This window comes from Mya arenaria, chromosome 10 (assembly GCF_026914265.1).
Source record: "Mya arenaria isolate MELC-2E11 chromosome 10, ASM2691426v1".
Classification (NCBI taxonomy): domain Eukaryota; kingdom Metazoa; phylum Mollusca; class Bivalvia; order Myida; family Myidae; genus Mya; species Mya arenaria.
Window position 1 is genome coordinate 29,702,298 of NC_069131.1, and position 67,591 is coordinate 29,769,888.

The window sequence follows — 67,591 nt, forward strand, 5'->3', positions numbered from 1 at the left end:
GAAGATATCTAAGCATTCCTGCACGTGCGGAGGTTGGGACGTGTTTTGTCTATTAAGAGACCCTATTTCCTACAAGATGCAACCATCGGGGCGCCTGGAACGTTATATGGTCCGAACCATGAATGCTAGGAGGTCGTGACGTTTTTGACATAACTGCGTCACCGTTTCCGTTCGAGTACAAAGTTTTCCTTTACGGTAAAATGCCGCACAAAACACCTTAAAATGGAGTAGTTAATGTCGAAGATATCAAAGCATCCCTGCACGTGCGGAGGTTGGATGAGCCTAATCTATTCCCCTACTGGTTAATGTTACTAATGACTGTCCGATATTTATTTCCCTGCTGGTGAAGGTGACTTATGACTGTCCGGAATCTATTTTCCTACTGGTAAATGTGACTAATGATTGTCCGAGATCTATTTCCCTGCTGGAAAAGTGACTAATGACTGTCCGGAATCTATTCCCCTGTTGGTAAAAGTGACTGATGACTGTCCGAGGTCTATTCCCCTACTGGAAAACTTAATAATGACTGTCAGAGATCTGCTGCTGTTCGGGATATACTCTTATCCGGAGTCAATCCCCCTGATTGGAAACGTGAATAATGATTGTTCGATATTTGCTCCTGTCTGAGATAAATTCCTTACTGGTAAAAATCAGTAAATGTCTGGGATCTACCCCTGTCCGAGATATATCCCCCTACTGGTAAGCATCAGGAAATGACTGTACGGTATCTACTCCTGTCCGAGATATATGCCCCTACTGGTAAACGTCAGTAAATGTCTGTCCGGGATCTGCTCCTGTCCGAGATATATCCCCCTACTGGTAAACGTCAGTAATAAATGTCCGGGATCTGCTCCTGTCCGAGATATATGCCCCTACTGGTAAACATCAGTAAATGTCTGTCCGGTATCTACTCCTGTCCGAGATATATCCCCCAACTGGTAAACGTCAGTAATGAATGTCCGGGATCTGCTCCTGTCCGAGATATATCCCCCTACTGGTAAACATCAGTAAATGACTGTCCGGGATCTGCTCCTGTCCGAGATATATCCTCCTACGGGTAAACATCAGGAAATGACTGTCCGGGATCTACTCCTGTCCGAGATATATCCCCCTACTGGTAAACATCAGTAAATGTCTGTCTGGGATCTACTCCTGTCCGAGATATATGCCCCTACTGGTAAACGTCAGTATATGTCTGTCCGGTATCTACTCCTGTCCGAGATATATCCCCTTCTGGTAAACGTCAGCAATGACTGTCCGGGATCTACTCCTGTCCGAGATATATGCCCCTACTGGTAAACGTCAGTAAATGTCGGTCCGGTATCTACTCCTGTCCGAGATATATCCCCCTACTGGTAAACGTCAGCAATGACTGTCCGGGATCAACTCATGTCCGAGATATATCCTCCTGCTGGTAAGCATCAGTAATGAATGTCCGGGATCTGTTCCTGTCCGAGATATATCCCCCTACTGGTAAACATCAGTAATGACTGTCCGGGATCTGCTCCTGTCCGAGATATATCCCCAACTGGTAAACATCAGTAAATGTCGGTCCGGGATCTGCTCCTGTCCGAGATATATCCCCCTACTGGTAAACATCAGTAAATGTCTGACCGGGATCTACTCCTGTCCGAGATATATCATCCTACTGGTAAACATCAGTAATGACTGTCCGGGATCTGCTCCTGTCCGAGATATATCACCCAACTGGTAAACATCAGTAAATGACTGTCCGGGATCTACTCCTGTCCGAGATATATCCTCCTACTGGTAAACATCAGTAATGACTGTCCAGGATGTACTCCTGTCCGAGATATATCCCCCTACTGGTAAGCCTCAGTAATGACTGTCCGGGATCTGTTCCTGTCCGAGATATATCCCCCAACTGGTAAACATCAGTAAATGACTGTCCAGGATGTACTCCTGTCCGAGATATATCCTCCTACTGGTAAACATCAGTAATGACTGTCCGGGATGTACTCCTGTCCGAGATATATCCTCCTACTGGTAAGCATCAGTAATGACTGTCCGGGATCTGTTCCTGTCCGAGATATATCCCCCTACTGGTAAACATCAGTAATGAATGTCCGGGATCTGCTCCTGTCCGAGATATATGCCCCTACTGGTAAACATCAGTAATGACTGTCCGGGATCTGCTCCTGTCCGAGATATATCCCCCTACTGGTAAACATCAGTAATGACTGTCCGGGATCTGCTCCTGTCCGAGATATATCCCCCTACTGGTAAACATCAGCAATGACTGTCCGTGATCTGCTCCTGTCCGAGATATATCCCCTTACTGGTAAACATCAGTAACGACTGTTCGGGATCTGCTCCTGTCCGAGATATATCCCCCAACTGGTAAACATCGGTAATGACTGTCCGTGATCTGCTCCTGTCCGAGATATATCCCCCTACTGGTTAACATCAGCAATGACTGTCCGGGATCTGCTCCTGTCCGAGATATATCTCCTTACTGGTAAACATCAGTAACGACTGTTCGGGATCTGCTCCTGTCCGAGATATATCCCCCAACTGGTAAACATCGGTATTGACTGTCCGGGATCTGCTCCTGTCTGACATATATCCCCCAACTGGTAAACATCAGTAAATGAATGTCCGGGATGTACTTCTGTCCGAGATATATCCTCCTACTGGTAAACATCAGTAATGACTGTCCGGGATGTACTCCTGTCCGAGATATATCCCCCTACTGGTAAGCATCAGTAATGAATGTCCGGGATCTGCTCCTGTCCGAGATATATCTCCCTACTGGTAAACATCAGTAATGACTGTCCGGGATCTGCTCCTGTCCAAGATATATGCCCCTACTGGTAAACATCAGTAAATGTCTGTCCGGGATCTGCTCCTGTCCGAGATATATCCCCCTACTGGTAAACATCAGTAAATGTCTGACCGGGATTTACTCCTGTCCGAGATATATCCTCCTACTGGTAAACATCAGTAATGACTGTCCGGGATCAACTCCTGTCCGAGATATATCCCCAACTGGTAAACATCAGTACATGTCTGTCCGGGATCTGCTCCTGTCCGAGATATATCCCCAACTGGTAAACATCAGTAAATGTCTGTCCGAGATCTGCTCCTGTCCGAGATATATCCCCAACTGGTAAACATCAGTAATGACTGTTCGGGATCAACTCCTGTCCGAGATATATCCCCCAACTGGTAAACATCAGTAATGACTGTCCGGGATCTACTCTTGTCCGAGATATATCCTCCGACTGGTAAACATCAGCAATGACTGTCCGGGATCTACTCTTGCCCGAGATATATCCTCCTACTGGTAAACATCAGTAATGACTGTCCGGGATCTACTCCTGTCCGAGATATATCCCCCAACTGGTAAATATCAGTAATGACTGTCCGGGATCAACTCCTGTCCGAGATATAGCCCCCAACTGGTAAACGTCAGTAATGAATGTCCGGGAACTACTCCTATCCGGGATCTATTCAGGTAAACGTCATTAATGAATGTCCGGGATCTACTCCTGTCCGAGATATATCCTCCGTCTGGTAAAAATCAGCAATGAATGTCCGGGAACTGCTCCTGTCCGAGATATATCTCCTTACTGGTAAACATCAGTAATGACTGTCCGGGATCTGCTCCTGTCCGAGATATATCCCCCAACTGGTAAACATCAGTAATGACTGTCCGGGATCTGCTCCTGTCCGAGATATATCCCCCAACTGGTAAACATCAGTAAATGACTGTCCGGGATGTACTCCTGTCCGAGATATATCCTCCTACTGGTAAACATCAGTTATGACTGTCCAGGATGTACTCCTGTCCGAGATATATCCCCCTACTGGTAAACATCAGCAATGACTGTCCGGGATCTGCTCCTGTCCGAGATATATCCCCTTACTGGTAAACATTTTGTTTTAATATCACGGATGATCCAGTTGCAAACCTTACCTTGCTGTAATAAGTACATTCTAGCCAGGTTTCATATAGACAAAGCAGAAAATATGGCCTCAACAGTGTTTTAACAATGTTTTTTTATGATTTGACTTCGTGACCTAGTTTTTGAACTCAGGCTACCCAGTTTCAAACTTGACATAAACTTCATAAACACAAACATTCTGACATAGTTATATGGTGATCAACGAGAGAATGTAACCTCTACAGTGTTTACCAAGTTTTTCTATGGTTTGACCAAGTGGCCTGGTTTTTGACCTCTGTTTACCTAAGGTCATCAAGAATAACATTCTGATCAAGTTCCATGAACATATGGTATTAAATGTAGCCTCTAGTGTGTTAACATGCTTTTCCTATTGTTTGACCTGTTGGCCTAGTTTTTAAACGCACATGACCCAGATTCAAATTTGGCCGAGAGCTAATCAATATAAACGTTCTGACCTAGTTTCATGAACATACATTCAAAAATGTGACCTCTAAAGTGCTTACAAGCTTTCCCTATGATTTGACCTAATGTACTAGTTTTAGACTACACATGACCTGGATTCGAATTTGACTTAGAGATTATTAATATAAACATTCTGACCAATTTTCATAAAAATATAGCTATAAATGTGAGCTCTAGAGTGTTAACAAGCTTTTCTTATGATTTGACCTGGTGACCTAGTTTTTGACCGCACATGACCTAGATTCAAACTTGGCCTAGAACTTATTAATATAAACATTCTGACTAAGCTTCATGAACATACAGTCATAAATGTGACCTCTAAGTGCTTAAGAGTTTTTCATATGATTTGACTTAATGACCTAGTTTTTGACCGCACATGACCCAGATTTAAACTTGACTTAGAGTATATTGTTATAAACATTCTGACCACGTTTATGAAGAAACATTAATAAATGTGACCTCTAGAGCGCTAACAAGCTTTTCCTATGATTTGACCTGGTAACCTAGTTTTCAACCGCATATGACCCAGATTTGAAATTGACTTAAAGATTATTAATATAAACATTCTGACAAACATTCATGAAGATACAGTCATAAATGTGACCTCTAGAGTGTTAACAAGCTTTTCCTTCATTTTGACCTGGTGACCTAGTTTTTGACCGCACATGGTCCAGATTCGAATTTGAACTAGAGATCATTAATATTTACAAGTTAATATGACCAAGTTTCCTAACGATACAGTCATAAATGTGACCTCTAAAGTGTTAACAATCATTTCCTTTATTTTGACCTTGTGACGTAGTTTTTAACTCCAGATGACCCAATATCGAACTCGTCCAAAATTTTATTTAGGGAAATATTCTGATTAGGATTAATTAAGATTGTGCCGAAATTGTGACCTCTAGAGTGCTCTGGTGAGCTAAAAATGAGAATTATAAACACAAAAAGGGGTTTGGGCAGGTGATGATTAAGTTTGATTAAGATTAGAACGTTAATTTACATTTATACAGGAGTTCATTACATGGATCAATTCTGTGTAAATATTTATATTGAAAACTTCTAATATTTGTGTCATTGGAACGTCTGTACGTGTTCATATTTATATTTTTCCACTCTTTTATTTCATTTAATCCTAGTTGTTGTACCACTTCTATTTAATTCGTCAATATAACGCCTTATCCAGCAAGCTTTTAGTGAGTAGGACAAACTCTATGTTTGGAACTTTTAAACCGCCTTTTATTAAATGTTGAGTTAATGTATCTCTTTTGATTTTGTCTGTTTTTGAACCATATGAAGTTAAATATTTCCTTTTTAATTTATTGTAATATTTTGTTTGGTGGATTTAGCAGAACAAATTAAGGCATAATGAGTTTTGGTAGTGCAAATGTTTTTATTACAATCTCTTTTCCTAGGAGTGTTAGTTTTCTATGTTCCCATTGCATAAAACAGTTTTTAAATGATTGTAACTTTGGTAGGACATTGAGGTTAAACATATCTGTTTTATCGTTGGAAAATACTGTTCCTAAAGTTTTTGAATTTGCATATGTCCATTGGAATCGAAGTTCATCGCAGTATGTCAAATTTGTGCTTCTTAAACTGCCAACTCTTAGAACAGTGGATTTAGTAACATTTAGATTTAGACCTGATATTTCTGAAACTTATTAAAGTATTGACTAGATATGAAAATGATTCCTTTGACACATTCTGTATGTAAGTTGCGTCATCGACAAACAGTGTTTGCTTTATGTCTTTGCCGTTTATTGTAAGTCCCTTAATGTCTATATTGTGATCAATATAGTTTGCTTATAATTGTATGATTATTATGAAAAGATACGACGACAAAGGACAGCCATTTCTTACTCCTCGTTGGATAATAACAGGTGGTGATAGGTAACCGTTGTTTAATATCAAGCTTGTTACATCAAAATAAAAAGCTGTAACCCATTTTAAAACAGTTGGGCCAAAATTTAAGTGTTTTAAGCAATGTACAATGAAAACATGATTACTACTATCAAACGCCTTTTCGAAATAGCAAAAATTAACAAGCCCGGGTTATTCTTTGCGTTTAAAAAATGTATGACCTCATGGATAAGTTTGTCATTTTCACAAATATATCTGTTTTAAAAAAAAAACGGATTGAGTATTTGGTATTATGTTTGTGAGAACTTTTTAAAGTCTGTTTGCAATTGCCTTTGGGTCTCCAGTTCCATAGACTTTCTATATCTTTACCTTGTTTTGGTATCAATTAAATTATTTCTTGTTTTTGAAGAGTTGTCAGGTTTCCTGTTTCAAAAGAGAAATTAACACTTTTAAAATAGTGTTCTTTCAATTCTTGCCAAAATTGCTTGTCAAATTCTACCGTTATGCCATCCGAACCAGGGCTTTTTTGATTTTTCATTTCATTTAAAGCTTGTTCACATTCAGAATATGTAAGCATGCCTTCACAAGACTGTTTTTCTATGTCCGTCAATTTTGTAATTGGTTTGTAAAAAAAACAAACAAATTTTCACTTTCAATATTTGTAGCTTTTTCTTTATAGAGATTACTAAAAAAGCGATGCTGTTCTATAATAATATCAAGTCTTTTTATAGTTTTCATTTCCGTATGCCGTTGTTCTAAGTTCGAGAAATATTTTGTATTTTTTTCGTTTTAATCAAGTTTAGTATAATACTGTATATTTATTAATCAAATATAAAAATAATATTCCAAGATCGAAATTGATAATAAATTTAAAAATGAAGAAAGAAATGAAGAAACATAACAATTATAGTCAATTGGTGGTACATGTATTCAATATGCAACTTAAAGCTGCACACTTACAGATTTACCGTTTTGACAACTTTGTTTGTCTTGAAATGAGCATTTCTACGTAAATATTTGCAAACCAGTGATATAAGACTGCTGACAAAAGATCAGATCGCAGATTTGCATATTTTCATTCGAACATTAATGTTTAATGACTTAAATCGTTACTAACGGTTTCAGTAAAATGCATAAAACATCAATTTTTGAACTTAAATATCAAAGTGTTCGATCTGATTTTTGTCAGCTGTCTTAAATCACTGTTATTCATGCATTTTCGCATAAATTGGCTCGCTCCAAGGCAAAAAATAAAGAAGTTGTCAACACGTTAAATCTGTGAGAGTGTAACTTTAAGTCAATCTTAGGGTCATACATCATTGACTTAATTCACTCTATTGGCCAGTAATCCGATTAGCTGTATCAATTTGTATAAGCTGAAATCAATTCAACAAAAATTGACGAAGGTATGACCAATTCTCAAAATTCATGTTTTTTACCCTAAAAAAGCAGGTTAGACTCGGCATCTTTATGGCACAATGTAAAGAAGGGTATTAGATGAACAAGTTCCCTAAGTTTCAAAGTGACAGCTTTGACAGTTTCCATATAAAACCTAAACCCAAAACTTAACCAACGCCTTCGACGACGACGATGATGACAATCAAGTGACGACAACAGCTCGTCATTTTTTTAAAAAAAATAAACAAATCATAAAATGTATGAATTTTACAGTGTTTATTAAAGGGACTTGACACCAGATGATACAAATGCAAATTGGAAAATTGTTAATAACTGACATGCAACTGATATATGTGTGTATAACGTATTTAACGCATCTAATCTTACCTTTAATACTGATATAGAACATCGTTTAAGACACATCCATATGTCACAGTTTTTGCGCATTTTGTCGATTCGAATTTACTGGGGTTGTCTACCACATAAATCAAGTAAGTTTATAAAAGCGTCAGTATATTTATCTGTACTCATGAACTCATGTACAGATATCATATAAAGTTTGCTAAGTAATTCACTTGTAAAGCAATGAGTATTTAATAATTATATGACAAAACGTATCATCAAATAAATTAAGTATGATTATAGTTGATTGAAAGGGCAAACTTTGACTACAAAATTAATCATCTCCTCAATCAGCTGTCTTTTTATTTCGTCTTTTTGGATGTTCTATGACCATGCTGGTAACGTTTTATATAGGTCTGCAGCAAGACACTCTTCACCGAGGCTAGTCATGTTCCATTTCAACATTATAATTCACCGTTTACGTTTTCATAAATCACTTGTGTCAGGAAAAGTTGCTATTTAAAAACAACATCATAGTTATTATGTTTATATTAACATATTAAAAGGAATGTTAACATGTTTATCTCAGATGCAGACGTTTGTAATTTGATGTTCGCTGCGGAATAAGTACTCAAGGAATTATCACAATCTTAGAACTTTGTTATGATTGTATGGTGTTTACTGTACCGAAGGATTACTTTACTTTTCGTCTAGATATCAATCCTAAGTTTCTGCTAATATAATTTTAATTAAAACACTAACTCCTAAAAAATGAGTTCCATAAAAGATCACTTTTAACCCATGTCAGTGAGAATCTTTTATAAAACGTAAAAATATCAATATATTCAACTTGTATTATTGTATGTGTATCCGTCACTGTTAAGCAATTCATTGAGTTTATCTGCCCAACTACCTGTTAGAATTATTAAAATTTACGATCTTTTGGTTTTAAAAATCTGGATGACACTCTTGTGCTTACATATACGAATGATAATCATAACGATTTTCGAGAAAAATTTTCTTCATTATTGGTATCTGAACCTGTTTAAGTCATGTCCATTTTTAATTGGTAATAATTGAACACCGGACAAAATACATAGCAGCAAACCTTCAACGCAAAACAAATGCATGAAGAGTGTCAGGGAAATAAATCAATACAAGAATATCATAACACACACATATATATATATATATATATATATATATATATATATATATATATATATATATATATATATATATATATTTAACAGTATTATTTCCCTTTAGCTATAAGTGTTAAAACTGTTGGTAAACATAACAAGTTATTTATGTAGTTTGATTTCATAAGTGTAAAGAGGCGTTTAATTGTGTGCCATAAAAGAGCCAATATTATGTACGTACATCATTTGAGTTTATACATGAGCAATGCATTGAATTCCGAGTCAAAAAAAAATCTATTTACAATATCTTGACAAGGAACACAAATATTCGTCCTTTGGTGTTGTTTTATGTCAGCTTATTTCAAAAACGTTATTCATGATTTGAAAACTTTGGATACTAATTTAAAATTTAAATGGCATTTTAATAGAAGATAAAGTTTCAATGTGTCTATAATAAGAACGCCAACTTAAATGTTTATAAATTCATACCAAGTCACTTAAGTCAGTTAGTCAATGATTGAAGCAATATATCATACTCGTAAGGATAAAACATAATTTTGAAAATGAACAATTAACATTTTGCTTCGAATTAAGCACTATTTCAACGCATTCTCTAATGTGCATTCTACTACGATCATTATCTTAGCTAGTTCAAGAAAATACGATTGATAACAACTACACCACGATAGATGACGTTGGTTCCGTGGTTTTTCACGGCATTGTCATAGAAGATTATAGTGTATGAACATAAGTCTTAATTTTGCAATAGTATAAGTTTTCTGGGTCTTTTGGTAGTTTGTTGATATGTACTCTACCTTAGAAGCAAATCGTAAAAACGTATGGGGTGTGCTGTCAGCATTATTGATTGCCGTAGTAGATCATTTATCGTCGGGTCTTTTGAATAGTCGTAGCAGATCAAACTAGAATTGCAACTTAACCGTAGCTAAAGCTCTTTGCATGGTATAAAACCGTGCGTAATGGGAAGCAATGTGTACCAAACGGTTTTGTTTCATTTATTATCATTCATACTGTATTGTGACAAAGAATCAGACGCTATGTATTTTGAAGACAACGAATGTATGATATTCAAAGTATTAATAGTTAGCTTGCTAGTACTTCTCTTCAGTTTGAATAAACAGATTGTCCTACTGTGACGACTTAATTGAACAATATAACCGATTTGTCGCCCTTCCGGATCTAAAATAAATCATGCATAGCAATAGGCAAGATTTATGCAAATACCGTCAACTATGTGGCCGCGATTTACTAAGTTTCATCAATATCGCTCGAACCGCTTACTGGTTGTGTCCCGGACGTTCACCTTGGGAGTATCAATGGACACGCTAATGACCCCTATAAGTCTACCTAGTCAGTACAAATGTCAACGCCGCTGATTGGTTGAGTTGAAAAGTTACTTATGTTATCAATAAGCTGATTTTCTAAACTGTCAAATAACCACAAATAGTCAAACTGCCACGGCCAATGCAACAAATCAAAAAGTTCATGTACAAGAGAAACACGTCACAACCACAATTTTAATATGCTAATTTAGAGAAGAATATTACTACCTGAAACTGGTTTCGATGTCTGTGTGAAAAATGGTCAAACTTAACTTACACTTCTGTTAAGCTTGGCAATTTTCAATTAAATGTTTTAATTTAAATAATATAGAAAAAGTAGAACATTTATTGCATTTATACCTTTCAATTATTATAAAAATATTTAGTTGATAAAGTCTTAAAAACTGTGCTTTGTTCAACGGAAATAAGTGCAGGTATGTAAATTCTCCGTGTGACCACTTGTTAGTAACTTTTAAGTTGCACTGGTTTGTCTTTTGTCAACCATCGGAGTGACTCCAGTTTCAGTAATTATATTGTGTGGAAACCTGCGTATGTGCATTTCTGAAAATAAAACAGCTAAGTGAAAGCTATAAAAACAACAAGGGAAATATATATTTTTATATAAAATCTTCATTCGGCGACTTTAACGGCTGTTGCTCATTCATTGTGTACGACGGAAAAAATGTAGGGGTGCGTGTTCATATTCAATATTCATTTGATTTTCAATGCAGACTAACGAGCTCACAGACATATTATTCCTTGCATGGCATTCACTTATAACGCGTTATGTACCTAGCCTGTAAGATCTTGCAGCTGTCCTCTTCATTAGCGGCCTCATTTTCCTCACTGTCATCAAAAGTTGATCGAATTAACTTCTCTTACTTCAGCAAATCCTCTCCAAAATCTTATAAAAAGGTGTTTTTTAAAGTAACTTAGCAAGGGTTTGTAGTGATACTTCTCTTGTAATCGTAGTACTATGCAGTATAGATTAGTATAACTTAAATGCTTCAGGCAGGAGACAATCCATTCGCAGAATTCTTTTTTTGAGGGCATTGTAGTTTCTTAAGGTTTAATTGTAACAATCATTATATAGAGAACAAAGACCCATACGTATACGTATATGTGACGTATATATGCCAATAACAATTTAACATATTCAAAGTACTACAAATATAAGGCCGACACCAGTCAAGCAAACTTAATGTATGAGGATTTCGTTTGCAAATAGGTTTGGTATACAACATTATAAATAGTTCAATAACAAATATTTGTTCTGACATTAAAATATTGATTAAGCAGGTATTGAAGAAATGGCTCATTAAAATCAGGTTATCATGTACAAGTGTTTTCTAAATAAAATAAATATTTAAGCAAGTGTATCTTTGCAATAAAACTGTTTCGCCAAGAGTCAACTGGTATACCGCGTAATGAGTGTATTTAGTTTAAGTCAGAACATTTTAAGAACTCCAAACACTGTACATATATTTTGTTTTACATATAGGGCATATATTTTGGAAACAAAATATTTTGTTTTGTGTTGCAATGATCATTATTCGGAACTCGATCTCTTACAGCAATAAAGCACGCCCGCTCGGTACAAAAACAGATTATTTAAGAAATATTACACACAACTTAGGGTTATATGACAATAATGGACCGGACAGTCAGCCACCAAAAGTATATTTTGAGGTCCATTCATCTTCGGGGGCTGATCCTTATACGCTATATGGCCTGAAGTGGTTTGCAAATATACCTTATATTATACCAAACATTTTATATTACCATTCAATATTTTTAAAGCGCTTTAGAAGTGTTTTATTGAACAAAGCTAATAACGAATACTTGTGACAATTCTTAACGTTGTGAAAATAGCAAGCCGCACTTACCAGTTGTATGACGTCAGCGGTCCAAATTACATTTTTGGCGAGGTCCGGACCGGGCAAAAATATGATATAGATCGCTAACGTCATAACTTATGATCAAAATACAGTGATATACGCACCGATCTACTTTATATATACACTAATAAAGAAGGCACACATTAATGTATTAAGGTATATTATATAGAATTATTTCCTTTCTAACTTTTACTGAATTGTTTTAAACCTTGAGAATAATATTATAATAAAATGGCAATTTAAATTTAACAGTGTTTTGTCGAAAGTTCCATTGATAATATGCAAACCAAAGATTTCAAATAATTCTGGAAGTTTCTGGCAGGTTAAATTTGGTAAAAAACTAATATGGCATTTCGCTTTTCGATCTGAACTGGTCTTTATCTGATGAGAGCAATTGAGTTTATTTGACATAACTACGTTATAACAAACATGACAACTTGACCTTATAACAACGGCGTAACATCTTTTATTCAATTTGATGATCGCCTTGTTATTCCGAATTAAAAAAAGAAATATGACAACAAATTTCAAGTATTACAACAAAACAGACATAATATTTGACTAAAACAATAAAGTGATAATTCTTGTTTATTTCATGTGTATTTATGATTCATTGAAATCCGTATTTAACATTCAGATTTGAATTGCGTCTCTCATTCTGTGTATGTTACTCCCTCAACCTTGTCCCTCTTTACATCCTCATTGTTAATTGTTTTGCTGCTGGTTTTGTCCTTGTGGTTTTCATTGTATAAGTGTGATTCAACTCTATCACTAAGCAAATTCATACAAAAAAGCAAGAAGTTTTAGATTAGCCTTATTTGGAATAACGGGCGATCTTCTAGCTCTGACTTTCCTCACCACGTTGACCACAATGATTGCATTATCTTGACACATTGTTACAAATAATGTCGAGACAACACATAAATCGCCGCTCTGTCCAGCCCAGATTCTGTCACAACGGAAAAAGGTCGTTTTAATATTGTAAATAGCGTTGATGATTAAATTGACTCTCTTGCCTTTTCCATTCGTTTTTATTTCTAACGTCAGTATATAACTTTAAACAATCAGAGATACTAGGTATATTGCGATAGCAAAGGTATAAGGGTAAATAAAATAATTACATTTATACACAATTGAAATGCCAATAGGGGCTTACATGTTTTGGTACACACAGAAAGTGCAACAGCACCAATCTTTTAAGCTGCGATGATTATGATACGTCTTCAACATTTTTGTTGAAGGCAGCAAAGTGTTCTGCCAGCCTAGAAACATTTTTGTATCCGGGTTCAAGTATTCGTAGTGTGGAATTGTAACATCTTTCAAATGAACTAAAGTAACATAATACTTGCATGAATGTGATGGTGTTTCGAACATGTTGTTGGCGTTGTTGTTGCAGGAGTGTGTAAGTGGTGGTTGAGTGGGTACTGCTGCTGTTGGTGGTGTTATTGCTGTCGTTTCTTACATTTATTTTATACTGGAAAACACATATTTGTTTTTTGGTAAATGTAAGGACAATATTAAAGATACATACCGATTTTCAAACAAAAAATAAATTTGCTTTTCCTTAATTTGGGACTAGTGGTCTTGCACTTTGGTCGCACCTAGACTACACACCCGTCATCATTGTTTAATTGTCCTGCAGCAAACAATATAAGTAGCAGGAAATAAAAGAACAAATATAATGAGATAATGAGGATATTACAAATTACATATTCAGTGGTTATTCATTGAAAAACTTATTAGTTTCCTAAAATGTATAAACTGGAGTGTTTGATGTTAAATAATGTCTAGAATATAAAATATCCAAAAGAAAGTCAAACCCAAACTATCAAAACGCTATTTTACTTTATTCAGTTTTTATAAAATGAGAGATGCATAGTACATTTAAAGAACCGACGTCATACATGGCGTGACGCCATGACGTTACAACAACTAGTTTACATTATTCTAATGCAATCCTATGGTCACCTAGGCATATATACTAATACTGATGCTGAATTTGCAACCTATTACTTTAAATAATAAGTAGTATATCGTACAGACATATTAGATAAAAAAAAGTATTGCGATTTATTCACGTCTATTAAATGTCTGTATAATGTATGTACGATGCGTGGGCATTCGTATTTAACAAGCGGTTTTTATTGAGTCTCTCGTTTAATGTGTATTGGGCCTTACACCTTATGCCATTTTTAATTGTTTCGCTACTTAGTTTGTCCCTGTGGTTCCTATTGTAAGATTGTAAAACACCATTACTCAGCAGCGTTGTCTACATATACAGTATGACCTATTTGTTCGTACAAGATTTTATTTACCTTTTTTGGAATAGCGAGCGGTCGTCTAGCTCTAACATTCTTCACCACATTGACCACACTGGCTTCATTATCTTCACGCAATATTTCAAGTATTGTCGAGACAACACAGACAATGCCGCTCTTTCCGTTCCTGTCAAAACGGTCGTGTAAACAGCGGTATCAAAGATCATAGAAATAAAAACAATGTTTCATCTCTTCTTTTATTTAATTTGAAAGTTGAGTTTACAATATTTGTTACAATCAATATTCCATTTACGCACAATCCTGTTTTATTTATTTGATATACTTACGACAGCGTAGCATTGATATTTCAGAGATCCTCGGCTTGTTGTGATATCTAAGGTATTCTTAATTCTTACACTAAGAAACCATTTCAAGGCGAATGGAAGCCAAATTAAAGTTTTTACGTACATACAATGCAAGGGTATCGGTCCCTTAAGGGGAGATAATGCCTCTTCAACTTCTTTGATGAAGGCAACAAAGTTTTCTGCCGACTTTGAAACATTTGATTTTGTTGTTGATGGTGGTGATGGTAGTGTTGATGGTCGTGTTCTTCGTGGTGGTGGCATTGGTGTTGACAATGTTTACCTCGACACCGTTTACTGACTTCCGTATAATTCCTCATCGGTACGGATAATTTCTAAAGCAGTGATCTTGTCAAGCTTGATGATAATTATGTTTATAAAAATAATACTTCAGACAGTCAATACTGTTTGGGGAGATATGGAAGATTTGATGTGGCTTTGTTTTTTAAATAAACTTTGTATATGTAGTTACCGAAAAATATGAGAGCTCATACAGATGCCCCGTCTTTTACTGTAAACTGTTTGGCTACGGATATCTGGCTCGGGCTACAGAAATCTGTAGCTACCAGGGTAAAAAAGGTTATTTTCGCACACTGTGTTGTTGCTGTTAATGTTGCTTACCTCTATATGTTATATTTGTTTTCTGATAAACGCTAGAATCTATCAAAATTGCGTACCATTTTTAAACCAATATTAAATATCACCTTTCTATCGTGTTCAAAGTGCAGCATTAATTTTACATAGTGTATTTCACTTTGATATGTGGTGGATCGTACGGAAACCATACCCGTCTTCATTGTCTGGCTGTCACACGGAAAATTTATTAAACTTTATGTGTTATGATATGTATGTGTTGCAGACCATTAAATTTTAAACGACTACAAGGCTTTATGATGTTTATGAATACGCTGATTAATTTGATAATTGCCCCGAAAGTACAAGAGTGTCATGCAATGCAACTGTGAAAAAGGTAATGGGCGATTTTGTAGCCCTAACTTTACCTTAAAAAGTTTATGAATAGATACGGTTGTAGCATCGTGGATTACTTTATACATTCGAAAGAGCTAGTGCCAAATGTCTAGTACGCACCTAAGTGAAAATAAAAATGCTTATACAAAATATGTTTATAATATGAATGTTACAAACGCTCACATATATGAAGATATTATTTTTCAAAATATAAATATATATATATTGTGATACAGACATTTGAAAATCTAATTTTAAAAGCTAGTGACACATTTCTGAAACCCACTAAGAAGAAACGTTTTAAAAATGCTCATTTGATCATGAGTGTCTAATAACTAAAAGAACGACGAGGAAGTATCGAGGAAGTATTTACGAATTTTTAGATCAAGTAAGCCCAAAGCTTGTCCAAGCGATAACTCAACATTCATGGATCTTTTGTCATTAAACTTGACATGAAGGTGTGTTCAATGATTTTTGTGGTCGGGATAAAGGTCAAGGTCACAGTGGCCTTTAACACGAAATGGTTGACAAAGCTTCATTGAGTAGTAACTCAACAATGCCTGAACCTGTGGTTATTAGACATTACATGGAGGCTGGGCCTGACTAGTTGATGAACTCCATTGATTAAAAGGGTCATCAGGTCAAAGCTCACAGTGTTCTTGAATGCGAATAATTTATCTGAGTGATAATTCGACAATGCCCGCACCCATGAACACCAAACTTGACTTAGAGGTTGGGCCTGACCAGAATATGACCCCTATCGATTTTAGTGGTCATCGGGTCAAACGTCAAGGTTATAGTTACATTGAACGTGGAAACCTTGTCTGTGTGATAACTCGACAATGCCTGCACCCATGGCCCTCATACCAGAAATTTAGTTTGGGGTGACCAGTTGATGGCCCCTATGTATTTTAAGATCATATTGTCAAAGGTCACGGTCGCATATTATATTGGTCATTACAATTACGTCATATTTATTTAAAACCAGCATTTAAGAAGGTACATCTTTATCTGCAAATATCAGTCATCATCTGAATATGATTAAAAACTGTACCTATTATCCTTACACCTTCAATTGTCATAATCTTAAAACTGCCTCAAAGGCATCCAATGTCAATGACAAATTCAAATGTCATAATATTCTTGACAACATGGCGCTCAGGGGGGTCATAATGATTACAATGTTATCTTCAATGTAACTAAAACAAAACACAGGAAGAGAACGTTTATTGGAAAACTGAAATGCAAATAGTATGCTCCAATAATGTCAAATTGATCTAGCGTATCAGTGAATATACAATTATTATGTAAATACAATGGAAGTTGACAAGCGTATAAATAAATTCGTAAAATTATTTCGAAAATTGATCCTAGTTGTCCCAAATTGCCGTTTTGGAAATTCAACATACTAAGCCAAAAGCACAATTGAAATGTATGGCAATATTCTGATCACATTGTCATATTAATGTTGACAGCAAGTAGACATTTTGATTATGGAAATTGTTCCCGTTTGCACGAACAAACAAGATGGTGAAGAAAAATGAAACCAAACCGAAAAATAGTTTCAAATTAATTGGTTCTCGTTATAGTTGGGAACCAATAATATTATAAAAAGAGAACTAATAACCAAACCGGGAAAAACAGTGAACTTATTAATAAAATGACACTCTTTATTTTGATCAGGATTATGAGAAAACCCTAGTGAATATGATTTATATTTGGCTTTATCGACGGCGGTCTATATTTCGGTTATTTAATAATACAAATTTGTTTTAGTTCATGATTTTGCCTAATGCAAGTTTTAAGTAAATAAAAGATATAATATATTTCCAAAAATAAAAAAGGGTTGTATGCACATTTATATGAGATGCTAAGCAACAGTACTACACACCAGAAATACACAGGTGTAAATGTTCAAATAAATGCTCAATAACATGCCAATCTTCTCATAAAACTAAACACATTTCCAGTTTAAAAAGAAAAACACTTACGAAAACTATAAATAAATGTATTGTACTTATTTACGCTTACAACACCTACAATCATACTTTTAAGCTCGATTTATTGAAGAAATTATTAAAAAATAAACCGTTATGACAGTGTTATTCAATTTCAAATATAATGTGTATTCAAAGCTCAATGTATAAGGGCAACGGAAACACAATGGAATATACTTATATCTATAGTTTACAACATAATAATAAAAGTTATGTACAATTCAATCATTAAATATATCAAAAAAGTTCTAATATACAACTCATTAAAAAACAAAAACAAAACAGTATACACTATGGAAAAATAAATAAAAGCATAACAACATGCAACTAATTACAAGGAGATTTACAATACAATGTTTATGTTTATATTGAAATAATTGTCATCATGTCTCCACCTTATGAAAGGCATGACTTAATATTCCATCGTATGCCTATTAAATGTAAGTATATTCATTTCTTCGTGTCAATGGTAACCCTACGTGCGCCATTGTTGCGAGATGGTCAAATTGTGTATTCCCTCTGGATATCCCCACTTATGTTGTAATACACAGCGTTATCTGCTGCGTTCACGGAATGGAGAATACACTCGTAGCAGAAGTTAAACTGTTCCTAAAAGATAAAACTCGTACAATAATGCAATAATAATTAACATAATCAACAACTGATGAAATATATAACAATGAGGCAAACTCTCACTTTCAAAACGAGATTCGACTTTATTTAATCTTCATCAGATAAAAGCATAAACTACAAAGTGATGAACTATACAACAGAAGAATTTTGACACAAGTACACTTTGAATCAAGATGCCGATTTGATAACTATAATTACAATTATCAGTATTTGTAACACACAGATATAGGACTTATGAATTAAACTATTACGAAACCTCTTTAATCGTGTTTATCTTGAAGTAAATATGACTCAGGGACATTCGTTTGATACAAATATAATTCAATTTTGCCTCTAATTTAGTGTATGTTAAACCTTGAACGTTATTCCTCTTAACATACTCATTGTTAGTTATCTTCCTTCTTCGTTTGTCTCTGTGGTTTTAATTGTATCATTGTGTTTCAAGCCCATTACCAATCAGATTATTCTTCCATGCAATATGGACCATCTGTTTGAAGAAGTGTTCTATATTTACCTTATTTGGAATAGCGAGCGGTCTTTTAGCTCTGACTTTCTGAACGGCATTGACCACACTGACTTCATTATCTTCACTCCATTGTTCAAGTAATGTCGAGACAACACAAAAAAGGCCGCTCTTTCCAGCACCGTTTCTATCACAAAAGTTATATATCGTGTAAGGACAAGTGTCTTAGAAAGTAGAAACATTATTGCTTTATTTAAATTCTTCGAATATTTGCTTTGCACGATGTTTTCGATGTTTAATTTACAATGTTCTTTTATTGCATGGTTGAGATTAAAATGTTTATCACCACACACCCACGAAATTCGATTAACCCAATGTCCTTATTTATTGGCTGTTAAAGCTTTAATATTTCAGGGATGATTGGATCAATGCGAAAAGAAAGTGACGAAGGTATTGTCAATACTTTCACTATGAAAAAATCTAAATTCGAATGGGAGCTCAAGCAAAGTTTGAACGTACAGACAGTGCAACAGTATTGGTCCCTTCAGGGGAGATGCTTTGGATACGTCTTCAACCTCTTTAATGAAGGCAACAAAGAGCTCTGGCGACTTCGGAACATTGTGTTTTGTATCCCAGTCCAAATATTCATAGTGTGGAATCGTCACATCTTTCTTGGTCTATGTTCCAATGAAAACATACTCTTTTATACACAATTATTGCGTTGCAATTGCGCCAATGAATAAATGACTGTTGCTGTTGTTTACGGGTGTTGGTGTTGTTGACATTTAGTTCATAAAATAAATTATGAATTTGTTTTCGAAGTATATTTACAATCAAAAGAGAGAATTATATTTTTCAAATGTGTGCGCAATCAAAATGTAATAAATCTTACTTTTCCTTCTAGTTCGAAATGCAGGTTTCTTTTCACAAAGTGTCTTGTACTTTGATCTGTGGTGGATCGTACGGAAACCTTACCCTTCTTCATTGTTTGATTGTCACCAGGAAAGTATAAGCTAATCCCCTTTATTAAAAAAAGAAAGAAACCATACCGTCAGATCGAAATGAGATATATACAGGGTATTATAAGTGGTTATATGATACGGATAATACTGTTTTAATTTGTAGAATTCATACAAACATGCCGTTAATGGTTACTATGCCTAATACAATATATATGTTATAAATAACGATGTTATCCCATAATGATACGTCATGTTTTGTATAAAATAATAATAGTATAAAATAAAGACTATATGTAAACTCCACCTAACGGTTAGTGTAAAAATACAAACTTATTTCATTATTAAAATATCTGGCCAGCCTATGTTTTACCTTATCTTTTTCCAAGTGTGCCTCCATACTAACGAAACAGGAACAGGTTTCTTGAACAGCAAGTGCAATGAAATCAGCAATTGTGGCCGGCAGAGGTGTTTGCGCAACCAAGAAGTGGTCTTTTGTTTTTAAACTCTGAAAAAGAGATTCCTCACAACATCATTGTAGGGTTTTGTTTTCCTCGTTTAGTTTCATAGGCCTTTATCTTAAGCCTATACACAGGTATTATTTAGTTGTTTTTTATTTCTGGGCTTGTCTCTATGGTTTGTTTTATCATTTTAAATTTAATGGACTGGACAACTTTCATCGAGCGATAAATATAATGCACACTATCATGTCATGCAAACTTTACACTTACGTTGATGTATATCGCATTGGTGTAATCAGATTCGCCAGTTTTCAAAAACGGATTAAGATGCGGTCTGTTGGAATCACCTAACAATACACAGAACCAAACATATACATCATATAAATCATTAGGAAGACTGCAAGGGACTAAGCTTGGTATATATTTAACCAATCAAAACATGAAATCGCGAATAATTAGAGTTTCAAAACATTTTTCTGAATTTATAAAAAGACTAACAAGTTAACAATTTGCAAAATGAGTTTTGTTCTTTGAATACTTGATTGGGATGAATAAATTATACTTCTAAGGGAGATAGTAATGTTGTCGAAATGCTCGTTTTACCTGGTATATCCGCGTGTTTCCTGTTATTTTTTGTCAGCAGCCGATTCATTGCAACGACTTGTAGTTCATCATTCGACTTGTTCTCATGACACAATTGCATTTTCTAAAGTGTATTCCAAATGCAATATTATGTTTCAATAATGATAACGCATTGTATACAAAGTCGATGCATAGTATTCACATTCGATATTTTAAGAAATATTCGCACCTCAAACTGCTCATGGATCTCCTGTTTACTTGATTTCGCCATATATTCATGGAAGTGTTCTCTTCTTATCAACGAACAATCAAGAGTCAATGTATGGACCAAGGCTTGGTGAAGATACTTGTATTGACTCTAAAATAGCAATTATAAAATAATTATCTTGCTTGTGTGTGGCACTTTTACGGACAATGAATGAATGCAAGTACTGTATTAACTACAAGTGATACAACAAATATTGGTGCAATCCTGACATGAAGTTACGAGTGGTCTGGTGGTATAGATGCCAACCTCTTAACCAAATACTTTTTGCTCGAGGATACATATGGCTTTTTTCTACCACTTGAACGGACCCGATTATGATTAATTTCAACTTACATGAAGCTCTGCTAAATAAACGTCACAATGTAAAACTAATCTTATACAATACTAATAAAAGTAATAGTCCCACCAATGTCTGAATCATGTTGGGTCTGTTCTGTATCATGTTGAGAACACATCCCGGGATATCTATAGCTCCTTCTGTCTCACCCTCTTTTGTGAGAATGTCTAGAGCTATGTAGGTTCCCGTTCTTCCTACGCCAGCACTGAAGTTAAACAAAACTTCTGCTGCATTCACGAAACAGGCCCATATCAGATTGATATTGATATGATATACATTGGGTGTATGTTTTGCTTGTTATATATCGCTTCCAAAGTTCATAATTCGAACCAACTTTCGGTTATGACTATATTTTTGTTTTATTTGTGCAGGTAAATAAATAAATAACTTGTTGTATTAAGCAATTGGAACACGTATTATTAACTTCATAATTGGTAGCGAAACATGTTAATAACTTTGTTCAAAGTTATTATTAGGAAACCAAACCAAATATATTTGAATGTTGTCAGCTTCCACTGCGATGTTGACAAATTCTCCCTCAATTTTAAAATTGCCCTTTGAATGTTTCATAAAATCGTATGAAACTGATATGTCTTTAGTGGAGCAGTGGTTTTGGTCCCCGACTAAAGACTAAGAAGAACTCTGCTTGATTACTGCTGGCGGTGCAACAATATTGTTTCTTTTTTCCTTACTAACTTATTGAACTTTACAGCGTTACAACTAGTTTGTATCTAAATATATCGACACTTAAACTCATGTGTCTATAATGTTTTGATTTAATACTGTTTTCGATTATGCATTGTTATTCTCCATCGCTACACGCTAGGAAATGAACGCTTTTAGTCAATATTATTGAACCAAAGTTTAATATCATACCTTCAATGCACAACTACTGGTCCGTTAAAGGTACTCGGCAAGGCGTTAACCCCTTCTCTAAACTCTATTAGTGATGTGACGTCGTCAGGGATGTCCTTGTCTGGCCAGCTAGTGAACTGAAGATGATGCAACTTTCTTTCTTCTGAATTCTGGTTCCATTGTTGAAGGAGAAAAATAATTGGTTGATATGAATAACATGTTTTATTTTGTTATATATAAATGCGATGCATACCATTTCTTTGATAAGTAACACTTATTATTATTGACATAATACATGCTTATAAAATCTGTTGATAACCTGACAGAGTAATAGAATAATTTTAACGACACAAATTGATATACACTTTAGATGCAAAAAAATAGATTACAAACTTACAAATTTGTTTTAATTTTGAAAGAACAACATGAACAGCATTAACATTCCCATGGTTATAAATAAGTTATTATTGTTTTCTTGCTGGTAGTTTCTTTGAGCACCTAAGAGCATCTACAGACGTGACATTATCCAACAAATACCTAGTTAAAACATTCGGTTGGAATCTAGCTGACGAGATCATTTAAAAGGCATTCTACCCATGAAAAAGGGAAAAAATCTATGTTTCTGAGTTTTATTCAACAATAGTTATATACTCAACTTATGATAGTTAACGAAATCTATTTTAACATAGTAAATGTATTACAAAGTATTTTTTCAAAATGTTTGTATCCCCTTTTCAAAGATTAATACTGCTCAACATGTTCACAACATAATGCTACTCAGCAATCAAATTTGCAAAAGCTTATGATTCACAAAGTAGTCTTTTGATGTACCCATTAATGGTATTTACGCACAATATTTAGCAATAAGGAAGATATTCTCATAAAGCGTTTGGTTGATCTCGTTAAACCTTGATACACATACACTAAACTCCTCATCTGGTAAACGGGAATTTGAAAGTCATACTTAAATGGACTGTGTCACAGATTGGCACCAAAAAAAGTTTTTTTCTGTAACGAATCTCAGGACAATTATCTAATAGAATGTGTAACGCCTTGACATCATAATTGTAAAAATAGTACCAGAATGTTCGAACCCGCGTCGCAAAAATTGTAGTCCAGCGTCTTACTCACAGCGCATTCAAGGCTTATTCTAATCGGGTGACATAATTAACAATACGTCTACCTCGGTCATATCACGTGATAACACCGACTAGCCAATGACGCATAAGGAATGAATTCTACCTGGTAGACATACCCAGTAATCTTTTTTAATGGAAAAATACGAAATAACTGCTTATCTTAAATAAATTGTAAACTATGTGGTACTTCAGTTAGTGAGTTTCAATGCATTGTACACATCGATACCAAGTAAATGTCAGTTTTCGACAATTTTCTTTTTTTTTTCGCTATTTTATCATACGTGAGACAGCCCCTTTAAGATGGATATATTTTATCTATACGGAAATTTATTCAGAGCATTGTATTATGTTAACAAGGATAAATTTTCGCGATCGTTAAGAGGCTAAATGGATGGTAAGGCAACTATTTAAAATGTATCCTTATTTTCTTTCAGCTACTACAGTTTTATTTATCTGATTTAGCGTAGTCTGTTAAATAATATAATGATGATACATTTGCGTTTTGTATAAGACTTCAAGATTATGTACAACTACCTTCGTTTTGTATTTAATATTTAATATGAACACTCCTATTCATTGTTGAAAGCATATCAATATAACGATGAACTCAACATCGTTTAAATACCATTGATAGTTCAAAACCGGCGCTGGTGATTGGTCAAATCACGTTTCATGACAGAAGGAGTACAGTCGAAACCCGTTGGCTCGATATCCGAGGGACCGGCAGAATATTTCGAGCCTGGTAAAGATCGAGCCAATCGGGAATGCCTACATAGAGAAAAAGTAGGTCCTTCACATCAAGTTCGAGCCAACGAGGAAATCGAGCAAGCGATTTCGAGCCAACGGATTTCGACTGTATGTGTTGTCTGATTTCATTGCGTTCAGTCGAAAGTATACATCGTTCAGTTGTCTTGCATGGGCCATTTTTGATTGCTGTTGTTCGCTTTTTCCAGAGATGATTTGTAAATAACAATATGAGATGACTTTTATTTAATTGCCTTCAATCTGTATTGGAAAACGTTTGGTGAATCTTGATTTATTTCATACGCCGATTATCTGCAATTATTAAAAATTGAACTTATATTATATTATATGTTTATTGACCGAGGAGTAATATCCAATTTGAATGTACCTTAGAAAGCGTGAAATGTCTCCAGATTAAATCTGCGTACGGTTTTTCAACCTTGCACACGACTTCAATATCGCCGTATAGTTTACTTTGATATTGGTCCGGCCAATATTGCTCGCATTTGGTTTTCTGCAAAGAAATAAATATAAACTTATGTTTATTACAATTTAGGACCAAAGAGGTTATGAACTAAAAGGAAACGTTACTCTAACGGAGTTTCACTTCCACAACAATGCCAAACTTATCAGGATCGTCAGTGTAATATCCATACTTATGCCCTATTTATAAACATATGGTACCGTATGTATAAAAGTAAACATAAAGGAATACTAAAGATTAGGATGCGTTGTTGCTGTTTATTTCAGTCTATTATTGTTTATATAAACAATCATTTGTTGTCAATTCATTTTAAAATCATGACATACTTAGAAGGCCATTTAAATTAAAATGCTATCTGACCTCAACATATTCCACACCACACCTACATTGCACTTGGTCATAAAAGCCAAATCACCTTACCTTACCCTCTACCAAGTTAGTCACCATGACAATCTTCTCAACTTCCTGTTGCCAGACCATTCGCCAGAATTGGCCAAAATCGCCAAGCTGCCTAGCCGTTGGACCTTTTAAGTTTAATTTTGATTTTATCATGCATTTATATACAAAACAAATATTAATAAACGTAAGCAATTAGGTTAATATGAACGTAGCTAATTCACCATGCAATTGGTCGTGGGCGCTTAGATAAAATTGTTTCTAATTTCAAATTGTCAGACATTACTTATTGGGAGTACGTAATATTACCCAAAGTAGCAATATATGCATTCCGCTTTCTGAATCCCTGAAAAGAAATGTGAATTATGCTATATGTAATTACAGTTATTGATTGTGAAAGTTTATATTTACACCGTATTAAATATGCAGTAAATTGTATACCGAAGTAATGGTTTAAACAATTGGGCTATTGCGAATCACCATCCCTCAGCATATACAATATTATAATAGGTTTGTTGTGATGAAGAAGGCAGAATTTTACATTAACACTAACAGTACACTTTCCATTTGCATTTCCTCATCTTTTTGTTCTAAACAGTAATGTTTATACTTCAAACTAATACAATAGATATAGTGACAAGCCTTGTAGTCAACTATTTAACGATGAGCCTGCTGAGAGGCATACGGTTCAGGCCTATCAGACAATCAACGAGACACACACAGCGTATTACTAAAATAATGATATTTTACATATGTATACATTAAAAGTCATTAAAAGTTAATACGGTGGTTATCGCCTTGAAACGGACAGCGAAAAGTAAATTTTATGGGAATTTAAATCACCCAAGTATTTTTTGTTAACTTAATGAAATTTTCCTTAAATGATGGGTTAATACACACATAATTATATAAGGATCAGATACAATTTATAATACTACTGTCTTTTTAAATAACAACATACGTCTATATAGCTTGCATTAATGTAGTCTGTTTCTCCACCACGAACTAAGACTCGCGTATCATCATTTGAAATAAAACAGGCTAAGCTTCAATTTCTGGAACAAATAAGAAAATTGCACAACAATGCTTGTGAACTCTGCATTAAGGATTGATCGCATATCAAGGGATTTTTGCAAGCGTGCTCTACTACCTTTACATATGTATGAAATAGAAGCCGATGATTTTTACTGCATGTACCACTGGTTTAATAAGGTATCGTCAATCCAATATGAGCACAGTATTGCGATAAAGAAATACGTCATAACAGCTCGTCTTTTATATAGTTCGCACGTAAAGTAACTAGGCAAATGTAAATTCAGTGCAATGCGAAGTGATTTGATAAGAAATGATGTGTTCTTACATGGGTATATTCCTCTGTACCTATTTTTGTGCATGTTGAGTTTGGTTTGTGAAACTCCATATGCTTTTAAAAGACCGTATGGAATTTTCTGTTCAAGTTAAAAATAAAACATTGAATTAAAATATGAACGAATGAAATGAATTACTAGGACATTCCGTTTTTAATGGAGTGAGAATATACATATTCATCTCAATACGACATACTTGCACATAATCCCTCACTTACAGAAATGAGTAATTCAGAAAATGAACATCTAAGGGGTGCACTGTACCTGAAATTCTTCTTCTGTGTGCTTTGAAGATAAATTTTGCACATATTCTGGTAAATCTGCAACATGTATTTTGAACTTGCTGACTTCGTTAGCGTTGTTATAATAAACACCACCATTTTCCTCAAATTTGACTGCAATTTCCCTTACAGAAGCATCATCTTCGTCTGCAATATCGTAATATTCAGCAAAAATGGCATTTGACAAATTGTCTGCAATAACGTTGGTTTGATTAAACACAAGCTTTGTGAAAACACATATTTGTCTGGCATCTCATATGTTTCAGATTTATATATAACAGCATCCGGATTAAGTTTGCAAATCCGGAATTTTTGCAAACTTATTTTTTTTATTTTTCACCCAATGTTTTTTATTTTTGTATTTTTAAAATGTGTTAGGTAATACTAATAAGAGATATTTTTTGTTTCCTGAAATTTAATTTAGAAATATGTTTTTTTGGCATTTAAAGTCAACTTTTCCAATGGGAGTCCCATTGGAAAATGGCCTTCCCATTGGAAAATGGCTTTTTCAAGCTTTTCCAATTGGAAAACTGGCTCTATTAAAATTGTGGGAGAATTTGGAACATAATTTTTAAAATTGAAATTGACTGTTTAATTAAGAATATTTTACACTCACTACATGAAAAATAATATATTCATTAAAAATGAAGAACCGATAGATTCATTTAAGGCATTTGTTTGCGAATCCTTCCCATGAGTGAATCTTTCCAATTGGAGGATTCCCACATTCAAAGTGGGAAAGTATGAACATTGAAAAATTCCAATTGGAATATTTGGTTAATGGGAAAATTCCAATTGGAGAATAAAGTTCAGTTTTAAAATGGGAAATTTCCAATTGGAAGGACAGGTAAGATTTTGTAATGGGAACATGTAGGAAATGGGAATAAAGAAAAATATTGCCATATTTAAAGCAGAAATTAGCAAAATGACACTTCTTACAATGTCCTTACCTGTCAACTGTCGACTTATCCATATTCCTCATCGCTGTTTTACTATACAATGGTTAGCATGACGTCTAACCATCGTATTGCTTCATTAACCCTGTATCAGATACTAGTACAATTTTTTATCCGATTGAAAAAAAGACAAACAAAAAAATCCATCTTTCATCAATGTCACAAAAACGCTGTCGTTAAGCTTGATTACAAACATCTTGCCATTTAACCGATTATTTTCAAGGTTAAAGGCAACTAAAATTTGGTCAAGAATTAGCATTAATGAAGTTCTTTGAAGTCGAAGATATAAACTTTTTTACACTTCTATCTTTGTTAAAGACCACATGATTATGTTCATATATTTACACAAATTATAAAGGAGTCGGAGAGGTGATGGAGATCTATTGTATGAAAAGGCTTAATTTATGGTATTTATGGGTAAAAATAGTGAAGGAACGACTCGCCATACTGTCATTATTTCATGTACATTGTGCTATATGAAATTATTCTCGTTCACCAGAGTGATGGTGCCATGCGTTACACATTTGATTTATCACTATCAAACCTCTTGTAAATGAGAATGTGTGAATATGGTGTTGATAAATCAATGAATGGGTTAGAAAATAAACATTTTGAATTTTGAAAAAAAGAAGCCTGAACTTGAAGAATACTGCCATGACTAATGAGATGCAATGTGCCAGGCCGCAAAAGTTTTATCAGTGAACATATTAACAGACAATTAAGATATTACATTCAAACAGGGAAAAAGTAATATGAAAACCTATCGCTGTCGCTAAAGTAATGCACCAGTCAATGGTAAGCATCCCCCCACCCCAGGTCCGGGGGGACAGTCGATGGTTTTGTGTTCGCGCCAAAATAGCGGGGAATTGGCCTTGGACCGACTGTGTAGCTCAAGGAATTTGGTCGAAACGCTAGCGGTTTAAGCGCCCGGCGTGCGCCACCTCTAAAATAATCGAAGTTTACTGTTTTCATCAATATCGGAGAAACAAAGGTAATAAAATAAGCTCATAATGCACCATTTCCGACTACATACATGAGGGAGTAACCCCAAATTCCCGTAAAACAGTTTATGCCATATACTTTCGGTTCTGAGGGAGGAGCACATGTCAAAAGTTGCGCCCCTAAGTTACTACCCCTCTAACATCAATTCCTGGATCCGCACCTGCGATGTGCCATGTTTCCGCAACCTGGGAGATTTAACAAAAACGCTTCTGTTTCTGGGGCTGTGATTACGAAGTTCGTAATCACTGCTTCTGCTGTAATAAACCAAGATGATACTTGACTTCTACTACTACAAGTTACCTAGATTCACGTGCATTATTTAGCACGTTATTGCTATGTGTTTCACAAGATTTATACCATGTGTACTGCTAATATTTAGCATTCTCAAACATTTATTGTTGAATAAGATTTTAGCTGATAGCTATTTTCTATTTGTCTGAAGATGATGAAAAACATAATCTTATATATTCAACCTCAAGTCAGTTTCCTAGTCTGAATTTTGAGAGGATACAAAAAGTATTCCTGGTGGGTACAACCTTTAAGGTAAAAGACAGACACAAATACATGCTACCATACTTTTGAGAGGCTTTGCAGTGGATTTTAGTCTGAATTCCAGGGAATATTGGTCTAAAGTCCAGCGGATTTTGGTCTTAACAATATCAACATTTATTATTTAAGACTACATACAGAAATTTGAATGCATATTTACTTATATTTATTTAATGATCTAGAATACATACAATAAAAGAATAAATAATATATTATGATATTATAATCAATTGTCAATGCATATGATAAATAAATAATACATAAAACAAGAGGGCCATGATGGCCCTAAATCGCTCACCTGAGTAAAAGAGTTTAACCTTTGTTATTAATATAGCTTGTTTCTCAAAGAATATTGAACAAGAGCTGTCAAAGTATGTGACAAATGCCCCCCAATGTGACATTGATCTATGAACAACTACATAACAAAAGCACCGCGAAACGGAGCATTATACGCCCGAAGAAGATTCGGCTTGAGGTCCTTTTCATGTAGTGATGATTTGTATAAAGTTAATTGAAAATCGCTTTATTAGTTACCAAGTTATGGCCCGGACACGGAATTGCTAACGGACGAGTAACAAAGATGTGGCCCGGACACAAAATACCCGTACGAAATGATCAGGCGTCAACCAGCTGGTTGACGGGCGTCAAAGAGGCGTCAACCAACTGGTTTTTGCCTCGACGTGTTTAAAACCAACTGGACAAGAGCAGGACACGTCAAATTCTTGCCAAACCAGGCGTCATTTTTCTCAGTAAAGGAGGCGTCATTTACAAACCAAGCGTCAAAAGGAACTGTAACAATTTTTCAGCCTCTTAGTATTGAGGCGTCAATTTCAAACCAAGCGTCAAAAGGAACTTAGGAAAAATTAAAGCCTCCAAGAAACTTAAACAACTATGGAATTATCTTTAATGGTACATAAAAGTTTCATTTTTTTATAATTTTTCACGGGAATACAGAAAGAAATTGCCACTCAAGGTGACTAAAGTCTAATAATTGTTTCCCAATGTGATAAAATTACAAGGGAATAAAAAATGAAACTGGAAAATCATTGAAAAAATACTGTTCTCTACTGTATATAAGCATTATGCATTAGAATTTCTTTTGAAAATTATTCATTTCAAAGTAAACATTCACATTAAAACCATATTCTGCATTTCAAACTCTTTTTAATTTGACTTAAATTGAGAATGATTTTTGATTTCTGCTTAATTTCAGAACTTATCTTTGACAAATTACTATGATAAAGCTTGAATAAATGATCGCATACAAAAAAAATCATTATTAATATTTATTTATAATAATATATATTTTTTGTTGTAATGTTTCTAAATTTATAGATTTATTTTGTTATGTTAAAAGTAGCAAATAATAAATTCATAGCAATAAACATTTGTATTTAGAAGAACAGTAAGCATTATACTGCTTAAAAGTTTAATACTGGTAGTGCTTCCAAATTTCTCCCTCCATGAGTCCAGGTATATAACAGCCTGGGCTTATCAGTCCATTCAAAAGTCAGGCAATAAAGCTTCCTGAAGGGTTTTATCTAAGCCAATCAGCATCAAGTAAACATTCATCTGTGTAGGAAATTCAAATGTATGGAGAAGAATCATGTAAACATATGGCGTTTTCTGAAGCTCATATTTTGTGTGGATAAACCTTTTTCCTTATCATTTGAAAGGTAAGAACAGTTTCAACATGTATCTTTAATACTATTACACAGTAAAAAGAACATAAATACAAAATGGTTTGTTATTAAGTATAATGTTTTTGCAATTATTTTTCTGGCAGCATTTAATCATTTTGTATATTGCTCCCTGAACCTCCATTAACACAATGTCCCAATGGGATGTTTTGAAACCTGGTGATTGTTACAAATACAATGTGTTTAAGCATATGGATATATGCACGATTTCTATTACATGAAAGTATAAGCTGCATTTAACTTTATATATACTCTTCTTTATACAGTGTTAAGCCTGAGCACGATCTTCACTTATTTATTGATGATCATGTGGGTGTGTATGTGTGTGCCTAATGATCCTATTTAATTACCATAGATGACCAATATTGTGTCTGTGACAAAGATGAGGATCCTGTGACCAACAAGATTTGATGGGAAAGTTGGAAAGCTAAAGAACATGCTAAAAATGGTGGGTTGCTGACTGTTATTTCATTTAGTTTCACCCTTGAAACTTTATTCTTTTTATGATTTACAAATATAAATCCATGTAGGCATGAGGTAATTAAAACTATGAATTATCTTCTAACAATTACATCCCTCTTGTAATTATAGCTATAGATCCGGAAATCATCATTTGAATAAATACATTTAAATTTATTTTAGCAGATTACGTTCCCAGATAGTGCAGAAAGAATGAAGCAGAATCACCAACAGCAACAGAACTCAATGGGGCGATAACGGAACAAGATTCATTCTGTCGAAAACATATCAAACACAGAATATGAACTCTTAAAACAATAAGTGATAGTAAAAATGAATAAAAATATAACATTTTCAGCTGTGCCTTTATTAAGAAAATATATTAAACAATGTTTTATTGTCCTGTTTTCCGAACTATAAATTGTTCTTAACTCAAACTGGTTGTGTTCAAGTAATGCCAATTTTTGACGTCTGTTATTTTTTTGACGCCTGTTTTTTTTGACGCCTGGTTTTTTGACGCCTGGTTTTTTGACGCTTGGTTTTTTGACGCTTGGTTTATTTGACGCCTGGTTTTTTAAAAACCAGCTGGAATTTAAAACCAGCTCATTTGCATAATGTTCGCATATAGACGCCTCTTTTCCGCTTGGTTGACGCTTGGTTTTAAATTTGACGCTTGGTTATCCATATGAGTGCTAGATTTAAAATTTTTAAAACCAACTGGTTTTAGTCTGATTTTGACGCCTGGTTTCCTGCTCACAACCAGGCGGTTAATTTCGTACAGGTTGCTAATGCCCCCCATGGTGATTCTAGTCTTTGAGGTATGGACCTGGAAATTGCGCGCAACACATCCTTTTAATGTAGTGATGATTTGTATAAAGTTATTTGAAAATCGCTTTATTAGTTACCAAGTTATGGCCCGGACACGGAATTGCTAACGGATGAGTTACAAAGATGTGGCCCGGACACAGAATTGCTAACGCCCCCCCATGGTGATTCTAGTCTTTGAGTTATGGCCTGGACATGGAATTGCTAACGTCCCCCCATGGTGATTCTAGACTTTGAGGTATGGACCTGGAAATTGCATGTGACATCCTTTTAATGTAGTGATGATTTGTATAAAGTTATTTGAAAATCACTTTATTAGTAACAAAGATGTGGCCCAGACACAGAATTGCTAACGCCCCCCCCCCCCCATGGTGATTCTAGTCTTTGAGGTATGGACCTGGAAATTGCGCGCGACACATCCTTTTAATGTAGTGATGATTTGTATAAAGCTATTTGAAAATCGCTTTATTAGTTACCAAGTTATGGCCTGGACACGGAATTGCTAACGGACGAGTAACAAAGATGTGGCCCGGAAACAGAATTGCTAACGCCCCCCCATGGTGATTCTAGTCTTTGAGGTATGGACCTGGAAATTGCGCGTGACACATCCTTTTGGACACGGAATTGCTAACAGACGAGTAACAAAGATGTGGCCAGGACACAGAATTGCTAACGCCCCCCATTGGTGATTCTAGTCTTTGATTTATGGCCTGGACATGGAATTGCTAACGTCCCCCCCATTGCTAACGGACGAGTAACAAAGATGTGGCCAGGACACAGAATTGCTAACGCCCCCCATTGGTGATTCTAGTCTTTGAGTTATGGCCTGGACATGGAATTGCTAACGTCCCCCCCATGGTGATTCTAGACTTTGAGGTATGGACCTGGAAATTGCATGTGACATCCTTTTATTGTAGTGATGATTTGTATAAAGTTATTTGAAAATCACTTTATTAGTAACAAAGATGTGGCCCAGACACAGAATTGCTAACGCCCCCCCATGGTGATTCTAGTCTTTGAGGTATGGACCTGGAAATTGCGCGCGACACATCCTTTTAATGTAGTGATGATTTGTATAAAGTTATTTGAAAATGACTTTATTAGTGACCAAGTTGTGGCCCGGACACGGATTTGCTAACGCACCCACATGGTGATTCTAGTCTTTGAGGTATGGACCTGGAAATTGCGCGGGACACATCCTTTTAATGTAGTGATGATTTGTATAAAGTTATTTGAAAATCGCTTTATTAGTAACCAAGTTATGGCCCGGAAACAGAATTGCTAATGCCCCCCCATGGTGATTCTAGTCTTTGAGGTATGGACCTGGAAATTGCGCGCGTCACATCCTTTTAATGTAATGATGCTTTGTATAAAGTTATTTGAAAATGACTTTATAAGTGACAAAGTTGTAACGCCCCCCCCCATGGTGATTCTAGTCTTTGAGGTATGGACCTGGAAATTGCGCGCGACACATCCTTTTAATGTAATGATGCTTTGTATAAAGTTATTTGAAAATGACTTTATTAGTGACAAAGTTGTAACCCCCCCCCCCCCATGGTGATTCTAGTCTTTGAGGTATGGACCTGGAAATTGCGCGCAACACATCCTTTTAATGTAATGATGCTTTGTATAAAGTTATTTGAAAATGACTTTATTAGAGACAAAGTTGTAACGCCCCCCCCCCCCCCATGGTGATTCTAGTATTTGAGGTGTGGACCTGGAAATTGCGCGCGACACATCCTTTTAAAGTAATGATGCTTTGAATAAAGTTATTTGAAAATGACTTTATTAGTTACAAAGTTGTGGCCCGGACACGGAATTGCTAACGCACCCCCATGGTGATTCTAGTCTTTAAGGTATGGACCTGGAAATTGCGCGCGACACATCCTTTTAATGTAGTGATGATTTGTATAAAGTTATTTGAAAATCGCTTTATTAGTTACCAAGTTATGGCCCGGACACGGAATTGCTAACGGACGGACAGACGGACAGACAGACGGACAGACGATGGAGGCCATAACATAATACGACCCTTCGGGCGTATAAAAAGTTTATCTTGCCTTTATGTGTCAAATACACATTGCAAGTTATATTAAATTGCCTCTGAGCAAAAAAAACAACAATCATACTAAATGACAGCCAACACTCTTTATGTCCTCATATTCAGCATTCCATTGTGAATAAACACTTTGTGTATCTTTCACCTTAGAGGTAGGGACATGGGTCTTGCACACGACACATTGTCTTGGTATGTTGAAAACATATGGCATTTTCATTTTAAAATCTGTCCATATAAGAGAAAGTCACAGCGCGGACACGACAGCCTATAATTTCCTTCAGGTTGCCATGGCAACCAGAGTTCTGCAAGGAATTAATTTTTTTTAACAATTTTGAAAAAGCACCAACCAAGGATCATTCTTGGTTTCATCAAAATTGCCCAAGCAGTTTAGGAGAAGATGATTGTAACCAATTGTTGACACTTTTCCTTTAGGTTGCCATGTCAACCAGAGTTCTAAATGGAATTAATTTCTTTGAACAATTTTGAAAAAGCACCAACCAAGGATCATTCCTATGAAGTTTCATCAAAATTGTCAAAGCGGTTTAGGAGAAGAAGATGATTATAACCAATTGTTGACATTTTCCTTTAGGTTGCCATGGCAACCGGGCCAAACAAAATTATGTGAACAAATTTAAGAGAGGTCCATGCAAGGACACTTCAAACCAAATTTGCTGAAGATCTATCAAGGGGTTCATGCGAAGAAAATGTTATGTTTTTTTACTAATTTTAGCTCTGGTGGCCCTTAAAAGGGGCCAAACAAAATTATTTGAAAAGACCTGACAGAGGCCCATGCTAGGATGCTTCAGACTTGAAGATCCATCAAGCAGTTAATAAGATCAAGTTGTTTAAAGGTTTTTCTATTTTTTGCTCTGGTGACCCCTAAAAGGGGCCAAACAAAACCATTTGAACAAAGTTGAGAAAGGACCATGTAAGGATGCTACATATCAAGTATGGAGTCATTCTGACCTTTACTTTCAGAGGAAAAGATGTTCAGTGACAAGACAATGTAAAAACAAATGACCCCTGAGCAAGGCCAATTTGACCCCGGGACAATAATTTGAATACCTTTGGTGTAGGTCCACTAGGTAACACTATATACCAAATATGAAAGCTCTAGGTCTTATATTTTGGAGAAGAGGATTTTTAAAGTTTTATTATATAAGACTATATAAAAACAAATAACTTTCAGGGCGGGGCCAATTTTGACCCTGTGGCAATAATTTGAACAACTTTGATAGAGGTCCACAAGATGATGTTGTATACCAAATATCTATTCTCCTGGCCTTACGGTTCTGGAGAAGAATATTTTTAAAGATTTACTATATAACACTACGTAAAAACAAGGACCCCCTAGGCTGGGTCAATTTTGACCCTGTGGCAATAATTTGAACAAATCTGGTAGAGGTCCACTAGATGATGCTGTATACCAAATATCTGGGCCTTACAGTTTCGGAGAAGATTTTTAAAGATTTACTATATAACACTATGTAATGAAACTAGTGACCCCTGGGGCGGGGCCATTTTTGACCCCAGGAGAATTTTCAAGGTTCTAGGCCTTGTGGTTTTTGAGAAGAAGATTTTTAAAGTTTTCCCTATATAAGTCTATGTAAAACAAGTGACCCCCGGGGCAGGGCCATTTTTGACCCCAGGGGGATAGTTTTAACAATTTTGGTAGAGGACCACTAGATGATGCTATATACCAAATATTAAGGCTCTAGGCCTTGTGGTTTTGAAAAATAAGATTTTTAAAGTTTTTCCTTTCCGTTGCCATGGCAACCAGAGTTCTGCATGGAATTCCATTCTTTGAACAATTTTCAAAGGGGACCACCCAAGGAACATTCCTGTAAAGTTTGGAAGAAATTGGCTAAGCGGTTTATGAGGAGATGTCGTTTAAAGTAAAAGTTTACGGACGGACGGACGACAGACGGACGCCGGACAAATTGTGATCACAAAAACATTTACTTATTAATTATTATAGCACTGCGCATAGTAATATACTTTTCATTTTTTCATTCCCCCCCCTTCCCCCCCCCCCCCCCCTGGGAATATATGGCATACACAAACCAAACTTATACTCTCAATTGTTTCAAATGAACATTATTATTTATTAACTATTTTGATTCAATTAGCATTCACATTTAGTCAAGTCACCATGATTTGCATTTGAATTTTTGCTATTTGTAACATTAGACATACCTTATATACTTCATTTGTACCAAAATTAAACAAATAACGATCTGTATTATAAGATAGCACAATTTGAAAAAAAGAAAAAAAACAACTTTTATTACTTAATTAATTGCTTAAACAATAAACATACATTTTTCCATCCTTTTTTATGAAATTCAAAAGCCATTGCATTACTCTTCATATTGACAAACAAGAAATAAAAATAGTTCATGTATGTAATCATCTATTTTATTTAATTTAAACAATCATTTGATATCATTATAATTTAGTTCTTACAAATCATGTAAGTAATTTCACTTTCAATAAATTGAGAGTTAATAAACAGTCACATGACAAATTCCTTTTATTGGATCTTCAATGTCAGATGGAAAGCTATTATTAAGGACCCAAGTGATGTTTGTTCCTGCATCTGAACTGCCTAATTGCAGCCAATTTTGCATTGAATGTTACATATTTGGGTTAATTAAGGGCTATAATCCCTGTCCCGACAATTTTGAAGATAGAACTTAACAAAGTTATTGACTGGCTAAAAGAAAAATATAAATTGAGGAATATAGGCAATGTAATCTTTACAGATATACAAAAATGATTCGCAGATACATATTTAGACTTATCGACATTTTACTTAATATCAAAAGGTTCTTACAAATTATTTATAATATTATTCTTCATATACATACACATTATTTAGTAAACAGTACTGTTTCAACAATTCAAACAAATACATAGTTACAAATGAAATGTTGCTGTATTATGGCAAACACTTGGTGTTCTATCAGTACTTTAACTGAACTGGAACCTCAGATCAACCCATAAAGAAATGGAGTCTAGTAACTTCCCACTCGCCTGCCTCTTGGAACAACTGGGCCATGATTTTACCAGTTACCAGTAAGTGTTCTTTTAGACCATCATGTTGGTCAAAAATGTAATCAGACAAATCAAGACTGTCCGTAACTGGAAATCGGACCTGTTTCAATACATAGGCCACACTTTTTTTATCCAACTCCTTCCAAATGATGGGTAGTGACATGGACATTCCTCAATCTAACTTCTGCAGTGACTTCATTCATTCCTTTAGTCAAATACGGACAGTGTGAGCTGTTGAGATAGACAGCTCCTGTGACATCACATTTTATTGTGAAGAATGTCCAGCATAGATGGCTTGTCATCTAATGTAGCTAATATGTCCGCCCGGTCAGCTCAATCGGTAGAGCGTTGGACTCTGAATTGGACATCCCGGGTTCGATTCCCGGGCGGACCAGGTGACCTCTGTTGTGATTGGTTATGAAATCCTTTCTACGACCATTCGCACTGTACCACTGCACCTGGCATGTACAGAAGCTGTCAGTTCCTTGCAGAGGTGAAGGCACCTAGTACTGGTTCTGCCCAGGATAGGTGTGGGTGGTTGAACTGTCACTCTGGGACCCTTCAATGTGCTCACGCCGGGACCCGAAGTATAAACTACTAACACCACCACCTGGCAGCCTGCTCTGAAGCTTGTCCATAGCCCCATATGTGTGGCCAGTCATCCATTATCCCCATTTTAATGATAATCTGAAAATAATCCCTTTAAACATTTATATGCATATTTATTATATCATATCCGCTTCTATACACTTATCTTCTCTAGGATGTTCAAACAGGCTTGATGTGACAATACAAAATGTGAAGACAAATCAACAGTGAGATACAACAAGTATATTGAATTTTCAGTCTGATTTAAAATGATTTGTAATATAAACAGGACAGGTGAAACTTCCTATTCGACAAATATCTTTTTTTATTGTCATTTCCAAGCATTTTTTATGATAAGATTATTTAATATTTCACAACTTAAATACTATCAGGAAGTCATAAGATTAACCATCTATATATATATAATAAATCATATATATATATATATACTTAATATATAAAAACAAGTCATTATACAATTGATATACACAAATTAAAAAGGTATTTATACTTCTGAAACACTGTTGCACAAGCCACTGGGCACAAAGAGGTTGATGAAGGTTTTCCTGATGCCCTTTGAGGTTTCCCACAATAATGAGAAAGATGACCTCTGAGAGAGATGGTGGTTATTTCCTGAAACATTAAATTTATACATGTTGTATATAATTTAAAAAAAGGACACTTGACAATATACAGAATGCTGTACATAAAATTCATAAGTCCTATAAATAAATGCTTTTGAAAAATTCCAGAACATATAAACAGCAAAACCCAAAACCTCTTGATTTTGTTCTCAATTGGCCAACAGAGGAAGTATTTTTTTTTTCAAGAATCCATGAAAACCAGTGATATAAAACTGCTGACAAAAAATTAGATCATGCATTTTTCTTTAACTGTTAGTAATAGTTTAACCCACAAAACATTGGCTTTCAAACGAAAATATGCAAATCTGCGATATGATCTATGTCAGCAGTCTTTTATCATTGGTTTGCAGATACTATTAAACCCAAAAATTTGCTCTTTCCAAGACAAAAAAAAATAAAAAAGTTGTAAAAACGGTAAATTTGTGAGAGTGCATGCAGCTTTAATAATAATTAATATATTCTTGTAATGAAGCTGTTATGTGCTAAAAATAGAACCCAATGAAAAATAAGCATATCCTAATAAGCCTAGCTTTAATATTATGAAGTATTTACTGAATCAAATAGACATATATAGGCAAGTGACTGAAAAGCTACCATAATTAAAGCTGCACTATCACAGATTAAACATTTCGACAACTTTTTAATTTTTGTCTTGGAACAAGCCAATTTTCGCTACAATCCATGGAAACCAGTTAATAAGACTGCTGACAAAAAATTAGATCGCGGATTTTTATATTTAAGTGCATAAATTGATGTTTTATGCATTTTTCTTAAACCGTTAGTAAGGTTTTAAGCTCTAAAACATTTTCGAAAATATGAAAATCTAAGATCTGTTTTTTTATCAACAATCTTACATCAATGGGTTGCAGATATTTACGCAAAAATTTGCTCTTTCCAAGACAAAAATAAAAAAGTTGTAAAAATGGTAAATCTGTGAGAATGCAGCGTTACGAGTATTTTTTAAACTTATAATGAAAGGGGACAAAACACGTCCAACCCATTTAGACAGGGTTGACAAAACAACCCAGATCATTTTGACATGGTGGACAAAATAACCAGGAAAATATTGGCAGTTCAAAAAGTTAAGACCCCCCTCCCATCCTACCAACACTTGAAAGATTAAAACTAATTGGCCATTATCAAGATGTGTTTTATTACCCCCAATAAACACCCTTTTTCACTTAATTTATTAGGTTTAGAAATGTTACTATGGAGATCTTTATCACAGCATAAGGAAGACACAGTGACTTTAATCATAAGGATTTGCTACAAAGCTACAGTACAATATTAAGTTCAGCATTATGATAATCCTTACTTCAAAACACTCTTCATAAAAAGGTGTTCAAGGCCAAAATCTAATATTCATATTCATTACAGGCTGCTTTGCATGACAATTATTAATTTCAGATATTTGCTTTAAGCAATTTATTTTTAATTATAAAAACACTTTCTCATAGTTTTCAGTTTTCATCTTCTTTTTGATATTGACATGTTAATATTAAAGCGGCCTCATGTGTTTTTAATATTTATGTTAGTCTTATATTAAAGCTGCAACCTCACAGATTGAACGTTTTGACAACTTTTTTAAAAAAAAATGTCTTCGAACAAGCGAATTTTTGCGTAAATATCTGCAAACCAGCGATAAAAGACTGCTGACAAAATATCAGATTGCAGCTTTTCATACTTCCATCCAAAATTGATGTTTTATGCATTTTTCTTAAACTGTTAGTAGCAGTTTAAGCTGTAAAACATTAAATTTGGAATGGAAATATCAAAATCTGAAATCTAATCTTTAGTCAGCAGTCTTTTATTACATAAGCAGGTATTTACGCAAAGAAATTCTAATACATAAAGCTTAAACAAAAAATAAAAAAGTTGGAAATCAATACATACACAAGTTGACTAACATATATTTTGAATAATAAACCTTAAATTACTTTCCAAAGAATGCATTTAAGAAAAAGTTACTTACTGAAAACAAGCCTGTAACGATGCATGTATTTTAAAGTGAAAACGCATATATATTATGTATTTTAAAAATGTAATCCTTTATACTTTTTACTCTTTCTGTTTTTAAAAAGGATGTAACCCTAACCGAATCATTTTATTTTTGGCCCTACTATAACACAATCAAGAATTTAGCTCCACATTCCAGAATGCAGGGCTTAAATTGTGTTATCATTTTGATCACTGACATGACATCATTGACAAAATAAGGATTCAAAAATCTTTGTTTCCGCCCAACTGACCCTATTTTCATCCTTCTGATCCTTTGTTGTTTTTGGTGTTTTGATCAATATGTGCTTTTTTAGTAAAGACCTTAATAATTCCCTGATATAGGTCAGTTTGCCAAAGAAACATGGTCCTAAAAAAAAAAACAGTTACCGTATGCCTACCTTTTTTGATATTTAAATGGAAACTATGAATACTTTTTTTTGGCCTAAGCAACAATTTTTGTTTGAAGCCAGATGTGCATACTGTGTATTTTTTTACTTAATTACATTGTATTGTCTGCGAATTACCAATATCAATCCATTGTCCTATTTAACAGGATAATGGTTTTGATATTGGTCCCATGTATTATCATTATAAAAAGTGTAGGAATTTTATTCAAGACCATTTGCAAGATGTGTCATGTTTGGTGTCAATATTATGCTTGAATTATCATATTTTATATTTCTCATTGTTAGATATTTAATTTGTATAAAAAAATGAGCAATAATAAAACCTCCAAAGTTTTTTCCTCAGTTGGTAAAAATTACACCTGTTGTTGGGTTAATAAAAGTCTGCTTGCCTATGGCTCCATTATGGCTTGACCCTGTCACACCCCCTAGTGTGACTGATACATATTTGTGAGGCCAAAGGGGGATCTATCTTCATTGAATGTCAGTATTTATTTTAGCTCCACCCCTTTTACTTGACCTGGCATCGCCCCTTTCACTGAACCTGACATCTGATTGGCTGAATGAATATGCCTTTTAAAGGTTTCCTTATGACTGACAGCCCCCACCCCCCACAGAGAAAGACTGGTCATTTGAGACAATCACTATCATATTTTGAAAAGGCGGCTATATGCATGACTATGAATTGGCTTGTAATTGATTTAAGATAATGATCATTATCTGCAGTTATGCACTTAAATTCATAAAAAATTCATGTTCCTTATACTATGAAAATTTTGGAAGAAATACATGACTGTCAATTTAGAATTGAACTTAATTTCCATGTAAATATCCTTAAATTGTATAACATGTCGAAGGCAAAATGTAGATTTTCACAGACTGATACAAAAATTTTGCTAAAAGGCATGTTCATTTTTTCAAGATAATGACATTAATAGAAGGTTTCTACTTTGTGTAAGGTTTTCTGAATTTAAACATTTTTTTTTGTCTTCAAGTCTCTTAACATTACCAAATAAAAAGAACTGTCCTCCAGTTTGTATTATGTAGAATAAGATGTAATTTGGAAGTAACTGTAATTTTTTACAAAGATGGTTTAACCAAAACTTAATGAAAATCCCACATTGATTTCGTGCATTTATATATATATATATATATATATAATATATATATATATATATATATATATATATATATATATATATATATATATATTAATACATATAGCCCGGAATAGTTGTAGCCCGGAATTATAGCTATTCTAGTTTTTCCGACCTAATCCTCCGGTACAAACAAAATTAAACCGTTGTAATATACACACATTACTTCGGAAACAATAGAGTCATTGGACTGTCAATAGCTCGAAATTCACCTTTTATTTGTTACTTCCGGGCTATATCTATTAACATAACAGGGTTTTCCCATGCTGGTACAAATAAAAGGCGAATTTCGAGCTATTGAAATTCGTGTAACAGTCCAATGACTCTATTGTTTCCTACGTATAATTCTGGGCTACAACTATTAAGAGCATATACTATCACACTCATCTGATATATTGGGGATTAAATTTATGTACCAGTACATTATCTTACAGAATGATAGTGATAGTCATTATCAAATTGTTATCCTGATTAATAAGTAAGTTGTTGAGTGAAAACTATTTTTAAATTGAGACAATAAGGTGGATGACATGTTAAGTTATTGAAAGCTTTGAAGATTTTATACAAAAGTTATAAGTTGTCTCAATTTATGATTTCGAAAACCATTAAATTGGCAGGCCTAAGCATCATGAGCCACTCACAGACTTTGATGGAATTGGTAAAAGACAAAAAATAAATATTTACTTTCTTAGTGTTGCAATGCAAAAGATACTAGGCCTACTTTCTATCGAGTAAAACATTCTTAATATATAAAGCTTTTTTCCATTTGCCAAATAATGGAAAATTATTTGAACTTGATTTTGAAAAATAATTATTTTTTATCCTGACTATATAATCATTTAGTCTTTAAAACAGACTCTCTTCCTTTTAAACTCTAAAATATCTTTAAAAATAAAATAAAATACATTTAAACCCATTAAGATTTAATTAATTATTTAAACAGGCCAGTCTGCACTGCCTTTTCAGTAAGGATTTTAGTCAAAATCATATCTTCGTAAGAACAAGACAGTACACCATAGGTAATTATGACCCCCCCCCCCCCCCAATAATTATGCATATTATGCATATTTGTATACATGTATTAGCTAGACATTATACAACGATAAGTGTATTGTATATATTAGTGAGCAAATAAATGCATTAATAAATAAATAAATACAGATTTATACTGGTAAATAGATTTATAAATATAAATATTTTAGGAAAGATAAACATTAGATAAAAAATATTATCAAAGCCTTTTTAGCCATATTGTATTGGCTGGTGGGGTTACTCAAAATTACCGTGCATGGTCCGCTTACAACCAATTAAATATTTTCAATAGCTCTGGGAATGATTCATACAATCTTTGATATGATGTCAGTTATTTTACATGGCATGGCTTGACTTGATCATTATAAATTTTATATTATATGACTTGCACAATTCACATGACTTTTCATATATATCCTTTAAGTTGTGTGTGATAATAGATCTTTGATCTAAATTTGTGATTCAAAACTTAAAGATACATATATATATATATTTACTGCTTCGGAATCACACTTTACACACAAGACATGTTAAAATAGATTATTGTACTCACTGTTTTTTAATTTAAGTTTATTCATCAAACTCTGTCACTCTAGCTGTCTCTGTATTATCAGCATCACACATCAACTAAAAAAAAATAACAATAAGAATTATAACAAGAAAGGTTCAAGTAGTTAAAAAATATATGGGCTGTCATTGGACATATAATATAACAATTTACCATGATTCCATGAAATATTTTTACAAACTAGCAAACCTGAACTCTTTAGTAATTTTTTACATCTTTGTGAGATTTTGCATAAAGCATCTATCTAATTCTTTGTTAATTTACCACATTAAAATTAAAATATATTGATTAACTGTACTTTTATTTATTTTATAAATATCTTATATGTTGTGCACCAGTCAATTGTAACCCTGGCGCCCCCAGGTCCAGGGAATAGCGGGGACTTTGACTTTCGGTCCAGCCAACCCTGGGTCTAATCCCCTCCCCTGCGGGAACGAACTGATGGTAAAACCCCGGCCAAATGCCCCTGCACACCAGAGACTCTATATAAGGCCCAATCTCGGCTAAATTTGGCTCAAAGACAAAACCACTGCGGTCACCCGGCCCTGCGTGGCCACATAGAAAGTAAAAACACGGCCAATTCCCGACTATTCCCAGTATACCCCCGGACCGGGGGGGGGGGGCGTGGTTAGTAACCGTTACAATTGACTGGTGCATTGGTACAATTGACTGGTGCATTGGTTATAATAACTGAGAGGCCTCAAAGATGCTCACATGACTGTGACCTTTTAGCAGATTAGAACAAAGAAAGGATTTTTAAGAAATATACTCAATGAAACAGAGTAAAACTTTATTCAGGGGCTATACACCGTATGATGAAATAGCGAAAGAAGAGAAAATTGTCGAAAACTGACATGAATTTGGTATCAATGTGTACAATGCATTGAAACTAACTAACTGAAGTACCACATAGTTTACAATTAATTGATTTTTCACATTTTTTTTCCATAAAAAAGATTACTAGGTGGGTATACCTAGTATAATTAATTTTTATGTGTGATTGGCTAGTCGATGTTATCACTTAATGTTACCAAGCTAGGTATATATTAAATCAAATAAATAAATGTAAACTTTCATAGCAGTGGATACAACACTGGACTGCAATTTTGGCGACCACAGTTTGAACCCGGTCTCTGTTATTTTTTCTTTACATTTTGATATTTTTTTACCAATTATGATATCAAAAGGATAAACATTTTATTGAATAATTGTCCTGTATACTGGGACTGAACCTACTGTTTGTATAGTCCATTGGTTAAAGAAAATAGATTAAAAAAGAGAAAAAAATAATTGTAAAGTGTGTGTTTAAGGTAGCACTACCCTAATGAAAACCTCCACTTGAAATGCTTCATTTTAATGTTTTATCCTTTATTGTTAAGCACATACCTACACATCTTTTGTGGGTTCATGTGAGCAGTTCAACTTCAAAGCAACCCAGAAGCTGACATACATGCCATATCCCCCGGAGGGGGAAAAATCCCCCGGAATTTCGACCCATCCCCCGGTCTCCCGGAGGGGGATGAAAATCCCCCGAAATTAAAAAAAGTGTGTTTAAAATTACGCAAAATTATCACAGGGTTTAATTATATATGCCTGTTTGCAGTTATAATGCCCTTCTTGTCTTAATTGGATTATCAACTGATGGTGTGTTTTAACAACACCAATTGGGTGACACTTAATAAGTCAGCAGGGCACATTTCATGCATTGTTTTGATTGAAACTGTCAGAATTTGCATAAGAAATGTCAATTAGACTGGTCAGATAAAAGGACGATTTTCATTGGTTAAAACTATAGGTTTTATCCAATCAGAGAGGATGTAACAAATTAAAGTGTTTAAACATGTGTCATTGTCATCAAAATGATTTATGATTTAAAGGTGACAGTACATTATTTGGTAAAGAAAAGGATTAAAATAACTAATAGACAATGCTGTTCTTTGTTATGACCCACTAATATGTTTACATACATGACATGACCTTCATCTCAAATATCGGAAAATAACAGAACTTCCAGAAGAGAAACTGAAAGTAGACAATTCGGATGAAATGACTTTTATTTATTTTAATATTATGGTGGTGATGTTTTTTTATTTTTTGATGAATGCCAAAAGATGATATGTTTATGAACTTAAACAATAAATTATGCATTTGCTTTTTATCAGAAGCAAACAAATCTGACTATTTGGGAATTGAAATGAAAAATATTGATAAATCATTCCATTCTCTCTATTAGTCTGAAAGTCATCATTTATGATCATAATGAGCAGATTTTGTATCCAATTTTAGAGGAAGGTAAGCCCATTAAATTGTCTCTGAAACATATTTTTCTGTGAAGTATTCTATTTTGCAAGTGAGTGCTTTTATTATGCAATATGGCTGTGTCTCATTAAAATATAGATGAAGTGCTGGAAAAAGGGGTAGACAAGGTAAATTGGCACGTGTGTCATGCCCGTAATGCTACATGGCGATGATGAAAATTCTCTGGTATGTGACCCAAATCCCCTTAAATTCTGGACATAATCCCCTCGGGAGTCTTTCAAAATTATGGCAATTTGTTTTTTTGTACTTGCGTCTTAAAATACTTTGAAATTTTGTCAAATTAGACCTGCTAAAAAAAACCCCTGAATACTACCAAAATCCCCCTGAATTTTCAGACTTTTGAACATTAATCCCCCTGAATGGTCTCAAGAAAATATGGCATGTTTGGAAGCATCTTTTTATTTTCCATTTCATTAGCTTACATTTTTCAACAGTAGTTTTATTAGAAAATAGTTATTTTCTTATACCGAAGGTAAAACATACTGTTGTTTTTTTTTTGCATAATGTTCCTAAAAGTTTAAAGATATTTCATATTGATAAGGAACAGGTCATGAGTATTTTTTTAACTTGTTGATTTCGCTGTAAAATGACATTCACAAGCTAAATCTTAGTAGACCAAAGCAGGGTTAGACACTAACATTTTTCACAAGGTAGTCCCTCGGACTACTGGATCCCAAATCTGGGTAGTCCAGCAAAAACTATGGTAGTCCATAAAAATGCAAGCCTGCAACGGATTCCTTCAGTGTTTTGTGAGACTTAGCCTTCTTAGAACATTGTCAGTATAACCCTTTGATTGGTCATGATTTTTATCTGTTTCAATCTTAAAATTTCCACATTCTTCAAAACAATTTTTGGCCATTAAATTTAATTTTAAAACCAAAAAAAATGCTAAAAACTATGCTAAAATACCTCAGATTAAAAATCTAAAAACCATGCTAAAATACCCCATAATCTGTCACTTTCAGGAAAATGTTGCAATAAATCACTTGACACTAAAACACCTCGACTGAGATCGTTGCTAAGTTATGGCACAAATGACAGACATCCTACTGATAAACAATATTTGATTATTGGCATCCTACTATTCAGTATTCTTTGTTAATCTAAACAACATATCATATAATACTTAAAAAAACATGATGAAATAAATTCCGAAAGTGTTATTAATTATTTTTTGTATGGGAGTAAGATAACAATTAACATGACGCTGCCTGTCACTCAAACTAGCGTCCAAATTAGGCAGGGCTTATCAGTTGCCGTTGCTATCCGCCATGACCTCCGACAATCCTCACATATCAACAGTAGTGTAATTACGCTGTTATATATATTTAACACAAAGTATGTCTCATAATTGAGAGATAGTAAAGACAGTTTAAGAAATCCGAAATACTGACATTTTCCCTTTATGCCGCTAAAATTATAATTGATAACAAGGGACTGTTTAGTAGACTAATTCAATTCTCAAAATGTCTTAATGTAAACGTACATAATATACGTATATTTCCGTTTTAATAGCCTTAAAATAAGAAATATCATTATGAGAATTAGTGTACAATATTGATGATATATTGCGATTTAGTTTGATTTTGAAATTTGTCTCCTTATTGTGCGAAAAGTTTTAAAACCGAGGCATATACATTTGCATTTAAGTTTGTTTGACATATTAGTGAAAAAGACACCTAAATTTATGTGAGTTACATTTTTTTATTAAATTTAATTAAATATCTGATATATAGCTTAAGGTCACAAAAAGTATATACGTATAGATAAAACAAAATCATATTTTAAAATGACGCAAATCAAAGTAAAAACCTTTGCATGTATAATGACTATGGTCGTTTCAAAATTTCTATGCTTATTGTTAGAACAGTTTTGCATGTCATTTAAAACGGAAATTTATTCATTGAGAGAAACAATAAGGTAGTTATATAAATAATGATAATAATGCATTACACTTGTATAAAACAGGTGATTCTGAATCGAAAAAGGAACAAAAACAGCGAAATCCATTGAGTTTTGACAATGGATCTATACAAACATCTTTTTTTGTTGATTTTCGGATAGGAAATTAATACATGTTTTGTTTCCCTTTATTTGAGTTTTAAAATAGAGACTGTTATTGTACTGTAACAAAATTCCGATGTTATTTAGAAATAAATTATTTTAAAGTCTAGACATTTTTCTACCTGAATTATACATTGCATACAATTAATAATAATGAACTTATTTAATGTTATACTTGGTTTTATTGCTACGTTTTACCATGTTCCATGCATTTTTTATCTGATTGTCATTTATAACTTTTGTATTATTATCGTCTGCTTTTGGGTATTTGTCGGAGGTCATGTGACACTGTAGGTGTAGCCTTATCGCTATCGGCGTGGTGTTAATTGTTATTGGCCCTAGCTTCAATGTATAAAATGTTACATTTTGGCGCGAAAATTAAAGCACACAACTCTGTCATCGTCTGCACTTACACTGCATTATACCTGTTTTGGCAGTATGATTAATTTATCAGCTGTTCTTCTAAAAGCCAGTTTAAAAGATTGCATAAGCCAGACATAATATTCCTTCTGTTTGCTTTAAATAAACACCGACATTTGACAATACCCTAAACCATAATAATCATGACGTATTTTCAGAAAATCTAAAAATAGTTACAACCGTCAAGTGTTTATCTGCATCGTATCTTTCATTGTTTTTGACTGAAAATGCAAGGGATTTAGAAAATCTGCCACTTGGACCCAAATCTACCTTGCTGACATTTAAGCAGAGGTGCACATGTCTGACGATTAAAACACACCATAGAGTGTGAAAATGTTTTTTTCCCTTTCTAGATAAAGACATTCTACTGACTGGTTTAAACATTAATCGAAAGGCTATACGAAATGCGCGCGGAATTCGGTTAACAGTCCATGTTGTCCGGAACTGCCTGGCCATCTTCGGCAAGCTTTACAATGAGTGTTTACCGGTGATAATCGGCTTCTTGACATCACGTTTTACGCAAGTTTAAGCGTAATAAAGATTTTATGCTCAATTAACTGATGTGATATTTACTTTCTTCTAGTAGTCCGACGGACTATTGACTTAAAATGTCTTGTAGTCCGACCATAAATCTGGTAGTCTCGGACTACCGGACTACTGTTAGTGTCGAACCCTGCCAAAGAATTGTACGTTTACGGATTTTTGTATCTTTTTTGATATGGCAAATCCTTCACATACAAATTGTTTAGTATCAAAAGTGGGTAGTTATTCCGATCGGGATTCTGGGTTAAAGCATTTAATATCTCAAAAATATCATAAAACAAGAAATATTACCAGATTATGTAATTTTATATCAGTTCCATACATAAAAATGTCATATCCTATGAATAATTATGAGTTTGACGTTTATTTTTCATTTCTTGCTGTCAAAACATAGCGATATATACATGAAGGGCACCTGCAAGGCTTCAGGGCACAATTTTTAAACAATTGGAACATTTCGGCCATGGCTGAGTTGTTACGATTGTATTTTCGAGGTCTATCTAGAAGCTTGTCAGTGGTGGCCGAGTTATTACGATTGGGTCGAGTTGTTCCGCTTGGCATAATTGTTGTCTGTGTCAGTCAACTTTTGTTTTATTGGAAAGGTAAATAATGTGTTTTAATGCAAAATAACTTTTCACTTACATGGTAAAGTATGAATATAAACCTTTATGATCAACTTAAACCATAAAATACTTCACTTAATACAATTTCAATATTTTTCAAAACACCCCCGGTTTTTGCACAAACCCGTTTAGACGTTACTGGCTAAGGTCACAAATCCGAACACTTTCTGATGTTTTTTACCACTTTGCATGGTTACAATTGACTGGTGCAACCACTGGGACACCATTTTTTATTATTTTGATATTTCTTAAAATACTCGTTGACGGCTATTTAGGCAGAGTAGCCCCACTCCTTGTCGAAGTGTGGATAAGAAGAGGACTGTTTCAAGTGAACGTTCTTAACGAGATGTCCTACTTATTGACTGTTTATATATTCAAAAATCAAGACAAAAAATTAAATGGAAAAAAATAAATGACTTACCAATGGGTGTTTGAGATATCCATTTGGCACCACTTTAGTGCCATTCATCGCTCTTCAAAGCTCCATAAAACAAAATCATTCGTCTAACACATTCCCGACATCTTAACACAGATGGTATTGATTACTGTGACATGTTGGTGTTAAACCGGTTTGAAGGTGCATTCACTCGAGTAATAAAGTCAAAGATGCACTCTTAAGTACTGCCAGATAAGGTTTACCACAATTAATAATGTTGTTTCAATATTCCTAAAAGAATGAATAAATGTCGAAAACAATGGTTCTTATGACGGATATCGAGTTAAATTTGAAAGAAATGAGCATTACACACGGTATTTCTACCTTATGAGACTATAGTAGACCACAATAAATCTTTTAGCATTTACCAATCATTAAATATTTTTTGCGCTTTCTGCTATTAAAAACACGGTTACAATCTTGTTATCAGTAATAAATATTTTCAATAAATGCATTATTTAGTATGTAGTTAAAGGTTTATCAGTCACAATTGATGTTTGTTATATATGTGTATGTATTGATTTTGAATAACAGTGTCACTAAACAAAAAATAAACAAATTTACGCAATTTCACAACCTTTTTTCCAGTTCTTCTGGATTACCCTGTATCCCCTGCCTCGAAACGAAAAGTTAACTTGGACGACATCGGTACGTTGTGGTTGTGGGGGGGGGGGTCACCCCCCCCCTTCTGGCCACTAGTGCAATTGCAAAATTAATTTTGATGCGTGAGGGATATACTTAAGCGACGATGTTAACCATTGCTTCAATATTTATGCATGCATATATGTACTTGTTGGCAGTTTGGGTGCCTCATTTCTACATCAAAAATGCTCAACCAGGTATGAGTTTATTGTATAAGTTATAGCTCGTAGTTTGTAAAATGTGGTTCTTTAGCAAATTTGTTTTAAATACGAAATAAAAGGTGTTGCTTCCAAGGTATGCATGATCAAAATATCCATAAATTATGTATGAGTCCCTTTTGCTGAGTGGTTAAATGCTATTTATTTGTCCATGACGTAAAAAGCGTAGGTTCACCCCTGATTAAAACAAGACTTTATTTTCATACTTTCATTGTATTTTGTTCTGCAATTTCAGTATCAAAGAGTTAACTAATTATTTCAGACACATTACCTGGAAAATGATTATTTGGTGCCAATGAGGTACGAGTCCCTTTAAGAATGACAAAGTGTTTTTAAATCAGCTAGATAACAAGTTCATTTTTTCCACATATACAAGATGATCTACAAGTAATCATCATATGTGTATTTTTGCTTCACTACTATCTTGTAGGATGACTGGCTTATATACTACTACCGGGTATGTAGTAAAGTGACAACATGGCATTAGATACCAATTAATAGCGTTTATTTTGTAATGCAAAATTCACCAGCATTACATGTTTGTACAGTTCGATATTTTTTTCTAAAACATATACTAGTAATACTGTTTGAGGAAGGCATTGGCACATGATGCATGTTAACATTCTAAAATGCCTTGCAGCATTTTTAATGGTGTTTAGCTTGGACCAGCTCAAAACCAAATAATAGGGGTTGGAAAGTCTTTGGTTTAGGAGTTAAAAAGTCTTTAATATGGTTATTAAAATAATTCAACTAGGGGTTGAAAAGTCTTTGTTATAGGAGTTAAAAAGTCCAAACAGGTAGGGGTTGAAAAGTCTTTGAAATAGGGGTTTAAAAGTCTAAGGGTTGAAAACTGAAAAGTGTTCTTTTTTAGAAGGGTTAAAAAGCCTCTTGGGGTTGAAAGGTCCTGCTCCCCTGCAGAACAGTGTGTATGAAATGAACTATTATCTTAGGTAAAACATTTCATATGGATTTCCATCAATTAATTACATCTTCATTAAAAATCAAGAAAATGGTACATTTTCTGTGTAAAGGTACTGACAACCGAAATAACATTTTCAAGCGTAAAAGTGAGTATAGCTTTGAAAAAATGAATAAGTTCTTAGTCGTTTGTAACCACAACTTAATCGATTAAAAATGGCGTCTGAGGAGATGAAACTAGTGTAAAGATATTTAAAAAATGGAATTTGTGTCACTGGTTGAGTAAGAATACTTCAGGTAATTTTTGATATGATTTATTGCATTCAAATTCATTAAAAGATGCTTAAATCTTATCGCTAAGATATCAGCACAGAAGTATTAGCTTGGAATTGGATGGATACAATGTCAGGACACAGGTAAACAATAAAACAAAACTTCAAATATATTCCTAAATAAATAAATAGGTGTTCTTTTAAGAGATTTAGGAAAGTTGAAATATTTTCCCATTAAAATTTATTGCCAGAACCTCCAATTGGATTAAGCCCATTGCCAATGTTACCAATTGGAAGATTCCAATGGGACAATGTTCCAATTGGAGTTTTCCAATTTCCTGACTTTTCCCATATTGAATTGTGGGAAATATCCAATTGGAAAAAATGGTCGACGGGATTTTTTTTTACAAAAAATGATAAAAAGTACTATAAACGCACTTTTTCTAGATAACATTATAACCATTAATGATAATGATTGTTATTAATCACTAATTCCTTTTTTGAAAATGTGGGAGAATTTTCCAACAAAAAATGTTGGGCTGATTTTCCAATTGGAAAAACCATTTTTCCAATGGGAAGGCCATTTTCCAATGGGACTCCCATTGGAAAAGTTGACTTTAAATGCCAAAAAAACATATTTCTAAATTAAATTTCAGGAAACAAAAAATATCTCTTATTAGTATTACCTAACACATTTTAAAAATACAAAAATAAAAAACATTGGGTGAAAAATAAAAAAAATAAGTTTGCAAAAATTCCGGATTTGCAAACTTAATCCGGATGCTGTTATATGCCAAAAGACCCGTCCGGCATATTGTTAATTTGATCGCCTAACATATTGTTAGTTTGATATAACACAAGCCTTGCAGAAATATAAAATAACCTTCATTTAACTAATCGGATAACACTCTTACCAATTTCAAGATTTTCTTCTGAAACAATAGGAGTCCTTTCTTTGAAAGGCCTCTTCGGTGGTGGACTCTGGTAATTGGGGTTTTCTATGAAGGTAACACAGTGAAAATTGTCGGAATCTTCATTGGCGTTCTCTCTGTGGGATGCTCCTGAGAGAACGAATTAAGTGTCAATAATGATTTGTTCTCTTTACAGTTGATCAACATTCAACCGGTAATCGTAAATGACAAATAGGTATATTGTGATTGTAATACAGGTAAATTCATGTATTCAAAATGTCGTCTGCAAGATAACTTAGTGTTTATTTAACATTATAATTACAATAAAATTAGCCCTTATTTAAAACGTATTTTAAACTAACTTAACCAAATCCTAAAAGCTTCTTTACATTTTAACATTATTTGTTATAAGTACACAAGAAGAACATTACTGACAAATCAAAGAGCTCATACGTACTCCGTTTTTTCACCGTTGCGTACAGGGTGGAAAGGTTCTCAGGTTCTTTTTCAGGTGTTGTGTTTCTGTTGCTCATATTGACTGTTCTAATAAAAATACATTGGGATTAAATTTAAGTTTCAAGTTTACTATAAATTAAAATTAACTTAAAAGTATGATTACGCTTAAGTGAGACGTTTAATGTATTTTTCTTACCTTCTTCTAAGCAAAATCAGTCCAACAACCACAATGACAGCAAGAGATACAACGCCAACGCCAATTCCTCCACCAAGTGCTGCAGTTGACGACGACGTTTGTTTTTCCGTTTCTGTTTCAATGACTTAGGAGACAATAAGAGTAAAATAAAATATCAACAACACATGAAATAAATTTTAAATACTTTTGCATTAAAAACGTTCTGTTTTATTTACCAAAATTGTTATTAATAAATCAAATTTTAATGTAGACACGGTCATAAAAGTAAAGCCTGTTTTACCGTTCGGACAAAATATTCCCTTGAAGCCAGTGTCGCAGCCGTATAAACACATTCCTGTCTTTTCTGAACAGAGTGTTTTATTGTCATTAGGTGTACAATATCTTTCACACGTGTTTTCACATTGCTTTCCATACATATTTGAAATGCATCCATTTGTACAATTCCCAGTAATGTCACACATGGAATTTGTACAGTTAGTGCTACAATCCAGTCTACAATCAGGTCCATATTTTGTATTGTTCTTGCATTGTAAGCACGATCCATCTGCTTGATTGCAAGATAAGCATTTTGTATGACACACTTTTTCACAGGTTTCATTCCAGTATCCATGTGAGCAACCTTGAAGACATCTTCCCGAAGAGAAATCACATTCTTTTGCGACGCATTTTGAATTGCATTTTTCACACTGCCCATTTTTGTCAGGAAGATATTCACTTTTGCATGTTTTGCAATTAATGGCATCAAGAGTCTTTTCACAGGAAACACAACTATCAATGTTGCACAAGCAGCAATAATCATCATTTGCAAAATACGACGTATTTGTACATGCTTTGCAATCCTTCGAGTCTACGCAAATATCTGTTCTACATGTACACTGTCTTTGTGTGTTTGAATATCCAGGTTTGCATTCGGAACATTTACCGGATTGGTCACATGATAGACAGAATTCGGGACAAGGTATTTGACAGGATTTCCCAAAAAAACCGCTTTGGCAGGAAAAACAATTAGTCGCGTGTTCAAATGTATAACACGTCTTTGGACATATGTGCTCACACATTTGACCATATTGTCCGGGTTTACAAGCAGGACAATATCTAGCTGCTGATGTTGTGATAAAATTATCATTCTTGCAATGACAATATCCTGATTCAATTGCACAACTGTCATTTATGCAGCCTTTCCCACATCTGAGTTGACAGTAATCACCATAACGTCCAGGTATACAAAGCGTACAATTATGTTCAGAAGTACATGCTACACAGTTACTATTGCATTTTTCATTGCACATGTTTCCAAAGTAATTATCTGTACATGCGTCACATTTAACCCCTGCCCAACCGGATTTGCATGTGCAATGTCCGCCAAGTTGGTTGCATGAGCCAGTACAGCCTATGGAACACGTCTGTGAGCAGCCGTTACCATAGTATCCTGCGATACACTGGTCACATTTATAGCCAGAATAATATGTATTGCACTGGCAAATACCTTTCGTTAAATCACAATTACCGTGTATGCAGTCTGTACACTGATACTGACATATATTTCCAAATCGACCGTTTTGACAAGAATAACACTCGCTTAAACTAGTGCACGATGTACAGAAATAAGGACATTTAAAACAAGTTACTGAATCCTTGAAATACCCATCAATGCAACCAATGCAGTTATGGTAATTAGTACAAGTGCACCCAGAGTTTTTATAAAAACATTGGTGACACACTCCGTTATTTAAATAGTATCCAGGTTTGCAACTGATACATCCTTGCCGATAATCACAATGAACACAATTTGCATCACATTGATTAGTGCAAGATGTTCCATAATAACCCACGTAGCATGCTGTACATCCGCGCTGTTCATCACAGCTTGTACAATAATCTCCGCAGTAATTTTCGCATTTCGATCCATAAAACCCCTTATTACATTATGTACAACCACTCCGACGTTTACACCTTTTGCACTGACTGCCACATACCTAATAGCATAATCGTCCCCAGTATCCTTTTGCACAAGATCTGCATTGACCATCTGACTTCCAACAACCATTGCAATTTTTTCTACATTTGTTATTACATGTTTTACCCCAGTAATCACCTATGCAAGTGAGGCATCCTTTGATTTTGTCACATGAATCACAATTTGCTCCACACCAAAAATCGCAATTGTTTCCGTAGTAGCCTGTCATACACTTGCAATAATTGCCATTATTGCGTGCACATCGGACACAGTGAACATGCATTTTTGATCACATTATATCCATCCCGGCACCCAGAATAGCAGTAACCACTGCTATTACATTTATTGTAGTTAACGTTAGCGCAGCAACCACAACTCTGACACTCAATTAGAGTTTGTGCGCATTTTTCTTGAAAAAATGAAAAGAAAAATTAGTAACAATTCGTCAATCTGCGTTAAGGAGATGTCATTTCATATCTTAAGCGTGCTTGAGAAAATATGAAAATGCCAATCAATTGGCATCAATATCATCACCTAATTGATCAAAAGGTATTTCACAGTCTCATTAAAAAAATGAGAAGATCGCACTTAAGTTTATCGAACCTGCGAAAAAATGTGGAACAACAGGAGAACTACATACCTTGTGTTTGAACAGATATCAGACAAACAATCAACATGATGAAGTAACCATCCATGATTAGGATATAAATGAATGAAAGCACCTTGAACTCGATGTATCACCACTTATTTTACGGCTTTTTATTATTCTACAAGCAAAATAATACCCTAAAAATGTACTGCTTTTTTCTAAAAGGCATAACTTTTGTATGTTCAACGGATATCTACTTTTAAAGATAAATCACTTGTTCAATACTATTTAAAATAATCTAGCTACGAAAAAGACGGAAGTTAATTTAGATACAAATGCTGAAAACAGCCTCTCTCGAAAGTGGGGAAGTTTAATCAACTAATAAATCTTAAACTTTTTTCCTCAATGTGAAATACGAGATACGTCTTCCGTTTGGGTATTTCATTATATCTGTGGTTTTCTTTTCTTAACATATGGATTCATATTGAGGCAATCGACATAGCGATTGTTTTCTATCTCCGAAAATAATATTTAATTTTGTGCTTAAATATTCAATGCTCGTCAACTAATCAGCAATGTTTTTGTATTATTTGTATAATTTGACCAATAGCTTTCATAAAATGTCATTTGCATTCGAGTGGTGACAAACCCCAACTTGCTATTGTTAGTATACTGTTTGCTTGGAAAATACGGTTGATGTTAGTACATGGCTATGCTAGTAAATGATGAGTACTATAAGAAGACACTGGAGCGTTTAAAAAGTTTCAAGTTGTTTTATATCACTTGGCAGCGAGAAAGTAAAATGCGAACAGGAACAGAAATAAAGAGAGATACTAGAACCATAGGTTATGGGTGGTAGTTTGTAATATTATATTCCGTTTACAATGTTAAAATGTGCTCTTAAATAAAAGGCATTTGGAAATGCTGGATATTATTATCTTAACTATATTATGATTAAAAATGCACTTATATCATGCAGAAACAATGATATAGAGGATATTTGTTGGATTCAATGTAAGATCGTATTTTATTTCACGAGTGGTCACAGAAAAAATATTTTCACGAGTTGCGAAGCCTTTAGTGGAAATAGCATTTTTCCATGTCCACGAGTGAGATAAAATACGATCTTACACTGAAATCAACAAATTGACTTTTTATTGCATGCATTTATCGTGTTTGTTTTAATATATTTCCCCGGTGGAGTAAATTTTGTTTTAGGACATTCCCTTTCTGTGGCATTTTTGCGAAGGGAAGTAACTGCGGCATAACCGTTGTGCCAAGGTTAATCTTTTTCGCGCGAGCAGTCCGTCCACTATAAAAAGTTCCATACTTAATGTAAATGGTTGTTGCATTGAAATTACTTTGATATAAAACCATATAACCATAAAAACCCTATGATTTTTAACATTTATTAAAGCACAAACAAGTATTTAATCAAAAGCATTTCGAAAAAAAATATATATCGCGTTAAAAGACAATTGAATAAAACTGGAGCATGTGACTTTTCTTGTACATTCAAGAACGATTCAACATATTTGAATAAACAAATACTGTCGCTCTCAGAATCTGGATCTTACGCTTTTTTTCGGGGGGGGGGGATTCCTGCTGTTCAGCCGAGGAATGTTTTGTTGTTGAGATAGCGAATAAGTTTCATATCAGTTATAGTTAAATGTCACGTATACGGATTGACCAATGTGTCTTATTACTGGTCTACAGATGACATGTATACTCTGCTTGTTACATACATGTACTTTTTCGAGTCGAGGGAAGCAAATTTTATGAAAGATGAAAAAGAGTGACATGATCAAATGTTATCATTTCTCTCGAGCCAGAGTGAAATGATCAAGTTATTATTCACCAATAATTTTCTTTCTTTCACCGATATGCATGTTTTTTTTTAAATTATATTTCCATCTTTTTTGACTGTTATTAAGCAACTTATAAATAAAAGCAATCAAATTTAAAATACAACTTTCCTAAAACACACTAACCATAGCATACTTCAGCAAAATGGTAGATGCGTATTGCAAATCTTTTACGCACCACAGTTTACGCAAATTTCTTACCACACACGCCATCAAACCGGGCTTGTTTTGCCCTCAAACTGACTCGAAACATCCGATGTAAATGGGTTACGTCCAGGAAACAGAACAATGTGTACAAGAAGTGTTCCTTAGGGTTTAGCTGTACTGTGTATTTCACAACCGGACTTATTGATGTCATTAAAATGATCAAAATCAGGACGCTTTAATTAAAATAAAAAAGTTTATGTTTAAGACACATTCAGATTATTATTAATATACTGTTTGTATATGCCTTTTTAATGTGATGCAATTATTAAGTGAAACCTCAGTACACACCCTTTAACAAGAAAATTAGAGTTAAAGAGTATCGGTCATGTAAATATATTATTGTATAAATCATATCTGATTATTGTTGATTGTTTGTGTATACTACCTTATCATAAGTAAGTACACACACACAGTAAAGAATCATATTAAGTTCCTTAACAACATAGTTTGTTTGGTGGATATGCTACTGATTTAGCACGCATGGTTTCAATCCCAATTTTGATTGCTTCAAATTTCTAAGCAGTGTATCGCCCAACGGATCAAAAATTAAAATGGCAATGTTATCTGCTTGACGGTATATGGTAGATGTGCAATAACACCGAGTAAACATATGTTTGTAATAACACACAAAAAAACAACATTAAATGACAATGCGCTTAGGAAGTGCAAGCTGGTCCATAGCAACCACAATGTGCAGCATAATTTTCCGCTGCATTGAATTAACCCCTTCCTGTAAGTCATGGACAAAAATTTACTTATACTTTACCAGGAATATGGAAAAATTCCTGTTTTGAATTTCAAATGTCAAGATTATATGAATTGAAACGAGAGTTAATTGTCACATTCCCTATGACAAATGCTCCCAAATGGCACTGTAATGTTGGACTCCAATCATAAAAACATGGTAACACATCCATTATTTCAAAATTAAGAAACTTCATACACATGTATACATACATAACATTATTTATTCTATTCTAAAACAACCTTAATTAAGGATATACTAATTGTAATTTAAGCTTATAGCTTATAAAACAACACATAAGTCTGTGTCCTGTGTAGAACCAGAACTGGTCCATTTTCAGAGAACATGACAAAGTTCCCTTTGTGGGGTTCTGACCCATTATCTCGTGGGTGAGAGTAAGGCAAAACTACCACTGACCACTCTCACCTTCAAACTATTTTTAGTGGACAACTTACCTGAAAGGCCACATTTGAATCCAACTAACAACCTCTTGGGCGAGGGGCAGACAAACATACCACTAACCACTCTCACCCTAAAACTTCATTGACAACTTACCTGTAAAGCCCAACCTCGTGGTTGAGTGGCATACATATAACCACTGACCACTCTTAACCTTAAACTATACCTTATTGACAATTTAGCTGATAGGCCATATGGGTATCGCAACAACAACTTCATAGGTGAGGGGCAGACATACATACGACTGACAACTGTCACCCTCAAACTTTAATTCAAGGGCAACTTACCTTATAGGCCACATTAGGATCGAACCAACGACCTCCTAGGTGATGGGCATACATACATACCACTGACCATTCTCACTCTCAAACTACATTTGATAGACAACTTACCTTATTCCTGTCACATGGGGATACAACTAACCACCTGGTTGCAGGGCGGACATACATACCACTGACACTCAATAACTTTACTTCATGGACAACTTTGGAGATCCCCTCTTTCTTGTTTTTCCCATCTTCCTTCACTGCCTTCTTGGTGTCCGTTTTTTGGCCTTCATGGATTTAGTCTGTACTGCTTCTGTCGGTTGTTTTATGGCAATGTTCACACCCTTAGGATTTTCCTTTGCATATGCACATCTGTGGCCTCGGCTCTGGGCGAAAATATTGCAACCTGTCAGAATATATAAAACTGTTCAGTATAGCTTATTAATACTTATTTATTTCAACATCATCATCATCATCATCATCATCATCATTATCATCATCATCATCATTATCATCATCATCATCATCATCATCATCATCATCATCATCATCATCATCATCATCATCATCATCATCATCATCATCATCATCATCATCATCATCATCATCATCATCATCATCATCATCATCATCATCATCATCATCATCATCATCATCATCATCAATATACCAATCATCATCATCATCATCATCATCATCATCATCATCATCATCATCATCATGTTCGTAAACAAGTACTTCAAATAATCTGTAAAACGAATATACAAATAATAATAATATATATATTATTGATCAATGTGCAGACTAAATCAATACTAATGTTATCGTTTTTGATTGGTATTTTTAATTTCAGTTGTCAAGAAAATTTGCCATAAAATCTCATTAATTTCCATTTGCGATATGTTGAATGGATAAACTGTTTAATGACACAAAAAATTTACTTCCCACTCAAACTCTCATGACATACAGTTAAGAGTGCATTGAGAAATCAGCGCGAATTAAAACAGGATTCTTCTCTGTTTGATTTATAGATGCAAATAGCATTGTATGTATTAAACTAGTTTAATCATGCTTCATTTTGACCTAATTTAATCATACATTTGTACAAACTGACACTGAATAAATATTCTTCTTACATGTGACTGGTTGGATCCATTTCTTTGCCTTTTAGGTTATAATCACCGATTTATCTGAGTTTCTACGATAAATTATCTACAATAATGAAAGATACCTTTAAAGAATATGGAAGTCATTTTACAATTTTACAAACAAATATATGAAGTGTTTGGTTGTAATATTGACATTTTTTTGCAAACTAATTAAGTAACCCTAATTCGTATTGATTTAGATCATACACTCGAATCAAAACGGTCTGGTACAAGTTCCATTTCTCATGTTGTGATTGCCGAACATATTGATACTCCCTTAGTGGATGTCATTATAGTTAATATTAATTACCCAACCATCTTGAAGCTTGATGTCAGTGTTTATTATCATAACATCATCATCAAGATAGATCATCAAATAAATTACCCAAGTAATTAGGGTGGGCCAGCGGTTAACTTAAGAATCCGTGTGGAGGCGTTATTTAGGCAGTACGACCCCTTCCCCAGGAATCGAACATATAGCTTCTGAAAGTGGTATCTGGGATTATGGATCTCCTTTAAGATAAGAAAATGTGTGGTAATAACAGTCTGAAATTGAGCAATCGTTTGTAATCCATGCTTAAGTTGTCTAACTACAGGACACTTAAGCAATTTTAACCTGAACCCGCAAGTGGTAAGACTAGCGTTATTCCCCCTTAAACACTGAAAAACAGTTGGTCATATTCTATATAAAAGACAGCATTCTTTATTTTCGACGCGTTACAACCATGACGTTGTTTTCTACGAAAAATTGTTATAATAAATTATTATGTCAACGCAGTAGGTGTGTAAGTGTAATGATGATATAATAAACTAAATCATAACCGTTGAATAATTTCTTTATTCAAAAAAATAATGCTTTATTCAAAGATTTTCTTAGCGTCAGAAGCGCGGATGCCGTTGTTTTTTAAAAGAAAATTCTTAATTGTGGCGATCACAAGACTGCCATTCAATTTGTTGGTACTTCCATAATTTTGACTGGCAACGCGTACGTTTTGGGTACCACTGCTATCATGTTTTGTGGCAATACAAACCGCCTACGTACGGCTGATGTATGAGTATAAAAAGCGCCACGAATTTCAGTGACAAGGTGTTTGGGTCAAGCCTTTGTTCAGAGCAGAACCATGTTACGTTTGTTACAGTCATAAAGTTAAGATTTAACAGAAATGTTTACTATAATATCGTTATAGTATGACTTGACATAATTGAATACAATACATACTAAATTTGTATACATTATACATTCACTCGTATATTTACAAACGTCAAATTTTAATGAAATTTGTGCAATTAGCATATACATAATATACATGTATATTATCGATTACCAAGGTCAGTAACAAAGGTGATCGAGTAGGGTGTCTTTTATGTGTTTTCAAGCTACGATTGCCCATACCAGGACAATATTTAATAGAAATAACATCGTGAGATTGATACAAAAAATGATAGAATACTATCACTTGATAATTACGGAACGTGCGCACGAGAGAAGGACATAGTTTAAGTGAGCTTAATAAGACATGATCGATAAGGAAATAATACTTTATGAATACTTATGCTAAGTTCAAGTGTTGTTTCAATTAATATATGTTTTGAATGCAATACATCTGTAACACTTATCAGCTGCGTTCAATAAAAAAGTTTGAATTGTACAAACGGTATAATTGTCTAGTGCAATATCAAAAGGAGAAACTTTAAGATTCTCGTTTAAATGTGAGCGGAATCTAACTAAAATAGTTATCAGAGCTCACTAAAGTTCAAAATTCAGCATATTGTTATAGCTCGTGCGGATCTAGCGTACGCCGTTATCAACTTTGTTGGTACAGCCGAACCCCGTTGGCTCGAACTCCCAGGGATCAGTGAAAATACCTCGAGCCTCGAAAAATTCGAGCCAAGCGAGATTTTTTTATCTTCAGTATAAAGAAATCGGTCCTATACATCCAGTTCGAGCCAACAAGGAATTCGAGCCAAGCGAGTTCGAGCCAACGGGGTTCGACTGTATTATCAAATTATAGTATACCGTTAATCCGCAAAAAATAAATTAAGGTGTAGGATCGTCCCAGCGTCCTCTAAAACAATAGATACATTCATCACTATAATATATCACAGTTTTTATGAGATTGGCAGCAGCTGAAATTTTCCAGCACGCAATTTTATCAAAATGCCTGTACGGTGTATAAAAAAAGGTAAATATGAGTTTAATTATTTAAGCTAGCATACTTTACCAATCATGACTGAAAACATAACTAAATTGATCAAACTTAATTTGGACCGTTTTTCTATGAAAAAAAAAAACAAATCTGAGAAAAGATTTGTTATCAACTAGAAAGAAAACAGTTGAAAATATCACGTTTGCCTCTTATAATGAATTATTGAATCAAAAATATAAATAAAAAATAAACGGATGACTGGCTTGAATTGTACCAATTAAGCAATAAGTTGTTCCATTTAGATTGTTGCAAACGTGCGGAGTTTTTTTATATTCTGACTTATATATAAATTTAGGAATTTTACATTACAATTGTGTAATACAGAAAAAATATACGATGCTTATATTAAACACATCATAAGTTATATCATGTAATAAATTAACTTATCCTTTCATGGTTGAGCTAAATTACCTAATCATATCTCACATAAACCAGGAAAAAATGTTATTCCAGTCTCAAGCTGTCGTAAAACGTTCTTATCATTTTAGGCCCCCGATAACATGCCTCCGTACTCATATCATGTTGGGCACTCACATGCTGTTCGTACACATGCAAAAACATGTTTTTTATACTTAAGCCTGATATATTAATGTAAATATGTTGACTAAATAGTTTTGCGCGACTGTATTTAAAACGACATAAAGAGAATAACAGCTAATTGAGTACACTGTTTATTATAACGCATTATTTATGGAATTATTACCCTTTTTATTGATAACACGTATCTAGAAAGAAATTCCAAAGGAATGTTATCCGGATCACTTTTATCTTTGAAATTACGCAAGATATGGGAACACATTAAAAATGACCATTTATGTTCATGGAATTGGAACGCAGTGGCTATTGATATTGTTTATTCATGTTTAGAAGGCAAAATAGTAATGCTTATAGTTATTCTAAGTCAAAAGCCAAAAATGCCTCAATACTAATTAAACCGACAATTAAATGTGAATCAGTCCGGCAATCAGTCCGGCAATCAGTCCGGCAATCCATTTTGCGAAGTCATGAGTCTGAATATCTTTATGAAAAAATACAGAGACAAATCCAGTAGCCAAAAGTTTAAAACTAAATCCCGTTTAATGGTGCAGGGTCGACGCCAATTACATAGAACACAAAAACAAATAACTACAAACCAAAAACATAGAACAACAATACACAACTCCACAAACAACATATAGATTTTGGATTAAGACATGGTGATTTTGTTTAATGTTGTTTGTTTGAGCCACATTAATTTTCCTTTAACTCAAATACGACAGAAACAAATGGAATGCCTTAAATCTTATACTTCGTATGATTTGCATCAAACAAAATAAATACGCTTGCTGTTCTGTTCATACTTGTGCGAGGTTAGTATTTTTTATTGTCAGATTAAATTAAGAATATCGTATTTATTTTAAATTTTGAAACTTCATATAGAAACTGCTTTTATATTGCAAATCATTACAAATATATACACGATTCAAAAACAAAAGTGCATATTAGCCCAATACTCTACATTGCCTAGGAATAAAACAAAGCCACATATAGTTTATTATTTCTTTATTAAAATTGAAATACACGGGGCGCAGGAAACCATTTTCGGGTTCAAGCTTTGCCCTCATCCTATATGGTGTCCCTTGCCCCGTATATCCCATATCAGATCACCTACTAACCCCGCAACTTATAATATTAATCAAATAAATCACACCAATCTGACGTCATACATAATGTATTTGTGCTTCCAAACATAAACAGTACGAAAATTCCGGCCCATGTCTGAATAAAAAATGCGTTAAATGTGTTTAGTTCTTAAAAGATCAATTGCATATAGATTTTTAATGTCAAATTAAAGAATAATATCCAGCAGGTATAGCTAATTTATTTTGTATATCAAAATCTGCCTTATCTATATATTAATTTAAAGCATCAAGATGTGCAATCATATCTCTTGAAAATAAAAAAGACATCAACAAAAGTGTGTCATTCATTAAACTGTTTGTAATTCGGGGTAAAATACAAACTATATATATATAATATATTAATAGTTAATTATAAAATGACTTCTCTTGTGTATATATGTATATATATTTATATATAATTGTATGAGTGTATATATATGATGTACAGTGCGCAAGAAACTGAAACACATCACTCGTTTGTTGTTTTTATTTTTTATATATGAAAGGTTTTTTTATCAGCTGTAACTACTGATAATACCACATGTTGTTGTAAAATTTTCAAAAATGAAAACGTTTTTTGTTAGGCAAGCATTGTTTGTTTAATTATTATATGACATATTGAATCAATATATTGATATTATGTCAATCAAACCTATAAATTAATGATCAAACTATTTCGGAATTAAATGCAGCATCCAAAAACGATATCAATGTTATCAGGAATTCCAATGAAATAAAATTGCATATAAATGAATAAGTCTTGATTGTCGTTTTTTTGCAGTTTTCTGTACGCAGGAGTGTTCAAAATGTCAGTGTTGTGCTGATGGCATATACAAAAAATGTAATAGTGTAGGCTACTGTAATAACGGATGTATAGACGGGTATTATGGAAATAAATGTGAAAACAAATGTACTTCTAAGAATTGCGTCAGGTGTTATCGAAACGATGGTAGTTTCTGTTCAAATTGTACATCCGGATACTATTTGAAAAATTATAAGTGTTATAACTGTGGACTTCAATGCCAATCATGCGCTTAATACGGCTGCATCTCGTGTAATGACGGCTATTGGGGAAAAACATGTAATTTGAAATGTACGCCAAACTGTGTTTTGTGTATGAAATCGGATGGTTATTGTCTGTCCTGTAAATCTGGGTAGTATGTTTATAATGGCAAATGTACGACTTGTGGTACACACTGTGCCTTATGAGGTTCAGGGGGGTGTATATTGTGTCAGGACAGATACTGGGGAAGTTCATGTGATGAATACTGTGCGCAAAACTGTGCTTCTTGTAGAACATCGGATGGTTATTGTCTGTCTTGTGATTCTGGATATTACGTTCATCATGGCAAATGTGCCACGTGTGGTACGCACTGTGCAGTATGTGGCCCAAGTGGGTGTATATCGTGCCTTGACGGATACTGGGGAAGTACATGTGATGACAACTGTGCGCAAAACTGTTCTTCATGTAGTAAATCGGATGGATATTGTCTATCCTGTAAACATGTACACTACTTGAACAGTTCTTTTTGTTATGCGTGTGGAACCGATTGTTCGTCCCGATAATGGGGAAGTACATGTGGTAGCAGTTATGAACAACTTTGTAGCGAATCTAGATGTGAACAGTCGAATGGTTATTGTTTGTCGTGTTCTCCAGGATATTGGGGAAACACGTGTGAAATATCCTGTGACTATCACTGTTTAGCATGCAATAAAAGGAACGGCAAATGTTTATCTTGTGAAAATGGATATTGGGGACATCCGTGCACTGAATGTAGCAGAGACATGTGCATCAATCAGTTGGATTGCGAATTATGCACAAATATATCATTCTTTGCAGATGGTGGTGTCTGCTGTTTATGCAGTCTTGATAATTGTGTTTCCTGCTCTAAGGATGTTGATACTTTAAATTGCATGATTTGCCAACATGGATATTATCCACAAATTAATGGAAATTGTGAGCTTTGCAATCCATATTGTTTTAAAAACGAGTGCGACTCGTCTTCAGGAATATGTCTGCATGGATGCATCAGTGGTTACTGGAACCAAACATGTGACAAAGAGTGTAAACCAGAATGTTTATCTTGCAATCAAGCAGATGGATCGTGTACACAATGCAAGAACAACACACAATATGGACCTTCTTGAATAATGGAATGCAGTACTACCTGTAAAAACTCCATATGTGAGATTAACGGGAATTGTACGAATGGATGCATTCAAAATACGTTTGGAAAGCAATGTGAAAACACGTTTGATGTTATTTGTTCACCGAAGGAAAACAGAACCATTTTTTCCGAAAAGACAGGAATTTGTTTATACGGCTGTCAAACTGGATACGGGGGAAAAATTTTGTCCTCAAGGTAAAACAGGCTTTATTTACAACTACACCAAAATTGACTTTAGACTGTAATTCTATGCATTTATAAGATTTCTAGCTAATAAAGGATTTTATTACAAAACTACTTGTTCCTGCCATAATATAATTTACATGTTGTTGTTTTTTTCAATCTATTCTACGCATGGTTTATTTTTTATGTTGCTT

General features: G+C 34.2%; 1 long non-coding RNA gene and 1 pseudogene across 1 annotated transcript; both read right to left on the bottom strand.

The window, feature by feature from the left end:
* Positions 1-18,458: 18,458 nt before the first annotated feature.
* On the bottom strand, positions 18,459-55,989 carry LOC128204562 (receptor-type tyrosine-protein phosphatase kappa-like; annotated as a pseudogene).
* On the bottom strand, positions 36,568-50,497 carry LOC128206471 (uncharacterized). Its single transcript, XR_008256481.1, has 4 exons — positions 50,315-50,497; positions 43,910-43,983; positions 38,633-38,754; positions 36,568-38,220 (listed from the first exon to the last, which is right to left on the bottom strand). It is a non-coding gene; the product is annotated as an uncharacterized LOC128206471 (long non-coding RNA).
* Positions 55,990-67,591: the final 11,602 nt, after the last annotated feature.